The sequence below is a fragment of the Mesocricetus auratus genome, unplaced genomic scaffold (genome assembly GCF_017639785.1).
Source record: "Mesocricetus auratus isolate SY011 unplaced genomic scaffold, BCM_Maur_2.0 Super-Scaffold_100676, whole genome shotgun sequence".
Classification (NCBI taxonomy): Eukaryota; Metazoa; Chordata; class Mammalia; order Rodentia; family Cricetidae; genus Mesocricetus; species Mesocricetus auratus.
The window spans coordinates 172,341,268-172,413,356 of record NW_024429266.1 but is presented as its reverse complement, the minus strand read 5'-3'; positions in this window follow the sequence as shown (position 1 = coordinate 172,413,356).

The following is a 72,089-nucleotide window of genomic DNA, read 5'->3' as shown; positions in this document are numbered from 1 at the left end:
ATTAGCTTGCATAACTCTCCATTAAGTAAAAGGAATGTTAATTCCATATCTCAAAAAATAAATGCTTGATGTAAAGCCAGAATGTACATTTTGACAAGTATTAGAAAATACCAAATAACTCAATGCAAAGCTGAATCTGTCAAAGCAAGAATGGCAGTTTTAGAATGTACATTATAGAATTGGAAGGCAGACTGGGATTAGTTATGTGAGGCACATGAACTCTAAATGATCAAAGGTTTATTGACTTTCTCACAGATCAGGAAGAGCTGACTCTTTCACATGCTGTCTAAAGACTGCTTTTGCTCAAAAGCTTAGAGGGATCTCAGCTGAAGATGCAAACTTTAGATTTATCTTTATTCACTCCATGTAGACTAATGCTCAATGTTAAGAAATAACTAGACTAGATGTGAATCTTGTTTAGAGGAAATGGGTGTCAGAGTTAGGCTAATGATTGCTTGGCTACCTAGATTTATTGGAAATTTAGGCTGCAGTTTGTGGTTGATATTAATTCATAGTTTGAATACTAAGATATCATTGTTGTTCTTGAGACCTAACATTTGACACCTCCTTTGAAACACAAACAAAAGTTGAACAATACAAAGAAAGTCTTTTAAGGGTGTTCATTTGTCTTTGTGTATGTTCAGGTAGTTTGGCTTTACTTTCTTGGTTCTCTTTTCATCAGGAGGTGAGAATGTCCTGAAATATGAGTTTTCATCAACCTAGTGAAGGAAGCAGGCAAAGCACCTTGGCCTAGTGCTTTCGTTTTTTACTTCAGGCACCATTTTACCTTTAGAATGAAGTAAAGTTCAGATCCCAATCCCTAGGCGTGCTGACAACTTTCCAGTGGCTGACCAACCTCTTCCTTATACAATAGACACAGTCTGTTAGGTCCCTTAGTTCTCTAAATATTATGGCTATTCCTAATAACAGAAAAAAAAGCAAATGAATCTGAGTGGTTAGACTGAAAGGCTTGCATTCTATGTTGGGTGACAATGAATGAACACATGGAAAGACTCTAGTCTTTGATTCTTAAATGGTTAAAATTGTAAGTGTAACTTGGCAATAAATGTTTGTGATTTTTTGCTTATAGACCCACTTCTGACCCTGTTCTGGTCTTCCAGGAGAAACAAGGGTCCCGAGTCCTTGTCCTGCAGCTCTGATAGGTGAATGACTCCACTTATGTGGTGATTTACTAAAATCTTTAGAATCCATAAATGTTGTCTCTCTCCTTCCTCATGGTGCATAAAGGACTGGGTATAATACTAGTATGAGAAGATTTGAATTTTTGGTAATATGAAAGATTTTTCAATGTTTTTGCTTGGAAATCACTAACCTGCTAAGATGTTTGTTCCTCAGCAGAATCTAATACTAGGGATTGTTAACAAAGTAAAACATTTTCCCTTGTGGTTCCTACTCATCAGATAAAAAACAGGATATGAAATACAGACTTATCCAAGATTGTGACTTCTTAGACAATAAGGTTTGGAACTCTCTATCCCTTTTGGTATCACCCCCATTAAGCACAGAGTAAGGCACAATGGATACTTCATATGAGTGAAGGCACTGATGCAATTTTGGTTCCAGAGTTCATCAAAAGTACATTGTTAACCCTTACCTGGTTCTTTTCACCATCTCAGACTGAGGTCTTGACTAGTATTTTATAAAATCTTACACTTTGTTAAACAGATAGAGGGAAGGAAATGCTACAGAAATAATGATGTTATTCCAAATATTATTAGACTCAATCCTTGCTATCCCACAGGTCAAATGATTGAATCTTCTTCATTTTCTAAATTTATATCTCAAATAAACAAAGTCAAGTATTTTTCTTCTTTCTTCAACAGAAGATAACTTCTTGGGTGGCCATTATCATGTAGTTAAATTTAGAATTAGAGTACAGGCATTTTGATTAGAGAACAGGATTCTTAGCTCCACCGTGTCACCTTCACACATTTTATTTCAATGATAAATTGAATGGATTCTTAGCATGGTTTGATGTATTGCCCTCAGAATAATTTTCTGCTGACTGACTAGTGAACAAGGTTCTGTCATGTCAGACTCACATTGGCTGCCAGTATCTTGGGTCCTTAACAGATAACGTAAGAAAGCTTTTTGTTTGCTCCTTCTCTTGGCTTCACTCTGAATAGCAGATGATCTTTAGGGAAGGCTTTTATTTTCTCCATTTTTTCCACCTCAGGAAAAGTGCATAAGGATTAATAAGAAAATTGCCTATAGCCGTCCGGCAGCATCAGGTAAAAAGGCCGGCTTCCCGGCCTGTGCTCCAGTGCCTGCAGATCGCCTGGGAACTGCACAGAGCTCCCAATCCCGGTGGGAGCCAAGCAGCCCAGACTCCAGATCTTCTCTCCCACCATCGAGACCAGGAAACAAGAGGAGCCTGGGAGTCCAGGGAAGTAGCTATCCCTCCGGCAGCATCAGGTAAACAGGCCGGCTTCCCGGCCTGTGTTCCAGTGCCTGCAGATCGCCTGGGAACTGCACAGAGCTCCCAATCCCGGCGGGAGCCAAGCAGCCCAGACTCCAGATCTTCTCTCCCACCAACGAGACCAGGAAACGAGAGGAGCCAGGGAGACCAGGGGAGTAGCTGTTCCGGATCAGGTACAACAGGACCCAGCATAGGATCCAGGGGACCAGGTAGGAGGCTAAGCACCCCAGATTCCTGTTCTTCTCCACCCACGGACCAGCATTTGGACAAGGAATAGAAGAACCACCAGATTATTGGACTTGCTAGCACCCACCAAAAGGGAACTCTGGTCCCCAGACCAGTAAGGGGCTCTTTCTGCACCCACTAGAAGAAGAGATGGGAAAGAGACAATACAAAAACACAGTCAGCAACAGAAAAACAAATATGACACCGCCAGATTCTAGAAACTCCACACCAGCAAGACCCCAACAATCCAATGCGAAAGAAGCAGAAGAGAATGACCTTAAAAGCACTTTCATGAAAATTATAGAGGCCCTAAAAGAGGATATTGGAAAATCCCTCAAAGAAATGGAAGAAAAAACAAACCAAAAAATGCAAGAAATGGAAGAAAAAACAAACCAAAAAAATGCAAGAATTGGATGAAAAAACAAACCAAAAAAGGCAGGAAATGGAAGAAGAAACGAAGCAAAAAATGCAAGAAATGGTAGAAAAAACAAAGCAAAAAATGAAAAAAATGGAAGAAGAAACAAATCAAAAAAGGCAGGAAATGGAAGAAGAAACAAAGCTCAAAATTCGAGACATGGAACAAAAAGCAAACCAAAAAATGCAAGAAATGGAAGAAAGAACAAACCAAAAAATTCATAAAAGGCAACAAACGGACGAACAGATAAGCAGAAAATTGCAAGAAGCAATGCAAACACTGCAAGGGTTGAAAACTGAAATAAAGACATTAAAAAAAACACAATCTGAAGAAAGGCAGAAAATAGAAAAGCTGGACAAACAGTCAGGCACTACCAATACAAGCATTACCAACAGAATAGAAGAGATGGAAGAGAGAATCTCAAGTGTTGAAGATACACTAGGAGAAATGGATTTATCAACCAAAGAAAACCTTAAATCCAACAAATCCTTAACACAAAACATCCAGGAAATATGGGACACCATGAAAAGACCAAACCTAAGAATAATAGGTATAGAAGAAGGAGAAGAAATCCACCTCAAAGGGGCAGAAGGCATATTCAACAAAATCATAGAAGAAAACTTTCCCAACCTTAAGAAAGACATGCCAATGAAGGTACAAGAAGCCTACAGAACACCAAATAGAGTGGACCACAAAAAAAAATCCCCTCGCCACATAATAATCAAGACCCCAAACATACAGAATAAAGAAAGAATATTAAGAGCAGCTAAGGAAAAAGGTCAAGTAACATATAAAGGCAGACCTATCAGAATTACACCTGATTTCTCCATGGAAACTCTGAAAGCCAGAAGGTCCTGGATAGATATTCTACCTACACTAAGAGACCATGGATGCCAGCCCAGACTACTATACCCGGCAAAGCTCTCAATCACTATAGACGGAGAAAACAAGATATTCCATGACAAAACTAGATTCAAGCAATATGTGTCCACTAACCCAGCCCTACAGAAAATTTTGGAAGGAAAACTCCAACCCAAGGAAGCTAACTACAACCAGAAAAACATAAGCATTAGAGAATCCCTCTCTACCAACAGCCAAAAGAACAAAGGGGTGAAATTCCACACATAATTCCACCAACAACAACCATCGCAAATCGAAGAAGGATGAGCAATCAATGGTCATTAATATCCCTCAATATTAACGGCCTTAACTCACCCATAAAAAGACACAGACTAGCAGAATGGATTCGAAGACAGAACCCTTCCTTCTGCTGCATACAAGAAACATACCTCACCCTCAAAGACAGACATTACCTGAGAGTTAAAGGTTGGGAAAAAATTTTTCAATCAAATGGACCCAAGAAACAAGCAGGGGTAGCAATCCTAATATTTAACAAACTAGACTTTAAAATAAAATCAATCAAAAGAGATGAAGGAGGTCATTACATACTCATCACAGGTGAAACCCACCAAGATGAAGTGTCTATCCTGAACATCTATGCCCCCAATACAAAGGCATCCACATTCGTTAAAGAAACATTATTAGAACTTAAATCTCATCTAAAGCCCCACACAGTTATAGTGGGAGATTTCAACACACCACTCTCACCACTAGATAGGAATACCAGACAGAAACTCAAAAAAGAAGCAAAGGGTCTAATAGAAGTAATGACCCAACTGGGATTAACAGATATCTACAGAACATTTCATCTACATAAAAAAGAATATACCTTCTTCTCACCACCACATAGAACCTTCTCAAAAATCGACCACATACTTGGCAACATATCAAACCTCAGCAGCTACAAAAAAATTGGAATAACTCCATGCATCTTATCAGACCACCATGCCTTAAAAGTAGAATTCAACAACAACACAAATTGCAGAAAACCTACAAACTCATGGAAATTGAATAAAGCTCAACTGCACCATCCCTGGGTCAAAGAGGAAATAAAAAAAGAAATTAAAGACTTCCTCGAATTCAATGAAAATGAAGACACAACATACCCAAACCTATGGGACACTTTGAAAGCAGTGCTACGGGGGAAGTTCATAGCACTAAGTGCTCACATGAAGAAACAGGAGAACAGTTATACCAGAGAATTAACATCACAGCTAAAAGCTCTAGAACACAAAGAAGCAAACTCCCCCAGGAGGAGTAGACGCAAGGAAATAATCAAATTGAGGGCTGAAATCAATAAAGTAGAAACCAGGAAAACTACAAAGAATCAATGCAACAAAGAGTTGGTTCTTTGAGAAAATCAACAAGATAGACAAACCTTTGTCCAAACTTACCAAACAGCAGTAAGTGAACACGCAAATTAACAAAATCAGAAATGAAAAGGGGGATATAACAACAGACTCTGAGGAAATCCAGAGAATCATTAGGTCATACTTTGAAAACCTGTACTCCACAAAATTCGAAAATTTAAAGGAAATGAATGACTTCCTGGACAGCTATCATTTGCCAAAACTAAATCAAGAACAGATAAGCAATGTAAATAGACCTATAACCCTATGGAAATAGAAGCTGTCATTAAAAGTCTCCCAACCAAAAAAAGTCCAGGTCCAGATGGCCTCAGTGCAGAATTCTACCACAAATTCAAAGGACAGCTTATACCAATTCTTCTTAAAGTGTTCCACACAATAGAAGCAGAAGGGTCTTTGCCAAACTCTTTCTATGAGGCTTCAATAACCTTGATCCCCAAGCCACACAAAGATACAACTAAGAAAGAGAACTTCAGACCAGTATCCCTCATGAACATTGACGCAAAAATACTCAATAAAATACTGGCAAATCGGATCCAAGAACACATCAAAATAATCATTCACCACGATCAAGTAGGTTTCATCCCAGGGATGCAGGAATGGTTCAACATACGAAAATCCATCAACGTAATCCACCATATAAACAAGCTGAAAAACAAAAATCACATGATCATCTCACTAGATGCTGAAAAAGCCTTTGACAAAATCCAACACCCCTTCATGATAAAGGTCTTGGAAAGATCTGGGATAACAGGGACATACTTAAACATAATAAAAGCTATATACACTAAACCAGCAGTCAACATCAAACTAAATGGACAGAAACTCAACGCAATTCCTCTAAAATCAGGAACAAAACAAGGCTGTCCACTTTCGCCATACCTTTTCAACATGGTACTTGAAGTTCTAGCTATTGCCATATGACAACAAAGGGGGATCAAGGGGTTACAAATTGGGAAGGAAGACGTCAAACTTTCACTGTTTGCAGACGATATGATAGTTTACATCAATGACCCAAAGAACTCTACCAGGGAACTCTTACAGCTGATTAACACCTTCAGCAAAGTGGCAGGCTACAAGATCAACTCAAGAAAATCAGTAGCCCTACTATATACAGATGATAAAAGGGCTGAAATAGAAATCAGAGAAACATCACCCTTTACAATTGCCACAAACAACATAAAATACTTTGGGGTAACGCTAACCAAACTAGTGAAAGACCTGTATCGTAAGAACTTTGAATCTTTAAAGAAAGAAATTAAAGAAGCCCTCAGAAAATATTAAGATCTCCCATGCTCTTGGATAGGTAGGATCAATGTAGTAAAAAATGGCAATCCTGCCAAAAGCAATCTACAGATTCAATGCAATCCCCATTAAAATCCCAGCACAATTCTTCAGAGACCTCAAAAGAACAATAATCAATTTTGTATGGAAAAACAAAAGACCCAGGATAGCCAAAACAACCCTGTTCAACAAGGCAACGTCCGGAGGCATCACCATCCTTGACCTCAAGCTCTATTATAGAGCTATAGTCCTGAAAACAGCTTGGTATTGGCACAAAAATAGACAGGTAGACCAATGGAATCGAATTGAAAATCCGGGTATTAACCCACACACGTAGGAACATCTGATCTTTGACAAAGAAGCTAAAAATATACAATGGAATAAAGAAAGCATCTTCAACAAATGGTGCTGGCATAATTGGAGACTGGCATGTAGAAGAATGCGGATCGATCCATGTTTATCGCCATGCACAATGGATCAAAGACCTCAACATAAATCCAGCCACACTGAACCTCTTAGAAGAGAAAGTGGGTGGTACCCTTGAATGAATTGGTACAGGAGACAGCTTCCTGAACATAACACCAGTAGCACAGACAGTGAGATCAACAATTAATGGGACCTACTGAAACTGAGAAGCTTCTGTAAGGCAAAGGACACAGTCAGCAAGACAAAAAGGCAGCCCACAGAATGGGAAAAAATATTCACTAATCCCACATCTGACAGAGGGTTGATCTCCAAAATTTACAAAGAACTCAAGAAGCAAGTCTCCAAAACAGTAAAGGACCCAATTAAAAAGTGGGCTGCAGAACTAAATAGAGAGTTTTCAATAGAGGAGTCTAAAATGGCTGAGAGGCACTTGAGAAAGTGCTCAACATCCTTAGCCATCCGGGAAATGCAAATCAAAACAACTCTGAGATACCATCTCACTCCTGTCAGAATGGCTAAAATCAAAAACACCAAGGACAATTTATGCTGGAGAGGATGTGGTGAAAGGGGAACACTCCTCCATTGCTGGTGGGAGTGCCAACTGGTTCAGCCACTTTGGAAATCAGTATGGAGATTCCTCAGAAAAATGGGAATAAACCTACCACAAGACCCAGCAATTCCACTCTTAGGCATATATCCAAAAGATGCCCATTCATACAACAAAGATGTCTGTTCCACTATGTTCATAGCAGCTTTATTTGTAATAGCCAGAACTTGGAAGCAACCTAGATGTCCCTCACCCGAAGAGTGGATAGAGAAAATGTGGTACATCTACACAATGGAGTACTATTCAGCAGAAAAAAATAATGGAATCATGAGATTCGCAGGCAAATGGATGACACTAGAAGAAACCATCCTGAGTGAGGTAACCCAGTCACAAAAGAGAAACATGGCATGTACTCTCTCATATATGGATTTTAGACATAGATCTGGGGAGTGCCAGCCTACAATCCTATGGCCAGAGAGTCTGGGAAACAGAAACTTCATTTAGCGGCTGGTTAAGTACTGAGCTGAACTCAAGAAAGCCAGTAACAGAGAGGGAGGACTGATGATCAAAGGGATTAAGACTGGGCTGGTTTAACCCCCAGAAACAGCTGACCAGACAAAGGTTAACTCTTGAATCCCAGGCATCAGCCTGGGAATCCAGCATGGGACTGATCAATACCCCCTGAATTTGGGTGTCAGTGAGGAGGCCTAGGGAACCTATTGAGCCTTGGGCAGCAGATCAGTACCCATCCCAAGTATACACATGGACTTTGGACTCCCATAGAACAATGTGAGGTGCACTCTCACCCTGAACTCTTAGGGAAGGGTCTAGGCCCTGCCCTATATGAAATGACAGACTATGGATACCCCCATGGAGGGCCTCACCCTCCCTGGGGGAATGAGGGGATAACGGGGGGGGGGGTAGGGGTTGGGGGAGAGCACGGGAGGAGGTGAGGGAATGGGAGAGGGACCTGGAACTGACTTGTGAAGCAACTTCGTTTCTTATCTAAATTAAAACTGGAAAAAAAAAGAAAATTGCCTATAAAGTGATTTGAGGTTCAGAGAGCTGTTTGTATGGAGTTATTCTGTAAGTCAAACTACCACGATCTGCATGAGTTCATCTGGATTCACTTCGCAAAGCTCATTACAGCCAGTATTGTTGATCATTGGTGTTCTCCCACAGAAGGCGGGGCTGGGGAGGTCATGATTTATTTCATAAAACTGTTAGTTGATAAATGTGTCTTTGTTTCTTTGTGTAGGTATGTGAACATGAGGCCAGGAATTCATGGAGGTCAGAGGTGGGTCAGATCCTCTGGAGCTAGAGTTCACAAGCAGTTGTGCGCTGTCTGAAATGAGTGCTGGGAACCAAACTCAATTTCTTTTCAAGAGCAGCAAGTGCTTTTAACTGATAGGCAATCTTTGTATGCCTTTCTCTTCTTTTATATTAGTTGTCATAGCTAACCATCTATCATCTATCTATCTATCTATCTATCTATCTATCTATCTATCTATCTATCTGTAAAGTCACTGCCCATCAAAACATTTCTGAGAACAGAGTATGAGGGTTGCAGAAAGATCACCATGTTTGCTCAAAAAAGGTTGAGACTGATTTGAGAGACATCACCATGGCCACCACTTGCAATAAGGTGACAATTATGAGTCAGGTCAAGTTAAAGAGCTTTGTGGGATTTGCTAATTCAATCCTTGCCACTGCCCCACATGGTACTTTTTGTGTCAAGTCTCTCTCTCTCTCTCTCTCTCTCTCTCTGTCTGTCTGTCTGTCTGTCTGTCTTTCGCTCTCTCTCTCTCTTCATTCTGTTTCCCTGGTTTGGGTGAGTTGCTAGTGCCCTCTCTAGAATAGTGGAAGAGTTGCAATATCATATTGAGCTTATTGGAGCCTGTGGCAGGGGCAGGGTTAGGGATCAACACAATAGTGATCATTTGCGTCACTATTAAACAAACATTGGATTTTTTTGTTTCCTATCCACTTGGCTTTAGCTTTTATTTTTAAAGTTAATGGCTGAATGAATATCTTGGTTCCCGAGTTTTTTCATAAGCTTTAGGTTTCAGTCCTGAGCAGTTCTCTTCCCTCACTCTAGGATCAGACCTGGAGGACAACTTTTACCAGCTCCACAAGGGCCTCCTGCACCAGGTAAGACTGTGATTGGCATCATGCCCATCTCTGAACTATTCATCAGAGCTTCAAAGACATGAAAATGCTCCAGCAGGATCCCCAAAGCTGGGTAGGATCACCCCTTGATAACTTCTGAGAATAATGTGGGGGGTAGGATGGTGACTTCCTGGGCACAGGGTAAGAAATAGGGATTCTCTTTCACATGATTGGGTGCAGACAGAGGTTTATGCTGAGATGAAGGTGATGAAAAGATGGAGAAATTCTAAGCAAGAATGTGGCTTCATTTAAGACCAGTTTCAGTGTGGTTCAACTTCAGTGAGATAAGCGATCCAGTCTAGTTATGTGCCCCTTGTGCTGAATGTCAGTGGCTAAGCTCTGCTGGTAATACAGGGGAAGAGCTGCTTGGATGAGGACATTTTCAGAGAATGGGGCATCTACGAATTACTGTAAATGAATACAGCAGTCCTGGATGACTGTATGGGCCAGCAATGGCTATGGCTATCTTAATCTAATAGTTTGCTCTCCAAAGCACAGTTGTCAGAAACATTCTTCAGGCATTTAATAGGTCTTTTTTTGTACTTCTCAGTAGAGAAAAGAGAATTGTTTGCCCATTAATTAAATACACTTAAATAGAAAACCCAACAAACATACATACATATTCATATCTCCTTAAGTTGAATACTGACAAACAAGCAGAAGCAATATTGTAGTCTTCTTCCTGCTTTGCTTGTAGATGAAAGCTTTTAATACAATGGAAGGGCAGCACTGATAACCTGAGCTCACCCCTTTGCTTTCAGGCAACCCATTGGAGGCACAAAACATTGTCACATCATACTGTTGATGTATGCACAAACCCAGGGATAGAACAACCAGAGAAAAATAGGATCAAGGAATGGCCTCACTCTTTGAAAATTATTAGGGGAGGTGTGATGGTATTAGAGATTTTGTGTATTGAGAAACTTCTCAGGTGGGGTGAGCTGAAGCTGGGGTAACGAAAGAAATCAGACTTGCTGTGAGCTGTGCCAGGCCAGGGAGCCTGCATCCATGCTCTTTTGTCAGCCAGGATGGGAGGGGGCTGTCACCTTTTCATTAGCTGTAATTGAATGTATACAGCAGCAGTAATTACACACACCTGACAGACCTTACAGGCTTATCTGTCTTTGTTTATCACCAGATGAGGAGTATTGATCATGATGAGTATCTCCCTTTTCTTGGATATGGATGGGGAAATTGGATTAACAAGGTCTGTTGTGGGCAGTGTAACATATGCCTGTAGGGAAGGTGCATGAAAAGTGATTTTAATAAATGATGCACATTTGCTTTCCTGGGTTTTGCAGACTGTTGAATCTCTTGGGTATTTCCTTTTCTGGAGCAAATCTTGGCTCTTTTTTTTAACCAATAGAATCCCAGGGCTACAGGGCCCACCTAATATTTCTCTCTTACCCATGTTTCTGCAGATGCTCTCAAAATAATGGTCTACTTGGGACCTGACTCATGATTCTGGACAGTGCTAAATAAAAGAGAAGAGTCAAACATTGAACTAGGCCTTTGTTGTATAAGATAGTGCAGGGAAGAGTTACCATATAAAATCCTGCTAATTAGTGAGTCCAATTTGTGCTGGTCATCAACTCATAGGTGTGGGGCTATTCCATGGATCATAGTGGTCAACCTACCATGGCCTATACCCTTAAGGAAAATTGATTATGCCCCAGAAATCATCAAATTTTAATAAATCCTTAGCTAGGGGTGGGGACTTGTATCAATTAACAGGTATTCTATGTTGTCCTCAAACCCAGGATAGATGTTGACAATAGGAGAAGACTAACCAAGTTCATTTTTTACCATACTACCTTGTAGCTTCGTGAGCTTTAGGACACTAACAAATAATTGTTTTGTTTGTTCATTTTGTTTTATTTTTATTGTGGCTAGTTCACTCTTAGCTTGTGGCTTGCTTCAGGCCCTGGAGCTGCTCTTTTCGTTCATTTGCCATTAAACAATAGCAGTTTGACAACTGCTTGATGAAATGTTAGAATTTGAAATTTTTAATTAAGTTCTTCAGAATACCCTCCTTTCCCCATTCACTCGCACCCAACAGCTATAGGGAACAGCCAGAGAACATGCATTTTTAAGCAAGTCCTGAATGACACTGGGGTGGCTGTTTTGGGAACTGGAATACTTGAGGAACAATTGGCTAAGAGCTTCCCTGATTGGGAATTGTTAATAAACTGGATTTAAGTGACAGTCACTGGTGGTTGCTTATGTCTGAGAAAAGAGGTAGCTATATAGAACATGACACCTGATGGACACCAGGTCACCTGTGAGGGAATTTTGATGAAAAGACTGATAGGAATTCATTTAAACTAGACGGGGCTGTCAGTTTACAAAAGCACAGAGGGTAGAGAAGCCACTGAGACAGCATCCATGTGGGGACCACATCGCAGAAGTCCTATTGTGAGATAATCCTCAGAGCAGAGGCGTCCATTCTTAGGAAGAAGAAGGGAACACTCATTTTGTAAGCACTGTGTTTGTTTATAACGTGGAATTGGTCCATAGCTGTAGTTACTAATTTGTCTGACTTGTTTGTTTCTGTCCTATTAGACTGGTAACTCCATGGTGTTCTTGTCTTTCTTCAGGACTGTCATCCCTCCAGGGCCTAGAAAACTTCTATGGGCACAACAGAAAACTTGCACCATGGTTATTTCCAGAGTTAATGGTGAATAAATTTTAGAGCATCCTATTGTTTGCAAACATTTCTCTGTACTTCTATTTTATTAATTTTCATTTGGCCCTGGAATGTCAGTGATTTTCTTTTTACTTAAAAAATTTAAAACTATGCACATTATACCAGCTTTTCATCATGATGTTTTCAAATAAACATTATAAACCTGTATCTAAATATGAGAAAGAACATACTGTATGTGTCTTAATCTAGTTTACCTTGCTTAATAACTCTCCAAATCTGCAAGGAAAATCCAAATTTTCCTTTTCCTTTATTAATATAATTTTATTATGTGTGCATACACAAATCTAGATAGATGTAGACATAAATGGACAGATAGGTAAAGAGAGAGTTTCCTTATCCATTCATCTATTGATAGGTACCTAGTATGGTAGTTTCTTTAAGAATAGTCCCCATAGGCGCATATATATGTGTGTATGTGTGTGTATTTAATAACTAGGTTTCCAGGTTTAGCTCTTGGCCACCAGGGAGTGGAAGTACTTGAATGGATTATAAGATGTGACTTTGTTGAAGGAAGTGTGTCACTGGGGTGGATTTTGAGGTTTCAAAGGATACCAGACTCAGTCTATTTCTCTGCTTATGGATCAGGATGTAGCTCTCAGTTATTGCTCCAGCATCTACCTGCATGTTGTCATGCTCCTTGCCATGATAATGGATTAAACCTATGAAACTGAAAGCAAGCCCCAACTAATTTTTATTTTTTTATTTTTATTTATTTATTTATTTTTTGCTGCACGAAAGTTACCTTGGTCATGTTGTCTCTTCACAGTACTAGAACCGTAAAGAAGACACATAGGCTTACTGTTTGAGGTTTTTATTTGTAACAGTATTTGACCTTTACTGTGACATTGAAGCAGACTGAATGACTTGTAGGAGATCTGATGCTTAAGGTAAACTGGCATAGACAGAATCAAACTAACACTTTCTGATTCCAAGCCTAAAGATATTTTCTGTCTCAACTGTTTTACAGAGGTGTCTGAACCGCTAAAAATGATTGCTTAATCTGTTCAACATACAGTTATGATTCTGTGTTTTAGGTTTTTATTGCTGTGAAGAGATACTATGACCACAACAATTCTTATAAAAACACTTAATTGGGGGAATTGCTTACAGCTTACATCATTGTGGGGAGCATGGTGGCACACAGGCAGACATGGTGCTGGAGCTGAGAGTCCTACATCTTTTTTTTATCATTTTTTATTTTAATTTTAAATAGCTTGTTTTACATGTCAATCCCAGTTCTCTCTCCCTCCCCTCCTCCCGCACTCCCCTTCCCCCCTCCCTCCCACCCTATTGCCAAATCCTTCCACATAGGGGATATCTAGAGTCTGTCATTTTACTCTTGGTAGGGTCAAGGCACTCCCCTAAGAGTCCAGGCTGAGAGAGCATCTCTCTTTGTGCTATAGGCACATGAAGACAGTTTGTATACCAGGGATAGACACTGATCCACAGCTCAGGGCCCCATAGGTTGCCCAGGCCTTCTCACTGACACTCACATTTGGGGGGTCCAGATCAGTCCCATGCTGGCCTCCCCACTGTCGGTCTGGGGTCCAAGAGCACATCTTGACTCAGAGGCAACAAGAAAATGACTCAGACACTGGGCAGCATCCTGAGCATAGGGAACTTCAAAACCCACCCTCTCTTGGTATTCTTATGACTGCATCATTATATCTCACTCATAAGAATTATGTTAGAATTACCAGGACAGAGCTGTTGTGGTTGCATGGGCCTAAATAATAGAAAAGTGGATATAGTAGTGCTACACAAAGTAGCATAGTGGATTGCTACCTACCTTTCAGGACATAAAGACTTAACTCCTAGCTATCGTGAGCCCTGCTGACAACAATGTTTAATTTTTAGTCCTCTCCAGGATCTGAGTCCTAGAGCTGACACACTCACCATCACATCTGTGTCCCATAGCACACCTTTTCTACTTGTTGGTCTGAAGCTTCAACCCTTTAGAACCACTCCAGTGCATAGTCCTGGTAGTACTGTCTGAGACCTTTGCTGACACTGCAGCAGCATGGCTGTTCCCCATACCCAGTTCTGTTTTCCCCAGTTTCATTTCTTAGGCATTGTTTGCAAAGAACTTTATATTCTTCTGATAGGTCACACTTCATCTTGGTTTCTGCTTCTGGGAGAGCCTAAACTGGCATCATTGGCTATGGAGAGACCCTCTAATGAAAGAACTCATGGTCTAGTTACAGAAAGGGATGCATGGGTAGCTAAGTGTGTTATGGACACGAGTGCCACATTGCTGTGGGAATGGTAATTCCAGTTAGGAAATAAGCAAAGCAGAAACCACAAACAGCAGCTTTTCTGCTCTTGATGTTTCTTCCCTACATGAAGAAACCTGGGTCATGTCCAAAACTGGAGTAGAGATAAGAAATAAGGGACAATTTATCTCAGTTGGATTGGAAAGATGATCAAAGGTCCTCTTATTTGCTTCTCATTTCTTTATTCATCGACCTCTCTCTCTCTCTCTCTCTCTCTCTCTCTCTCTCTCTCTCTCTCTCTCTCTCTCTCTCTCTGTCCTTTACACTTGAGTAATGACTGGATTCTCATATTAAATGATGGATAGGCTCACAACAACTCCTGGGGAGACATTACCTATTCTACCATAGAGTTAAAGGGCAAATCTCAAGTCTTGGGTTTTAGGAGATCAATAACCAAGTTGCTTCCAGACTTGCTGGAGCAGGTTTTACATTTATAATGTGAAAAACAGCAGGTTCAAAGAAAGAAGAGAGTTCATCTAAGTGTAGCCAGATTCCGCTGTTAAACCTTTAATTAACCTGATGGCTTTGAGCAAAGAAAATCAATGGAGGCTTCTTACTGGTAGGAGAGAATAAATTAATATTTTATACATAAATGTTTGTCCTTTAGAAAATAGTGAGCAATTTCTTTGGTAAAGTCTCCTGGCTAGTTTTCTTCCAAGAGTATATAATTGCATATTTTTGTGGCAAAAATGATAATGTTCTAACTGTATGTGGAAGATATTAAAAGAAATCAGAACAAACATATGAGTGTGTATTTCTGCCCATACATATATACATACATAGGTAAATACAAACATATATCTGGCCATACATACATAATGAATCTATCTGTTCGTATCTATCTGTCTGTCTGTCTGTCTGTCTGTCTATCTATCTACCTACCTACCTACCTATGATCTATCTAATTATTTCACAAGGTTTTTTTGCATGTGGAATGAGGAATGTAACAGCCTTTTTACCTGGACAAAATAAGATTCAAATTTTGGAGGTGATGATTTTTTATGAGTAGTTTATCTCATTGAGTGTTGAGTATACAGTAAAATATTACATGAGGTATTCTGAAAGAACAGAAAGGAAATGTTTCCTGTTTCTCACTTAACTCACATGTATCTTATGCTCAGTTAGTTGTCAATGCATAGCATAGTCAGCATCCATTGGGAAGGGATGACAAGAGTCTTTCCCAGCTATACTGTCATAACCAAATCACTTTCCAAAGGCTTTATATACCAATACCATGTCTTGGGATGAAGTGAAGTTTTGGCATATAAATTTTGGGGTGATACCAGCATTCATATTACAACACTCTTAATATTTAAAGTAAAGGACAAAGTAAGTGATGACATTTCAGTGTTAATGATTTTTGCTCCAAAAGACAATGAAGCAGAAAAGTAAGTGGTCCAGTTGACTATAATTCTACCATTGTCTTCTTGAGACAGGGTCTCATATAGTTCAGGTTTGCCTCCAGATAGATATATAGCCTAAGCTGACCTTGAACATCTGGTTCTTGTGATTTTTACCTCCCACACCTGGGGTAACAGGTGTGCTACCATGCCCAGTTGATATGGTGTTGGGGATGAAATTCAGGGCTTCATGAATACTACACATACACTCTACCTATTGAACTACATTCTAGGTCTTGACTTCCAAATATTATGTGATCAAAGAGCAACAGTGGGAAAATGCTGCCCTTTTGGAGTAGGAACATGAAAATTCTATTCTGTCACTGTCATGACCAAAAAGGAGAAAAATAAATGTTAGTCTTTCCAACTGGAAACAAGGATTTTTGAGGTACTTGAAGAGCTCAGGACTAGGGTGGCCAGTAAGAGATAGAAGCAGTCCTAAAAAGTGTCTCATTGAGAACCTGGTGTTTTGGGTATTCCGTATTTTCTTAACTTCATGACACTCTGAGTTGACTCTTCTTGCAGAATATTATTTTAGCTTGACAAAGATGTGTTGCATTTGTTTATTCTGGGGAGTATTTAACTATGTAAAGCTGGGTTACATTTTGTTTATGCTGGGGAATACTACTTTTACTGTGTAAAGGGATGTTACATTTGTTTGCACTGGATTTGTTTAATGATGTAAGGCTGTGCTACATTTGTTTATACTGCATTTGATTAATTATGGAAAGATGTGTTGCTGTTTCACCTTGTGTGCCTAAGGCACATGATTGTTCTAATAGACGTCTGAATGGCCCATAGCAAGGCAGAACTGGGGCTGGCAGGAAGAGGAGAAATCTAGACTTGAGAAATTAAAGAAGGAGGAGGAGAATGAGGGAGAAAGGGAGGAACATACCGGGAGCCAAAAGCCAAGCAGCTGCCAGACAGACAGACATGAGAAGCAGTGAAAATAAGATATACAGAAAGGGAAAAATGTAGAATGCCCTAGGGAAAACATAGACGAAGAGAAACACAAGAAGTTATAAGAGCTAGAAAGAAATGAGTCTAACCTAAGCCCAAACATTCATAACTAATAAGTCTTTGTGTCATGATTTGGGAGCTAATTGGTGGCCCAAAAGTTTAAGTCTGGTACAGACTCTCACAGGCTATGTCTCTAGAAGGGTTGTAGAAACAAAAAATATCCACTTTGAGGGATTTTATCAACTTCTCCTTAAAATCTCATTGGTTTTCCAAAATGTTTGACTGCTAATCTGTGTTCTTATAAGTTTATACATCACAAAGGGTAACCAGATGGTATGGCTACTAAGCAAAGAGAATTATCAGAGATTGTCCCTTAAAAATCATCTATTTGGGTAACTGTATTTTCTTGATTCTCTTTGGTGTGTCATTGATTTGAATGCCCACTGATTTTTTTTGCCTAGACATATATAGATTTTGGGATAAAGTAATAAAACAACAGTAAGTACACATAATGGTTAATAGTTCAGTAGGGAGGCTACTTTCTTGTTTATATATTTATTTGAGTAGCATTTACTTGGTACTAATATACCATGCTTCATGGCTATAATGACAAATTAGTTAGGCATGGCTCCTGTCTCTATGGAGTACAATTCAATGGGGGAGGTTGACAACTACTTGGTTGATTGCCACTGATAGGTTATATGTTATCTATGCTGTTCTATCATGAGAGCATAAAGTAGATGCCTCTGACCTACTCTAAATGCTATGAAACATTTTAGTATATATTATCAACCTTCAAATTAATATATGGTGACACCGAACCTCATTATGAGGCTGGTCTTTGGGAGAGAAGTGTAGATTAAGTCCTCAGGAATTGGACCACTGCCTTTCTGAAAAGGATTCTATGGATCTCTTTAATCTCTCCATCCACAAAATTGTAAGAAATCAAATAGTGGTGTTTATAATACACTCAGTATATGGCATTGCTGTTATACAAGCATATTAGGATCAAGACAGCATCTAAGAGGGATCAATTTGGGTGTGGTGTTGCACACCTGGAATCCTATCTCTCAATGACCTGGCGCATGAGAGTTTGGAATGCAAGGCAAGCCAAGGATATATAATGAGGCATTGTGTCTAGAATATATATAATAGAATTCACATATATGTAGAAGTAAAAAAATGAATAGAATTAATTCAAGGAAAGGTGAATGGAGAGGGGGAAATATATCAGGTATATGGAATGGAGGGAACAATATTTAGCCTATTCAGTTTAGGTTAGTGTTTTATGAAAGCAATAGAAAGGCAACATAGGACAGAAAGGGAAAGTTACATTGCAGGGGCTGGAGAGATGGCTCAGTGGTCAAGAGAATTTTTTGCTATTGTAGTGGACCTGAATTTGATTCTTTGCACCCATGCTGGGTTGATCATAACCACCTTTAGTTTCAGCTCCAGGAGGATTAGACATCCTCTTTCTGGACTCTGACTATCTACAAATACATGCTGCCCCTTCTCTCTAAGAAACTTTACATTGGAAACAAGTAGCAACATCTATTTCAGAAGAGTTCCAAAGGGTCTGCAAAGACACCCAGTTCTGTCAGGAGACACTTTCATAAAACACTAACCTAAACTGACTGGGGAAGGAAAGGATTTCTTTGACATTCAGGTGAAAGTTCAGTAACTAAGAAAACCCTGGAAAAAGTTCAAGGCAGGAACACAGAGGAAGAAACTGAATCAGTGGCCATGGTAGAATGCTCCCTATGACTTGCTCATCCTGTTTTCTTAGAGAACCCAGGTCATCTACCCAGGGGTGGTGGCACCATCTACAGTGGACTGGGGCCCTCCTACATCAATCATTAATCTAGAGGATACTCAACAGATATCCAGCCTAATAAAGGCTATTTCTCAGTTGAGGTTCCCTCTTCCACAGTGACTTTGGCTTGTTTCAAGAGGACAAAAATTAGCCTTCATAGCTACTTTAATAATAGAACACTGAATTAAATACTTTTTCATTAAAATTTTTTCTCAACCTTGTAGTTTTAGCTGGACACATGGTTATCTGTAATAAAACTCTGTTTTTTACTCTTAGTTACCATCTTACACCTCCCATAATGGCTAAAGTTTAAAACACCAATGACAGTCTATGCTAGAGAGGATGTGGAGAAAGGAGAACTCTCCTCCATTGCTGGTGGGAGTCCAAACTTGTGCAGCCACTTTGGAAATTAGTAAGGTGGTTTCTCAGGAAAATGGTAATCAGTCTACCTCAAGATTGAGCAATTCCACTCTTGGGCATATACTCAAATGATGCACATTCATACGACAAGAACATCTGTTCTCCTATGTTCATAGCAGTGCTGTTTGTAATAGCCAGAACCTGGAAGCAACCTAGATGCCCCTCAACCGAAGAATGGATGGAGAAAATGTGGTACATTTACACAATGGAGTATTACTCGGTGGGGAAAAATGAAATCTTGAAATTCTCAGGCAAATGGATGGAACTAGAAGAAACCATCCTGAGCAAGGTAAACCAGTCACAGAAAGACAAACATGGTATATACTCACTCATATGAATATTAGACATAGAGCAAAGGACTGCCAGCATAAAATCCACACCTACAGAGAAGCTAGGAAACAAGGAGGACCCCAAGAGAGACATATATGGCCTCCCCAGAGAAGGGGAAAGGGAAAAGATCACCTGAGCAAATTGGGAGCACAGGGGAGGGGGAAGGAGGTAGGAAACAGAGAAGATAAGAGGAACGAGGAGGACAACATGAGGGATCAGGAAGACTTAGTCAGTGGAAGAATAGAGGAGAGCAAGAAACGAGATACCTTAATTCAGGGAGCCATTATAGGTTTAAAGAGAAATCTGGCACTAGGGCAATGTCAAGAAATCCACAAGGATGACCCCAACTAAGAATCTAAGCAACAGTGGAGAGGCTACCTTAAATTCCCTCTCCTATAATGAAATTAATGACTACCTTAAATGCCATCCTAGAGCCTTCATTCAGTACCTGATGGAAGCAGAAGCAGAGATGCACAGTTAAGCACTGAGCTGAACTCCTAGAGTCTAGTTGTAGAGAGGCAGAAGGGATGAGCAAAGCAATCAAGACCAGGCTGGAGAAACTCACAGAATCAGCTAAATTGACCATGTAAGAGCACAGGGACCTCAGTTGTAAAGCTAGGGAACCTGCATTGTGGTTCCCTGAATGCGGGTGCCAGTCAGGAGGCCTGGGCAGTCTATGGGAACTCTGAGAGTGGAACCAGTATTTATCCCTAGTGCACAAATGGGCTTTGGGAGCTCAGATACATGGAGACTGGTCTAGGCCCTGCCCCAAATGATGTGACACACTTTGATGATCCTCCATGGAAGGCCTCACCATCTCTGGGGAGTGGATACAGGATGGGATGGGGAGTCTGTGAGGGGCATGGGAGGATGAGAGGGAAAGAGAACTGGGATTGATATGTAAAATGAGATTGTTTGTAAATTAAATAAATTAATTTAAAAAACTCTGTTTCTTCCATTCTCAGCCAGAAGTTACTATGTAACTGGGTTATAGCCAATGAATGTAGCAGATATATTATTGAGTTCTAGAACAATCAATATAGAGAGTGTTTTTCATACTTTTCTTCTGCGTTGAATGGAGCTGGAGAAACTGTCTGTGGCTGTGAAGCAGGTGTCATTTATCAAAGGTTACCTAGCTGTGAAATAAAGGGAATTTATATTCAAGATTGTAAAAGCAGAACAGCTAGACTAGTCTTTGACCTCTGTCCTATTCAGGTAAGATCAAGACAGCTATACCTTTCTAAATATTGAGTAGAAAGGACTATATTTGGTAAGCTCTTGTCCCTGTAACTCTTAGAATATGTTGCCCCTGTTGCTTATTTTCTTCTTTGTTTTTGTAATCTACTATGACTTTATTTTGTTCCTCTTTCTGGAGTCTTTCATGGCTTCTGTTTATTCCTGTGTCCCTTTGATTTTTCTGCCATCAGTGCAAGTTTAAAATATGTTTGCACTACAAGACATTGCCCCAGGCTCGATTTATTTTATGCCTCTTTTCTGAAAGTATTGAGTTCTCTAGTGAGTCATGTTTTGCTTTTATTGGACAATGCATGAAAAAGCAAGGGACTGGGTGAAGAATGTAGCCCCTTAATGTTAGGTGTCGCTGTATCCGTCCCTGAAAGGCAACAGTTAAGAAAAAAATGTACATTCTAATGTATATATGCACATGAATCTAGAAATATTTTGTATGTAAACATACATATGCATATCTAAAATTGAAGATTAAATTAATACTGATCAAACTATGATCCATTTTCACATGGATCATTTTAGCTTCTCTCATTCATCTGGAACTTTCTACTCTATTGATGAATAATCCAACCCTTGTATTCCTTTTCTTCATTGTTTAATTTTAGCATAGGTATATTTAACTAAATGTATCATGTTTCTAACCTGTACTCTTGGGAAATTATTTTATCAACTGAAAAACACAGGGCTTTGGGACAGTTACTTTGTCTAAAGTCTACTTACTCCATCCATTTTCAATGCTCCTCTGTCTCTCTCACTGCCTGCTTTCTGTGAATTTGTTTCATTTGTATGTAATAAAATGAGGCTGTCAGCTTCTACATTCTTCTTTATTTCATCTTGGAATCTCCAACCTCATAATTTTGCACATGCAGCACGAGAACTACAGTGAGTAAAATTGTATTAGAGACTTTTAAAATTAATTTTATTTTAGTTTCCCTTGTCAAAAAATAAGTAGAAGAGATGAGACAGATGTTAATGTTCTTTACTCTAATAACCATTTTACAGTCTATATGTATTTCATATTACTATGTTGAAAAGTTCAAATATGAACAATGATATTTTAAATGTGCATATGTTAAGAGTGACTGATTTTGACCCCAAGGACACATATTGAAAAATGATAGAGCTAACTCCTACAACTTGTCCTCTGACTTCCATATGTGTGTGCATGCCTGCATATACACGGATTAAATTTAAATTGGCAATTAAAACAGGTATGCATTGGTATATCATCTTTTTCCAGTTCATTGTACCCTAAAACAAATGTTATTCAGCACATTTTAATAGATCCACTTGTCACCTATATGCCATCTTTGGAGAGATGCATATTAATACCTTTCATACTCACCAGCATTTTGACCTCCAACACTTTGCATGTTGTTGTGATCCTTGTGTGTGATTTTACTGTTGCTGAATTCACAGTTCTCTTAGACTCCTTCAAGAGGGCTGAGCTTATTTGGAATGTGTGCTAGGAAGTGACTTTTTGGAGCTTGCTGGTATGAAAAAGCATGTTATCAAGTTAGTTTTGGGGGATCCATAGATAAAGCAGACATGGAGAGAATTTAGAGGGCACTTAGAAGGGTTTCTTCTTGGTCCTAACACCTTCTTTTAGTCTTCCCCATAGTAGCATTCCACAGCATTTACATTCTCATTTGAGAAAGTACCATCCATAGATTCTAATGGTCATTAGAACCATTCTGGAAGCGTATTGTCTCAAGTGAGAGCCTAGGCATTCCTGAGATTTGAGAGCCCTCCGTCAGGAGCTCTCTGGAATTCATAGTTGGAATATCCCAAGGACTGAGTGTCCTTTCACATTTGTATACTTGACTGTTTTTTCCTACTCAGTTAGTTCTCACATGATGGATTGACTTGCTTAAACTCTGGCAGGACTACCCAGACTCCTTGGCAACAATGAGACTGTGGCTCTGTCTAGTGTGTAGCTTGGGTACCAAAGCAGACTTGGCATGCTGTTCTGTCGAGACTTGTAAACAATAATTAAATGGACTGATGCCTCCTAATTCTGCTGTTTCAATTCCTTCTTTGAAAAATACATGAAAGAGTTTTATCTCTGGATAATGAATGACAAGAATCACAGCTCTCTGCATTTAAACTAAATGAGCTCAATGCGGGTGTATGGTTCTTGCAATTATCATTTTACTGTTTTGTACATATTCACAATAGAAGACAAAAACAAGGAGGTCCCGGCTTCTCATGTGTGCCGAAAGCAGAGAGCTCAGAAAGAGATGTTTGTGAACCTCTGGTTGTCAGTCTCTTTGAAGGCCAGCCCAAGTTTACAAGGCCTTCCACTGATTCTAACACTGCCCCCCCCACTTATCCCTGCAGTGAAGTGATCATGTTTCTAGGCATTAGTTTCTGTGTCCTAAGAAGCGATGGCACCTGCTTTACTTGTAGATGCAAGGTGAGATGATAAGAGATGATTGCTAACACAGCCAGTGATTTGTTCAGAGTGTGAGATGTGGGGAGCTGGTAGGGGGCAGCTAGAGAGCTGGCTGGGGGGCACTTCTGAGACTGGTACCCACTCCTTTGTGCCTCTAGGGGACACCTGTGTGCAAACTGAGCACAGCCTGGCAGCTCAGCTTGAAAATCTGATTTCTCTATATGAAACTTCCTTTCAAATTGGAATTATTTCAGGGATATGTTCTCTCAAGAAAACAATGACTCCTAGAGCAAAAGAAAAAAAAGAAGATGTGCAAGGTTATAGTTTTAGCAGTAGTATTTAAGGGCCTCCCACTGAATATATATATCTGTTATCACCCCTTATATTCAACTGGAGTTGTGGAAGTCAGCAGTGTTTTAAGTCTGTGAAGAGATTTCAGTTTTTGTTATGTTATGGCTGTTTTTATATTTGCCTTGATTGTCATGTAAATATGGGAGTCACATCTTTTAGTTATTCATGGCCAACATATCACATGGATCTGTCCCATGCACTGCTGTGTTTTGCCTAAGGTGGGGGAAGCAGAAATGATACATAATCACATAATGACTGGGCTGGAAAAGCCCTTGAAGAACAATGATTTCTCTTGTTCTCACGAGGAAACAAAAGGGAGGCAGACAGAGTGATTTGTACTGTCATTCAATATTTATGGTGAGTTGTGTTTGCCAGATGTGGCCATTCCTGAGGCCAGGACTGAGAAACTGAGGTCTGCCCATTATCAGGTTAATAAGCTGTACACATGCTGGGTGGAATTATCCATCAGGGAGGCTGGCTCAGGCATGGTTTATAGGAGACCAGGAAGGCTAAAAGCTCACTGTGATGACCTGTATTTCTCAGGACATAAATAGAGCAACTGGGTAGTGTTTAATTTTTGGTCAGCCTGACACAAGCTAGGGTCATCTAGGAAGCAGGAACCTCAGTTGAGGAAATGCCTCTGTCAGGTTGACTTGTAGGCAAGTTAGTGGGACATTTTCTTAGCTAATGGTTTGTGTATGAGTGCAAGACTATGTAGATTGTCCTACCTCTGGGTAGGTGGGTCTGGGTTATATGAAAAAGCAGGATGAGCAAGTCATGGAAAGAAATCCAGTAAACAGTGTTCCTCCATGGCTTCTGCTTCAGTTCCTGGCCCCAGGTTTCTACCTTGAATTCCTGCCCTGATTTGCCTCAGTGATGGAGCGTGGCCTGAGAGTTATCAGGTGGAATAAGCCCTTACCTCATCAAACTGGGTTTGGTTAATTTTTTATAACAATAGCAAAACTAACTAAAACAAATTGTATAAAATAAGATGAATAATAATCAACTATGTATCACTTTTAAAAGATGGAAGGACCAGCCTGGTCTACAAGAGCTATTTCCAGGACAGCCTCCAAAGCTACAGAGAAATCCTGCCTTGAACTCCCCACCCCCCCAAAAAAAAGATGGAAGGAGGGAAGGAATGATTATGCTAAAAGTGGGATGTAAGACCAAGTGATATATGTGGAATGTGTAGATAACACTTTTAAAGTAGTCTATGAGTTTTGATATTGAATTTAATGAAAATCTTCACACAGATTCCTTACTCATTGCTCTGATGCAAACCACCCCAGTATTTCCATCTATACCTTTACTGCAGAGGGATCTGGGCCAGTGACCTCTTTTCTAGAGTATATGCAGTCTCTTTTCTACTTATGCCATTGTCAACAAAGGCATCTAAAAAAGGTTTGTTATTGATATTAAGGGTCCTTATTTAACTACAAATCAGCAGGAATAGAGCCCTTCTGTCTGTGGCTTCACAGGTGAGAGACTAGCCTAATGCTGATTTTGTTTGAGGGTCTGTAAGTATCTGTCAGCTCATTCCTTGTAAAGTCTTCAGAAAGAAGTTGGGGCTAAAGTTCCTAATTCTCAGAGGAGAAGGTTACATAAGATTTGTCAATCTGGCTCTGGTGAGGTCAGCTGATTCTCTGGTCCAGAGTTATTGTTGCTAAAAGTGATGTTCCCAGTAACCATTAGGTGCTTACATATTCAGAAGCCCATTCACTTCCTTGCCAATTTCATGAGCAGAAGTGAATGATAATTAAAACCAGATGCTAAGGAGTTTAGAGCAGCAGAAACATCCAAATCTTTTGAGAACTTGTTTCCCTAATGATTTAGGATGGATTAAAGAAAAGAAAATCTCTGTGTTAAGGAGAAACATTTATGATTTCTTGTTTTTATTGAGCCATCTCTCCAGCATTCCCTTGCACTACTACCAGGATGATTTTCATGATTCCTCGGCCACTGAGATCCCATACCTGGCATGTAATATTGCCACCACTTAGTTAAACAGGCTCTCTGCTTTGAGATGTAGCTTTCAGACTGAAGCATGGTAACTCTTTGGTATCTAGACTTATTCACTGAGATTCAAGGGGTCCTAGATGGTGACTAGCCATTGTAGTGATAGAACATGAGGACTAGTCAACTGGTTGGAGATCATGGACATGAGTTTCTTGTGTTGGGTTGTCATGAGTCATCTCTCTAATGTCTAACAGCTTGTAGGATTTGGTCAAGCTGAGGTCCAGACCACCAATTGTGTTGTGTCTACTCAAAAAACTCTCCTAAGGTATTTTTAGAAATCTACTTTTGCCTCTTCCAGAGTTACCATCTGCCTGGCTCCATGACTTCTTCCTATCTCCCTGTTTACCCATATTGTGAACCCACTTCCACAGGAATGCATTTCTTGGTCTGATTTTTGGTGGTGCTCATTGTAGTTATGTTTCTGAGATCTCCCTGTGTACCTATTGGCTCCCATGTGTGTTGTGATACTTTGTGTCTTCCTCATCTTCAGTAATAATTGAACAAAATCAGTGTGAATCAGGAAAACAGCAAAATCAGACAGACAAAGACTAGAATAAATGGCTGGTGACTGGGCAGCAAGTGCATGAACTATAGATTTGACTTCTGGAGCTATTTCAAAGGGAGATGAAGAGGAAATTTTGATGTAATACAAGAGTTTCTATTGATTAATTTAGTCTTGGAGAAAGTTTTCTTGTGTTTATGTTACTAAATCTTCCTTGATCTTGTTTCTCTGGTCAGTTGCTGTCTTGGGGTAATTCCTGACCATGCCTAACTCGGGAATTTATTCTTTGTCTTTATAATTATAGTTCTATGACACTGTTCAAAATGCTTCCAGTGTTCCCAGATATTTGTTCATGTTTTCTTTTTAATGTCTACTGACTAGTTGAAAATTGTGGGTCCTTTCCTGAGGCTTGTCTAGTATGTGGAAGAACACACTAAAGGCATGGTGACTCTCTCTCTCTCTCTCTCTCTCTCTGTCTCTCTCTCTCTCTCTCTCTCTCTATCTCTCTCTCTCCTTATTAGATGTTTCTTTGACCCTTGAAGTTTACATCTGTGTGCTTGTATTGCCTTCCTCTCATTTCTCATAGATCTTTGAAGTATTCTCAGCTCCCAGCTCTGAATTAATGCTTAGACATAAAAAGGTATGATGGAAGGTGCATGTGATTTACATTTAGCGTTTAAATCTGAGTCCCTGTTCTATGCCTGAAGATCGTGATTTGGGACACATTCCTTAACTTTCCCATTACCATAATTTTAACCCTTCTCCCAATAAAGATGAACACATGCACATCCCAGCCCTAGCAAATTTAATCCAACTATAGATACAAAGACAGTTGTGGAAAATTTACATTCTTAGAATAACACCATGTTCTTCTCCTGTGTGGGAGGTGACCAGAGATACAGACTCATAAATTTAAAAAATTGCCTTTCTCTTTGTGTTCTAGTATGTTTTTTCCTGTAGTGGGCTCATAGACTTGATCATTATCTGAATGTATTAAAAGACAACCATAATATCTGTCTAATAAATTTGTTTTTCTTCAAGCTGAAAAATCAAAAGTAACTTTTAGAAAGCCAGAGGACTTGAAGTTTAGTGCAGTAGAATCAATAATCATTATGGATACCACAGATAATTCATTGTGTGTGAGTTTTTTTCTTGGATTGCCAGCCTGCCAATAATGGCATGGAGATTTATGAAATTATGAAAGCTTGACCTTTAGCTTAGGCCTTTTCCCAAGTAGCTCTTATACCTCAAATTAACTTTCTTCTTCTATTAATCTATGTTCTGCCATATGGCCTTTACCTGTCTTCCATTCTGCATGTACTGCTTCCTCTGCATCTCGCTGGCATCTCCTGTATGCCTAGATTCATCCCAAGTTCCTCTCTTTGCCTGAAGTCTTGCCTATTCCCTCTTTCCTAGCCACTGGCCATTCAGCTCTTTATTAAACCCATCACAGTAACCCATCTTCATACAGTGTAAACAAACAGTCTGCAACACCATTGGGAGAAAAAAAATAGAGTCTGAAAGGGAAACATAATTGGATGTTTCCAGAGCACTTCCTAGTCTCTAATTTACCTGCTGGCTGAATAGGTTTGGGGGGGTGTGAAGATGCATTTTTTTTTCTCTGTCACTTTTGACTAGCCTTTTGATTGCAATCTTCAGTCCAGTAATACTCTTGCTGGCCTTTCTAGCTTGTGACCAATATATCTGAGCTATGGCCATAAATCTAAACTATTCTCGAAATTCCATGGATGTTACAAAAAATCCTCTCATAGTTTAAGTTGGATGGCTCATTCGATCATAATGTTTATGGCAATATTGTTACATTTCTGCTTTGGTTTTTCTCTTGAATAAGATGGTATTACAATCTTGGTGTGTGTGCATGCACACATGCAGGTGTGTGTATGTGTGCATGTCGACACATATATATGCTGAACAACATAAATGATATTATTTATCCAATGAATCCATCCCCCTTTTAACCTTCAATTTCCCCCCAAAGAACTTTGTTTATGTCTCAAGATATTGTACCTTAAGTCTGACAACACCCTAGCACCCCAGAAACATGCACAAAACATTAGTGATGGTCTCACCTTTCCTGAATACCACCAATAATGAGAATGTCTTTAACAAATGATAATTAAATTACAGAGTCATGTAATCCATCATTTAAATGGGGATACTTTGCATAGTAATCATCTAAAGAAGAAAGGGTTAAAGAAATGGTTTTCTGTAACAATTACCCTTCAGGACTTAATGAAACACTCAACCTGTCCCTTCAGCTGTACTTGATTAGAACAGGGATGTGTATCCATTTTTCCCGAGACATTTCTGTGTCATAATATTCTCATTTAATCCTTGCCCATATCCATTTTTATAGCTGAGGAAACAAGGCTAGAGAAGTTTAGTAACTTTTCCAAAATCATGTACCTAGATCAAGAGTTCTAGATTTGCAGTACCTGGGTTTGAATCTCAATTATAGAGTAAGTATTAAAACAATTTGAAAAATATCAGAAGCATAAATAAGACAGTATATTTATATGATTTGGCAAATGATAAGTGACTTGAATAAGAGATGTGTACCAATATATGGTCCTTTTCAGGAAATAATGATAGAGTGTAGGTACCAGATTGGGAAACTGACTTTGTCCTCTGAAAATTTAGCAAAGTCTAAACACATTTTCAATGGACACAAGTGAGCAGGAGGATTGCTACTGGCATGATGAGTAGAGGTCACCATGGTGCTGTAACCAGAACAATGTATATATAGTGAAAAATGATTCAGCCAGCAGGATTGAGGATAGGAAACAGTGAACTACCTAATTCAGGATAATGACATAGGGATGTGAACCTCGGCTTTGAAAATCTCACAGCCCAGTTGAAATAGGTAACTGTAAGGGTCCATATAAATATAATAATAATATAATGTATTTCAATCTAGTTTATCTAAACATATATAGTTTAGTTGAGCTAGGATCCAGACCACAGAGCCAGGGATGGTTACCATCTTGATTATTTATGGGTTGTAATGTGAGGGGAGGACTCTCCTTGGCAGACAGATTTCAGCTGTAGATTAGTTATATGTTTGTTTTACATAGACATTATGCATACCATTTAAAGAGAGCTGATCAGAAAGTTGTTGGTGCACATGCATTTTCATAGCAGCCACCACTCAAGGTCAGGTGTGGGGCTTTCCATTTATGATGCCAACATGATTTTCACAATGCTCCAGAATTAGTAACACTTTGCAGTTCTGAATTATGGGTTGGAGGTGTTCTTCCTGTTTCACATATGACCATACAAGTGTGGTCATATGTGTGATGAAGAAGCTGAAAAGAGACTGAGGGGAGAATGGTACATGGAGGCCTGCTTACATGCCAGTGCTCTGTGAAGAATGCTGGGTCTTTATCTTACAGAAAATAAAAGGCCATTGTAGGTCATGAATCAAGGCCAGGAGTGGGATGAACTATTAATTATTTACTCACTCATTTACTCATTTATTCATTCATTCAAAGAGGAGAATATGAAAGGGCCTGTGCATGTACATACCATGGTGTACATATGGAAGTCAGAGAACCACTTGCAAATTTGGTTCTTTCACTATACAGGTTCTGAACATTAAACTCGGGTCATCTGGCTCATACACAACTCTTTATTCACAGAGCCATCTTGGGACCATCTTGCCTGAACATAGGGTGGCTTTTTTCATAGCTATTTTTATTAGTTACTTTTGCTCTTGCTGTGACTAAATCAATGATCAAAGAAACTTAAGAAAGGGGGGTTTATTTTGCCTCATAGTTTGAGGTGCATGCTATTATGTCAGGGAAGGGGCTGTTGCTGAAGCATGAGGCAGATGTTGTCACTATGCCCACAGCCAGGAGGCAGAAAGAGATGCCTTCTGGTGTTTGACTCACTTTCTTCATTTTGTTCATCCCAGTACCTGGCCCATGGGATGCTTTTGCCTCCATTTGAGGTATGTCTTTTCAGCTCAGTTACATATCTCTGAACTCTCCCTTACAGACAAGCCCTGATATTCTAAATCCTATCAGGTTGACAACGATGATTAACTGCCTCAGAAGTTATCTTGATGTATTAGAAATAACCTTGGGCATGGATTTATAATAAAAGACAATGTGATCAGCTGGATGGCTTGGGGCAAACCATTTACTCTATTTGTGCTCTTTTGTTTCTCAGCTGTCCATTGCATAAGTCAGTACTATAGAGATTCTGTGAGGGTGGCAGCCATGGTGAGTACAGAATGCCCTTGTTAACCTTAGTGTGTTTTCCTCAACAGATAAATGTCCTCCCATGGGTATACATTCCCATGCCTCAGTGGAGACTATACACACACACACACACACACACACACACACACACACACACACACACACACACATATATATATATATATATATATATCAGGCCAGAAATCATACACATATATAATAGTCATAAATAAATGATTAGATTACTTATCTGGCACAATAAGTGGCTTCATTTAGGTTTTTCAAAAGAGCATGAGGCCAATACCCATCCACTTTTGTTTCCCTCTTGTGACACTGGCATATGCGAGGGAACATTTGAGCTTCAAGAAAATTAAAAGAATCCATCACGTTTCTCCCTTTTGGCTGGGAAAGTTTCTCTGCTCCAATTTTTCATCGTACTGCAATGAAGCTTCCTAAGAGTCCTCCCATCATGGCAAACGTATGGTGCTCATTTCCACACATAACAGATTATTCTTCCACACACATCCCAGCTGCTGTACTTCTCTCAGAGTTCTTAAACATCCAACCATTCATATTGGTACATGTTACTGCTCTGCAGAATAACTTCTACAAGCAATAGAAACACCATAATTTTTTAAGATCTAAAGTCATTTTGATGTAGATGAAGCCATATCAAAGATAATCATTTGGAGAAGATGTTTTCCCCTGCTTTTTCTATAGAGTTTTTCTCTCCATGTGGTAGCATTTGTATTCTGTTCTCACTTTTTTTCTCTCACACCTACCTGTATCCACCTTCTGTGGAAAGTGTCTTTGCTCTCTGTGCTTCCGTCTTTAGGAATCTCACCTACTCCTTCTTGAGAATGACCCTGACTTTACATGTTAAGAGTTCCTCTTTCCTTTAAGTGTTCATCAGGCTTTCCTGATTCCTGTACATATTGCTTTTTACTTATCCCATCCTAACACTAAATACGAAACCACATGATGTGGGATGTCCTTCTGTTTGCTGTCAATATGTATTGCTTTTATTGGTTGATGAATAAAGCTGTTTTGACCAGTCACCAGGCAGAATAAAGCCAGGTGTCAAATCCAAACAGAGATGCAGAGAGAAAGATGGCAGAGTCAGGGAGACAACATGTAGCCACATAGAAGTAAGATGTGAGAACATTACCAGTAAGCCACAGCCATGTGGTGATACACAGATTCGTAAATATGGGTTAATGTGAGAGCTAGTCAATAATATACCTGAACCATTGGCAAAACAATTACAATTAATATTAAGTCTTAGACTGGTTGCTTGGGAACTGCCGGGTGGGATGAGAAATCTCCAACTACAACCATGGATCCTGTGTTATATACAAAATGGTTCTTCTCCATCTTCCAAATTAGCTCTTGTCTTAAGATTTATGTTCATTTATTTGTGTATGTGTGTGTGTGTGTGTTCACAAGTGTCCACATGTGCATGTGCATACATACATGCACTACATATGTTAAGGTGCCCACAGAGTCCAGAAGAAGGTGTCAGATGCTCTGGAACCAGAGTTATATATGGTTGTGATTCATAAAATGTGGGTGCTGGGAACTAAGCTCATGCCTTCTGTTAGAGCAGATAGCACTCTTAAACCATGGAGCCATCTCTCTTATCTTAAACAAGAATTGGGTCTCAGAGCTTTTGCTGTCTTTCAGTTAATACAGGCTTGCAACAAGCATCAATAAGAATACAGTCTCAGTGATTTATCAACCAAGGTACATGGGATTGCATGAGCAAGTCAATTGTAGGGAGGAGGGGACAGGCTATGTCATTTACATGATTATCTCCCTGGATGGAGGCACTATGACATTTGCCATTGTGGAGTTGTATCCTCACTCCATCCCCTTCCTCTTGACTACACTCAGGACTCCATCGTGGGGATGCTGAAGCTCAGTATAAAACAGAAGGAGTATCCAGGTACCATTAGCCATCTCTGCTACATGGAATTGACTGCCCATAGACATCTATGCAGATATCTTGCTCATCTATCACAGGTGGTCTCATGCTATTTTGTTTTATCTATCTATCTATCTATCTATCTATCTATCACCCATCTATCTTTCTACCATCTATCTGTCTATCTATGTGCATGAGTTTCTGCTTGCAGGTATGTATTTGTACCATGTTGGTGTCTAGTTCCTACAGAGGTTAGAAGTGGGCATCATATTCCCTAGCACTGGTGTTACAGATAGTTTTTAGCCACTAAGTGGGTTCTAAGAACTAAACTTGAGTCCTCTGTAAGAGCATCAAGTATTCTTAGTTACTAGAAAATATCTCTACCCCAACATCTTATCATTTTGGTCTGTATTTGATTTGATTTCATTGTGCATTTGGAAGACCTTTATCCCCATTAACAAGTAATAACTGCACCATAAAAATGCTTTTCTTGAATGACCTTTACCCTTGTCCTGGTGAGGCTCTAAGATTGTTCTTTTCCATCTACATCAGTTCTGGAGACAGTATTATAAGAATCAGCAGTGTCTCTAGAAGCATACCAGTTCTCTTTTCTCCCCAAAGCTGCCCTTTTCTCATATCTGAACATGAAGGTATCTTATGTCATATTCAAATCTATCCCTTTAGGTAAACAGGCATTGCCAATCTTGAGTGATGCTGGAGTTGTGGTGCTTGAAGAAGTTGCTTCAGCAGATCCTGCTCATGATCCTGTGAGACCACAGTTAAGAGTAGAGCCTGTCTCGGGAGGGCAGACCCCCATCCTGTCTTGTTTGCAGTGTATATGTCATCAGGAACTCTTGGTTTACTGCTACATGGAATTTTATAGCATGTCTGGCACTACACAGAGCAGCTAAAGAGTGAGAGACATGGAACAGAAAGCATGGAGCTTCTGAGGACTTGGTTTCTGAAGTCACACAGTGACCTGAGATATTTTCTGTGTTAAAAGTGAGTCCCTAGGGCTTGGGAGAATCTTAAATCAATAAAGTGCTTTTTACACGAGCATGAAGAACTGAGTTCAGATCCCCAAACCCATATCAAAAGCTGGGTGGGGCAGAGACTCTGGTAACTCCATCCAGTACTGTGAATCAGAGGCAGATGCCTGTCTGGGTTCACAGGACAGCCAGCCTTGCTGAACCAGTGACCTCCAGATTATGTGAGTCAAAAAGTCAGAAAGACATCCATAAAGTATCCTGTAAGTTATTATATGACTCTTGCACAAACAGGTGAGGTGAATGTCATCTTTGTGACCAGGCTACCTAACCTCATCTTACTGAGAGAACAGGTCCTTGTGCCTCCCTGTGACTTTCGGGTCCTTCTTTCCTGTCATTAAGATATTGAGATGAAACAAACAGCATAAGTTTGACATAAACAAGGTGCAAAGAAGGGAAAAATTTGCACAAGGCCAACTCTGCCAATGTTTCTGAACAAAGACGAGTCATTTAATCTCTTGAGTCCCAGTTCACTGACACTCAACTAGAAAAAAAGCAGAGATTGAAGAAAACAGTATTTGGATACTGGAAGACAGTGAGTGTCTGATAAGCAGCAGGCACCAATGAACCGTTAGGCAAGTGAATGGCTTTGGTTGGGCATTCCCTGTGATTACTATGGAAGAAGCAGGTGTAAGACTGAGGGGGTGGTCTCTGGTGGTTTGAAAGAAAATATACCCCAAAAGGAGTGGCACTGTTAGGAGTTATGGCTTTGTTGGAGGAAATGTGTCTCCTTGGAGGCAGGCTTTGAGGTCTCATATATGCTCAAACCATGTCCAGTGAGTCAGTCTACTTCCTGTTGCCTGCATATCAACATGCAGCAACACCTTCTCCAGCACCATGTCTGTCTGCATGCTGCCATGCTCCCCTGCATGGTGATAATGAACTAAACCTCTGAAACCGTAAGCCACCACCTCAATTAAATGGTTTCCTTTATAAGAGTTGCTATTGTCATGGTGTCTCTTCACAGCAATAGAAACCTAAATAAGACAGGGTCACAAGTAGCACCTTCTTGCTTACAGAAACTAGCAAATACCTAAGTTAGAGACTGCATGGGCAGCATCTGTTTTCCATCTATATTTTATGGTTTGCTTAATTCTCTTGCAAGAATTTTTCTGGTAATTAAGAAACTGAAATCCATTTTGCATTTGATCACAGAACCAGTATAACTAAGGGTGTCTTTGCTGTTGGGGATTTTGTTTGTTTTGCTTGATTTTATTTCAAATCACATTTTACATTCCCTTTTAGACAGGGTTGTATTAAACCTAGGCTTTCCTAGACCTCTGGGGCTCTATGTAGCCAAGGCTGTCCTTGAATTCCTCCCCCTCATGCCTTCATATCTAGAGTGCAAGTATTACAGATATATCCTACCGTGTCTGGCTTTGGTTGGTCTTTGTTTTGATTTAGATTTCTGTTAACATTTTCATATTTTAAAGAAGCTTCCAATAAATCAGACCCAGGCTTCTGTGAAGGTATGGAAGTTTCTACCAATGTACCCCCTCTTAGTTATTTTGTGAAGAGATTTTCTTCCTTTGGTATGACTTTTTTGATCTGGATGAACTTGCATTCCAAGATCTTTTTTTTCCTTTAGCTGTTCTTGTTTGCTTTGCTTCAATGTTGTGTATCGAACTCAACATCTTGTAACAATGGATGCAAAAAACACATCTCTCATGTCAAAGGGGATAAGCGAATTCGTTCTGGAGCCAAATGTAAGTGATTATGGCTGGAGAACACAGATTTAGGTCACCTTAAATTCCTTGTTCCAGTGTGGAGGCAGTCTCATGAGGTTTTTGTAGTAATAGAATAATAAAAGCATAAATCAAGGCACTTTTAAAATACATTGGTAGAAGCATTAGTAGAGGTAAAGCAAAGGTGTGAAACTTGTTAGAGGCCTCCAATGCTAGCTGGCAACATTCTTAGCTCTTTAGTGGTAAACTAGTGTTCTGCTTATACATCCCAGGTGATTTACCCAGCAGTCACAAAGTTGTCAGGTCAGATACCAATGAGACAATAAAAGACTATTACAGGGGATAAACACACCACAACAAAATTAAGTTCTGGACTTCTAACATTTCAACCTTTCTATGGTCATCAGAGTTATAATCCATTAATTAGCCTTGCAAAAGGGTCACTGGAAGGTAGACGTCCCTTTAGGACCTTTTATTTATAGAATGTTCTAGGTAAGTGCCTCACTCCTCTACTTCCCAAGGTTCCATTTCATGATATAATTTCTGTCTTACTGAATATTTAATTGGAGTTTTGGAACTTTTTTGATATGTTTTTCCTCTTTTAATGTATGTGTGTGCATGTGCATATAAGAACTCGTGTATTTATAGTATTCATTCTTAATTGTGTGTGTGTGTGTGTGTGTGTGTGTGTGTGTGTGTGTGTGTGTGTGTGCAGACCAGAGGTCAACTTCAAGTGTCTTTATCAATTACTCCCCACCTTACTTTTTGAGATGGGATCTCTCAGTGCACCTGGATAGCATCAATACATCCAAGTTTGCTAACTAAGTAACTTCAGATTCCTATCTTTCCACCTGCTTTGCAGTAAGGGCTAGTGATTACAGACACACCCTGATGTTCCTGGCTTTTATCTAAGAACTAGGATTTGAACTCAGTGTCCCATTCTTGCACAACAGCTATTTTATCCACTGAACATCCTCCTCTTGTCATTGATCACTAAAGATTGTGTGTGTGTGTGTGTGTGTACATTTTCAGAGTGGAAATACTCTTCTCTAAGCCTCAAGAACAAAGGGCAATTTGCTCATAATAGTGACTACCATGTTCTTTCTTTATCTTCCAATTTCTATAACCAAGTTGCTCTGCCAAATTTAATAATCAGCTTTGGGACACTGTTATAAATCTCCTTTAGTGTTCTTCTTTATTGTAATAAATTTTAATCTCCTAGCTTCAGGTTTCTTTCCCTCGTGGACTAATGAGGCTTCCTAGGCATTTAAAGTGATTCATCTGCTTGATTAGTTTGTTATCTACCACTCTTGTTTTCTGACCCTCCCCACCATTGATGTAGCTCTTTGTAAAATTTAAGTCCTTTGTATGAAGTCCATGTAGTATTGTGGCATTGGAATGTAAATATTTGAGTGATTCAAGGCCATATGAACTTTTATTTAACAAGCTTTCCCACCCTGAATATGTTCTAATCATCATCATCATTTATATCATCACCATGATCACCACTACCATAATTCCCATCTTCATACCCATCACCATTATCATCACTATCATCCCTACACCATCAATCATCATTACTGTCACTCCCATCATCATGCTATCATTATAACCATCACCATATTAGTTCCATAATTTCTATCATCACCCTCCTTATTATCACCATCATCACTATTATTCTCATTATTCTCCATCACTGTCATCACTGGTATTATCATTACTTAGCATTACTGTCATCCCTGTCATTCCTATCACCATAACTACCACATCTTCAACATTATCATTATCCCATTTTACAGTTGAACTCAGAATCCTGTCTTCTCATAACTTATACGTGTCATCTGTGAATGGGCTAGACTATCTAGATGTGCAAAGACAATAAAGGACCATCCAGATGGTTCAGAATGTAAAGGGCATTGCTACCAATCTGACAGCTTGTTTAATCCTTGGGAGCCACATGGTGGAAGAAAAGAACAAATGCCTGTATGTTTTCTTTGTCCTGTATATACTTGCCATGGGCACACAATAAAAGTAAGTAAATTGAGGCCATTCTTCTCTTCTTTGAAGAGTGTCCAGAAAAGCAAATTTGTTACTCTCCCCTCTCCATCCCATACCAAACTCACCTCCCACTTGATGAAGGGTGGAATTTTGGACTTAAAGAGAAACCCAGTGTCAGGCAAAATCCCAGGAATCCACAAGGATAATTCCAGCTAAGACTCCTAGCAATAGTGAAGAGGGTGCCTGAACTGGCCTTCCCCTGTAATCAGATTGGTGACTACTCTGATCATCAACAGAGAGCCCTTACCCAGTAACTGATGGAAGCAGATGCAGAGATTCACAGGCATGCACTGTGCCAAGTTCCAAAAGTACTCCTGAAGAAAGGGAGGAGGGCTTATGAGCCAGGTGGGTCAAGATCATGATGGAGGAACCCACAGAGACAGCTGACCTGAGCTCATGGGAGCACCTGGACTTTGGATCAAAGTTAGAGAGTCTGCATGGAGCTGATCTTGGCCCTCTGCATGTGTGTGACAGTTGTGCAGCTTTGTCTGTTTGTAAGGTTCCTAACAGTGGGCTTTTGGGAGCCTTTCCCAATGCTGGATTACCTTGACCAACTTTATTTAGTGGGAGGAGCTCAGTCCTACCTCAACTTGATGTGTCATGCTTTGTTCAAGCCCATGGGAATACTGCCCCTTTTTGAATGAAGACAGAAGAGTGGATGGGGAGGGGAGTAGGTGGAAGGCAGGGGGTGGGGTGGAGGAACAGGTGACACAGGTCATGGGAGGGGAAACTGTGGTTCTGGTCGCTATGTAAAATAAATGTAAAACTGTTAATTAAATAAAATAAAATTTGAAAAGTATATAGTTTCTCAAAAAGTCCTCCCTACTGCTAGCAAGTTGAAGCCAATTCACTTCTTGTCCTGATGACAGTATCTTGTTTGACTTTTTAAGGCTTATGTGTATGATTTCTGCTGTTATTGCCTATCTAGTTATACATGTGTCTGAACCTTCCACAAAGAGTATTGGACTGTGCCTTGTCTTTGCACTTGCCACATACTGCTGTGACAAAGGAGGGAATGATTGGATGGGGCTGTGTGGATGCAGGAGGCGTCCATCACTTGTCTGTATTTCCCTGACTGCCCATAGTGTAAAGCAAGACATTCCTGAGACTGTAGCATATTTCATTTTAGGGTTATTGACTATTGCAGTTCTTTCAACAGGTCTGACAGATCACCTTCCAAGAGGCAGGTTAGAAACTCATCTGCAGTGCCTGCTCACTGGAAGTTGATATGACAAGTTCACTGAGTTTAGGCAAACACCCCTGATCTTTTAACTTAGTGATTCTGACAACACATCTTCTACCTTATGGTACATATGTCACTGGAGAAGATCAGTCCCACAGCTTCTGCCAGTGTGGAAGCATACATTCCCATGGCACACATGAAACATGAATTATGTGGCTAGATTCTCTTCACAGATCTTTGTTTGCTCCTAGAAGCCACTTTTACAGAGTTTTTTATTTATTGATTTATTTTTAAATTTGAATTAAAAACAAGGTTGCTTCACATGTCAATCCCAGCTCCCTTTCCCTCCCCTCTTCCCATGCCCTCCCACCAAACCCTCCAACCCCCTTCCCCCAACCCCCATTCTGTTTCCCAGGGAGGGTGAGGCCCTCCATGGGGGATATCCAGAGTCTGTCATTTCATTCAGGGCAGGTCCTAGGCCCTTTCCCAAGAGTCCAGGCTAGGAGAGCATCTCTCATTATGGTATGGGCACCCAAAGTCCATTTGTATGCCAGGGATAAATACTGATGTACTACCTACCCAAGGCCCCATAGATTGCCTAGGCCTCCTCACTGACACCCACATTCAGGGGGTCTGGATCAGTCCCATGCTGGACTCACATCCAATTTACAGAGTTTTGAGGGGGAAAAGGGAGAAGGAAAAGGAGGAAAGAGGGAAGGAAGAAAGAAAGGAACTGGAAACAGGGTATAGTGAGGGAGGGAACATGAGTTTTGCTTCCTGTCTTGCCTGGTACATGGAATAGAGCCCAGGGTAAACTTTCTGGAAACTTGTAAAATATAATACAATTTTATTTTATTTTAATTTATTTCTATACACCTGTGTGAATGGGTTATGTATGTGCATGTTTTTGCATGTGTGTGTGTATGATGTATGTGTATATGTGATATGTGTGTGCACATGGGTGTGTGCCTGTGTGTGTATATGTGTCTGCGTGTGCATATATGTTTGTGTTTGCTTGTCTGTATGAATGTTGAGATCTGAGCTTGTCATCAGGTGATGTTAGGTGTCTGCTCTGATCACTCTCCACCTAATGCTATAGAATCAAGGTCTCCTTGAAATCTGAGCTCACCATTTGAATTTCTCTGGCTAACCAGATTCCTGTGAGGATTCCCTGTTTCTGCTTTGAACATGCTAGGATTCTTAGTGGATTCACCTGGTTTTAACTTGGGTTCTGGGATCTGAACTCTAACCTTCACCTCTTGCACAGCAAGTGCTTCAGCTTATGATTCATCTCTAGCCCCATATTTCATGATTTTAAGAAAAGAAAGTATAAATGTTTAGCTTGAAAAGGAAGTAGATAGAAGATGGTCTCTTACATTCAGGACTAGCTCCAGCAATTGTTCTGACATTCATTAGAGTGAGAATTGCCAAACACATTAGTATTGCCTTCTGGGTTAGAAGATTATTTCTTGGAGGGGGCTGTCTTATGCACTTTAAACATTTAACAGCATTTTTATGTTATATGTGGTACATGTTTATACTATCACCCCAAGTTGAAACAACAGATAATATACCCAAACTTTGTCAACCATTCTTCACCAACTCCATTCTATGATCTAGAGAAGTGGTTCTCAACCGGTGGGTTGCAACCCCTTGGGTATAAAGACCCTCTCAGAGACGTTGAAATCAGATATTCTGCATATCAGATATTTACATTACAATTCATAATGGTAGAACAAATTTAAGTTCTGAAGTAGCAATTAAAATTGTATTATACTTGAACTTTATTTAAAGGGTCACAGCATTAGGACAGTTGAGAGCCACTGCTCTAGAGATTCTGGCTCCTTAGAGTTTACATGCTGGTTTCTAACTTCCAAGGTGATGTTGTGAGGAGATGGGGCTTCGGTGGAGTTAATTGTTCATGAGGATGACTGGGTTGATTTGTTCATTGATGGCTGTATAGAACCACTTTATCCTTTGAGCCATATGGGGACAGCGGCATACACTAACAAAGAAGATATTCTGACATTAAGTCTGCCAGTACATTGATCTTAGATTTCATCGCAGAAACATCTGCAAATGAACATTCTGTTTATTAATTAGAATATATCAGAGTAGAGCTAGAATTCAGAGGGTAGAGTGCTTACTTAGCATACAGGAAGTGCTAGGTTTGAACTCAGGCCTGCCTAAGTGGTTATGGTGGCCTATGCCTCTAATCCCAAGACTTAGGAAGTGAAGGCAGGAGTCTCAAGTGTTCAAGGCTATTTTCTACTACATAGTAAGTTTGAGACCAATGAGGTAAACGAGGCACTGTCTCAAAACAATAACAGCAGCAGAAACAAAAATATTTATCTAATCTAACTTAGTATTCCAGTAGTTTCATCAAGCTTTGGCAAGGGAGCAGTAAAGTGCATGAGTGGAAGACGCTATAGAATGAATGTGTTCCCCTCCAAATTCAGGCACTGAAATCTTAAAGCCCGTGATGATGATGTTAGGACCAGGGTCTTCCAGGAGACAATAGGGTGATGGAATTGGTGGCATCCCAAATGACTCCTCAGAATTTCCCTTTATCCCTTCTGCCTTTGTGTGAGGACAGGACACAAGAAGGATGTTTACGAACTACCAAATTTGCCCTTACTAGTTATGCAATCTTTTAGAACCCAGATATCTTCCAGTTCCAAAACCCACAAGAAATAGATTCCTTTCTTTTATTTTGTCTTATTTCAAAAATAAATTTCTGTTACTTATAAACTATATAGCCTGTGTTATTCTGTTAGAGAAGCTCTGTAGATTGACAGGAAACCAATTCAAAGAGATAGGAAATGATTACAAAGGGGATCTTCAGACTAAATGAGGTATCAGAGCAGACACAGAAAGTACATGGCACTTGTATAATCATGCCCTCTTCCTTTTGAATAGCAAGCATGAGCTATTAATCACTGAAGTCTATCGTGTAGAGCCAAATCAACTCCCAGGAGGCCACAGCTAATACGTTTATATTGGAAGTAATTTTTAAGTGTAATCCCTAAGCTGATTCAGGGATCTATTTTCATGTGTCTACATACTTTCTACTTTTTTAAAGATTTATTTTTATTTTAGGTGAGTGGGTGCTTATCTGTACACAATGTATATAAGTAATATATTGTTACGCACAAAGTATGTTTTTGTGATAAAAAATATAATATGGTCTTAGTTCATGAGAAGACAGAGTTTGTGATGTGTGTACCAAGAGTGAGGATGCTTTGCTGGCAACCTGCCTTCCTGCTTCTTGTGTGCCAAGTGTCATTGGGTTACAGTTGGGCCTGTACACTGACTGGTTACCCTAACACTGAAGGGCAGAGCAGAGAAATTGTACTAGAGATTGCACAGCATGCAAAGTCAGAAATGTTTACTCTCTGGGTTTTTGCACAAACGTTTTCTGATACTTAATCTATTCCCTGACATACTTCCTGAGCATAAGGATCTAGCACTTCCTCCAACAGCATGGAAAAAGCGTGAAGATATTTCATTTCAGAAAGATCACTCTGGTTGCAGAGAGATAAAAGGCAAACAGACTGTACATGCCCCGGAGGAGTGCAGGGCTTGGGGGAACTGACTTTTATCTCCCAAATTGGCTGTTTTCTCCTCTCAGAAGCTAGATGACTGTTACATTCTTTCTTTACTTATTTTATTTTATTTTTTGGTGAGTATTGTTAACTCTCTCGGTGGTAGCAGAGCACCGTGCTGATGCTAAGCCCTACTTACTGATGCAGTGCATAGCTCTAACTGACAACAACTAATGTGTACCACTCTTAGGAACTTGATTTGCCTGCATATCAAAAGTCACAATTCTTGTGCTGGGTAGATGGCTTAGTCAGTGAAATGCTTGTCATGCCAACATGAGTGCATGATTTCAATCCTTAGTGTTCTAGGAAAAGCTGGGCATGAGAGTACATGCCTGATCCCAGCACTGAGTTGAGATAGAACAGAGGATCCCAAGGTGTCATTGTCCAGCAAGCCTAGCTGAATGTGCAAGCTTTAGATTCAGCGAGGAACTTGTCTCATAAAATACAATGACAAGCCATTGAGGAAGACACCTGTCATCAGCCTTTGTTTTCTAAAATCCTACACACACACACACACACACACACACACACACACACACACACACACACACACACATGCACCCATGAAGAATGCATGCACACAGACACACATAAGGATATGTTTACCTATGAACTCAAAAACAAACATCCGTGAACATATACACATAGGAGCAAAAGTCATGAAATAGATGCTATACTTTCAACAATTCTCTTAAAATTTCAGCTGTGCTTCTAATACAGAATCCAGACCTGCAAAGGGAAGGCTGTCCCTCAGCCACCTGAGTCTCAGGAATGAATCTCTTGTTCCCATCCCCTGTCTGAACAGGACTGTAGGAGGCAGCAGCTATGAACTTTGTACCTCCCTCACCTTTACTTTGTAGCAGGGTGAAGACAGAACTGTTGTCTACAAGCTCTGTACATGTGGACATGCTCTTGTTGAGGGAGGGCACACTAGACAGTGTCTAGTTCTTCTGGCATATTTCTCTGAATCTGTATCTTCTGCAGAGGGTCTTGTCACATCATACACATACCATGGTTGCTATAAACGTTATATGAACAAAGAAAATTCCATGATCACCAATGTGGTTTGTAAATTATACATTGTTTTCAACTTCATATACTTTGTCTTTCATTTGTACAGATAATTGAATGTCACTGGCTGGGCTATAATGAGACCAATGTTTCCTACCAATTGGACATGATTGTATAGACAGTGGCCTTAGCAGCTGGTGAAATTACTTGTGGTGACATGAGTTGGCAGCACTTGAATGAACTGTATGTTCATTGATGAGAAATGGGACCTCAGTGTTGTGTGAGAGTTGTTCATATGGCCACTCCACTGTGCCAATATAGCCATTTTGCATCAAAGGACAGAGTCAGAAATTGACTGATAAGGATAAGCTATAGAGTTTCTGGAGGACTGAGGAGGTCTGCTAGAGAAGGAGAGGAAGAGATAAAAGGGATTCTGGGGAAGATTTCCAGTGTTGGTGGATCAGGAAAAATATGGTGAGATGGTCAGCCAACCAATTCTCTGCTATTCCTTGGATTTATCAGGTCTTTTTCTCAGTTTCTGACTCCTGAGTTTTTACTATATTGGAACAATTTAGGTAATTGATTCACCCCATAGTGACAAATAAGCATACTATCCAGTCCCTAAGAAATAAAACATAAGGTGTATAGATAAAGAGGTGAACACTGAGATTAATATATGACATTGAGCACAATAAGCTATTCACAGTGCTATATTGAGCTAGCAATATATTCACTATGGAAATGTACATTCAACCCATCATAAAACAATTTGAAGCTGGGGATATTACTCAGTGGATAGAATTCTTGCTCTACTAACATGAGGGTCTAAATTTGGTTCACTACTTTACACCTAAAACCTGAAAATGTTATTGTGTGTCCATAATACTGTTATGGATATTATGTTATGAGAGAGAGAGAGAGAGAGAGAGAGAGAGAGAGAGAGAGAGAGAGAGAGAGAGAGAGAGAGAGAGACCCTTGTGTCTTGCTGGCTTGCTGGCTAGCTAGTCTAGTCTAGACAAATTGCCAGGTTCAAGGAAAGACATGGCAAGGGAGAGCAACCAAGGAAGACACTTGATATTTAGGGTTTGTATGTACAAACATGTGCACACATACTTGTGTTTGTATCTGCTCATACACAAACATTTGCAACACACACATATAAAATTTGTAAATTGTATCTTACAAATGTAAGGGGACTATCATGAAGCGGACTCAGTGATATTTTGGGAATATAGTTGCTTGAAGTAACTTTCTGTGTATTATCACTGGAGACCATCAACTAAAATAGTACTTTCTCAGTTTGCACTGAGAGACAATGACAGCTTGAAGGTATTCTGGAATGGTGAGGTTGTGCAGAAATCTGCACTTTGGTGAATATTCTGTTTTTTACCATCCTGAAATTCTTCAGTCTTTGCTAACAACTGCCTCTGAATTTTAAGTTTTGTATGGAAAACAATGAGGATTATTCTTAATAGAATATTGCAGGTTCTGTTTCCTGTCCCAAGGCCTCTTATGAATCCTTGCAATATTAGCATCCTTGAATCATGTGGGACTGCAAGTAGGATCTTGCATATCTTTTCTGAAATATCACTTTTTTCTCTGAACAGGGAGACAACATTGCATGCTGAAAAAGGAAGGGAAACAACGATTTACATTTTTTATAATGGTTTCCCCAAATAAGCATCAGAGACAGGGTGTAAAACTTCCTTGCTTCACTCTCAATTCACCAAGAAGGGACTCTGTGAGTATGGCCTTTTGCTGTCTTTAAGATGCAGCTTATTGGGTAGTAGATCAGTATTTATCCCGGGTATACAAATGGACTTTGGGCACCCATCCAACAATGAGAGATGCACTCTCACCCTGGACTCTTGGGGGAGGGTCTAGGCCCTGCCGTGGATGAAATGACAGACTATGGACACCCCCATGGAGGGCCTCACCCACCCTGGGGAAATGAGGGGATATTGGAGGGGTTGGTGGGAGGGCGTGGGAGGAGGGGAGGGAAAGGGAGAGGGACCTGGAATTGACATGTGAAGCAACTTTGTTTCTAATTTAAATTTAAAAATAAAATATAAAAAATGATGCTCATTCCTCTTAGTAGGAAACTCAAGGGTATCTGGGACCATTGAAAGAGGAAGGGGTAGAGGACAGGATGAAGAGGAGAAAGACGAGGAAGAATAACGGGGGGAGATGAGAAAAGCATGAGTAAGTAAGCCAGTTGTCAAATCCACTGCGCCTCATTGTACTCCCGAGCCAGATGTGTTTCAGACTTTCAGAGTTGAAAGATCAAATGATGAACACACTACTCCTAATATAAAACCTCTGCAGCCTGTCTTGGCAGTGTCCTGTAATCAAATATGTTGGTTTTTCTATAGCAAAATATACAACTTTAAACACTAAAATATAAGAATGTAAAAACAGCATTGTCATCTTTGGTCAAGGGGCACTGTCAAATGTATTCAGATCAAGTTAAATTTAAGTACCAGTAAGTTCCAGCAGTTTGGTGTCGAGAGGGGTTGGATTTGGAGACTGAAAAAGGGGAATGTAGATTCATGCCAAACAAGAAACCGACACTGGTCATGAGTACTTATAAGCGTAGTTGGGTTAGGTCTTTCTGAGCTTTATTAGGCTTGGGCTAGTGACGTCTTCCAAATCTCCAACCTCTTTACCAAGCCACTCTGGGAACACACACATTTTCTTCCTAAAACAAGGGAGGGATTGAAGGTTCACAGCCATGGTAAGCTATCAGCAGCATGCCATCTTGTCTCTCTATTCCTTACTTGGCAGCTGTTTGACCACATGGTCTCCTGGGACATATTTCTCATTGAGGGAAATAACATCCATAGTACTGTTTGTCCCTATATTCATGTGTCATTTCTCCTCTGTCTTCTTTGTATTTCGAGTGGCATATGGACTTACCGATGACTTCTGAGATGAGTTTCCAATACCCTGACCAACCACTCAGCACCTTTGTTAGCATCCTTCTGATCTTTAGACCAAGGGAAGCCCTTGAAGTGAACTGGTATATACATATTAGTATGACTTTTATTTTATTATATTTGGCATATTTCTGTGTGTGTGGTGATCATGCATGTATGTATGCATATTTACACACATGTAGGCATTATGTGTGTGTATGTGCCTGAATCTTTGCATATGGTAACTTGAGGTTGACATTGAGGATATTTTTTTTTATTTTCCTCCCTCTTACTTTTTGTAACAGGGTTTTTTTGAAACTGAAGCTTATCTGGGTAACTTGCTTGTTAAGGGACAGCCTGCCTGTATCATCAGAATCCTGGAATGACAGGTAGGATGCCAACTCATCCAGCATTTAAGTGGGAATGAGGATGCAAGTCTGGTCCTCATGCTTGCACAGTAAACTGTCTTACACACTATCTCCAAAACCCTTGGACTGATTTTATATGTTTGTAAATTATGAATAACTCACATCTTCTCTCTGTGACCTGCAGACTGTTAAGAAAGTCCCTCTTGGATTCAGTTTCGTCATCTACATAAATAAGAGACTGAATTGCTGTTAATGACACCTAATACTAAACAGTGTGCATATCTGTGTCTGTATATCTTCATGAGAATGTAGGTTGTGTCTGGTTTGTTTAGATGCATTTACCTGTCTCTAGCAGCTACCCAGTGAATACTTGCTGAGTGAATGAGTGTTTGCAAATATTTGGCTTTAAATAATTAGATTCTGAGCTCATCCTTGCAAATAAGCTATCCACCTGAAGTTTTAAGCAGATATCACTCAGGAGAATCCAGTCAGGGAAAAAGAACACCAAAGTTCTTCTGTGAATGACACTGGAAGAGATTTGGGGGATGGTATTTACCTGTGAACATTTTCACCAGTAAAGATAATTTCAGTTCTATTAATTCCAGAAGACACTAAAATCTGGCATACTGAATATTCTTGAGGGGGAAATGTTAACAGATTGTACGCTTTCTTACTCACTTTGCATTTGAGACCACAGAGCCTCATGACATTGTGACATTGTCAAACTCTTTTCCATAAACCCAAGATCAACATTATCTCCAATTCTCACTTCAGTTTAAGCTTATTCTTTTTTCTTATTATTATAGTACTAGGGATGGAACCAATGGCTTTGTGCATGCTAGGAAGAGCCCCGTTAGCAAGCTCTCTGTACTCGGCCCCACTTGAAATGGTTCTGTGTGGGTTAACTCCCCTTAACATCTCTCACCAATCTGCTGAGGACCAACCCTGCTGATCAGCTGACCGATCAGACAAACTCTTCTTCTTTCTGTTATGGTGATCACCTTGCAGGTGGCACAGACAGAAATAGTAAAACTGCCTGAACAACCTTGAAGTTGGTCCATAAGACTTGCCATTTCTGGAATGTTTCTTCCATCCAGTCTGTTTACAAATCAGTTATACACAGAAGGCCAAGGCAAATTTGTAGCATGTCCCCATTTGACATCCACGGTCAGAAGGTTCTATTGACTCTTAAAGAGTTGAAATTGCTGGTTGTATAATGTGTGGGAAGGGCTTTTTATCTCTGAGAAGCAGATCACCGAAACTCATCAATAAAACTCCAGGGTTAATTTTCTTTCCCCAGTGGAGAAAATACTGACATCATCATCTTAGGCCCCAGGGAAGCTTGATTGTACCAAGAATAAAAAGAGCAGATACTGTGAAACAGGCCACAAAAGTAGTGATATCCACCCACAGAGATCAGGCAGGATGCAGATGGCCCTGTTTGGTCTCCAGACAGGAGACTGTGAAGGTAATGATCTGGAAAGAGACCTGTCTGAGAGTCTGACATCTTCTCTGCCCTCCGCCCCCACTTGTCCATGTCTGAGCCTCCAAAAGGAACAGATTCTCACTTGACTCCCCAACTACTTAATTAGCATTTTAAAATAGGAGTCTGATCATGCTTCAGCTTCAAACCCTCCCCCGTTCCTCACCCCCTTCCCTATAAGTCTAAGCTCCTTCCTACAGTCTTCAAGGCCCAATTACCCTAATGTCCACCTACCTTGTGGACAGCAATTTAGACATTCTTTCTGAACATCCCAGTCTGTCTTTCCCAGTATTAGACAGTCTTTCCCTCTCTCTCCATGTTCTAGTCCCTTTACCTCTTCTTTACACACTGTCCTATTCTGCCTTTGTGTTTCTCATTCATTTTTTTTTTATCTAGAATTTTCCTTCCCAGGTCTGCCCATGATGTATTCCTTCTCACCACCACCATGTCCCTTTTCCATAGAACCCATCCATGAACCCAACTACAAGGAAGATCTCACATTGACTGCAACCTATGTGTCCTTCCACAAATACTGTCATTGAATTGTAACTTAGTTTTTTGTGTTTGTTGTAACATATACGTCCATCACTGGACTGCAACCTATAGGAGGTCAGGGCTCATCAGTATAAAAATACTTGGCATGTTTCACTTACTTGATTAAAATATCTATCAAAGGAATTTCCATATTCTTGTACATGGTATATTTCATCTCATCTCAATAGAAACCAAACCCTTTAGCTGAATAATTATGAAGATAAATAAAAATTAAATTTGAAGGAGGAAGTAAGTATGAGAATTTAGATGTCCTTAAACATCTGGAGTAGATTTTATTTAATATTAAGAGGTGGCATGTTGAGTTCTGGCTGTGCCATAATCTGGGCACAGGGCCAGCCTCTTAATGATCAAAGTTAAATGAATGCAAATTAAATGCTTCATTCTGGAGTTTATGTATAAGGATAGAGAAGGGTAAGTGAGTTTGCTGGGGTTAAATGGAGAAGTTAGCTGTTCATTAGATAAACTATTTTTGAAACTACAGGTTCTGTTGTCTCTTTTTGTAACTGCTAGTGTCTGGGTTCAAGTCAGCTGCTTTTCTTTTGTCATCCCCAAATAGCTAGATTCCTGGAACTTTGAGACCAGCTTATTTGACTTGGGGTGGGGTCCTTTATTAATAGTAGTTGGTTCTCATCTAGGGTCTATGACATAAATATGTTACAGTTTTTGGCTCCAATAGTGCTACCAGCTATGTTGTTTAACTTTTAGAGTGGGCCTTAATTTCAATTAGAAAATGATTTCTTACTTCCATAACATTTGTGCCAATATTGCATAAATGTTTGTTGCCAAGCCCATAATTTCTGTAGCTTGCAGGGTTTGCAACTTACAAAACTGGAGTTTTTTTCTCCGCTGGTAGTGTGCATAGCACCTTCCAGCACCACTGATGACATGTCCTATGGTGCCCAGCAATAAGGTCCTACTACTAAGTTCTAGAGGATATAGTGGATAGCAAATAGCAATGGTAGTGACATTGCTGTAATATTTTGAGGTCTATAGGGCCTTACTGTCAAACAACTACAATGACATGGTACATTACTAGCTTTGAATTTTTTATTTGTTAGTCTGTATTGTCTAATAAGAACACTGTTGTCCCATTATAGGGTAATCCCATCTTGGAGGAGCTGGGGAATGCAGTTAATGTAATTAAAATGCATTGTAAAAATTTATCAAAGAGCTAATGAAATTGAGGAAAATCCTTGACTCTTATGAAATAGCTTTGGCAAGTATAATTCCTCCTATCCTCAGTCATCAGTTACAAACTGGAGTGATCAGAGATGAGATATTGGCCTACTCTGATTTAAAACCAGTGACTTTCACAGCATCCTACAGTGTCTTAAATATTCAGGCACTAAGACATTTTATGGCTAAAGCACTTTGTAGATATAAATGACCATGCTCACCCTCCGAGATTCTTAAAGGCTAGAAACACATTTTTTGTTGCCTTAACTTAGTTGAGATTTTCTTAGGAGGTTTTAGTAGGCTTCAGCTACTTACTCATCTTGACCAAAGCATGGTTCCCTTCTGCCTGGGAAAGTTGTCCTCTCTGACCCAGCATGAATCCTTAGGAGGGATATCTATGAGGCAGTGAGGAAGGAAGAAAACATCAGCCTAGCCAGTCAGGTCAGCTGAATCAGTCCTGGCAATCCATAGGTTGGGATGGCAGACATCACACCTAGATAGCCCTCATGTCTACCTCAAATAATTTGATATTACTGAGCAGTTACAGGAATCTTATCAAACCTGTAGCGAGTTTTCCACATTGTGCCATCTTTCCAGTCTGGTATTTATTCATTTAAAAAAGTCTACTGCAAACAGAAATTTTACATGGCTTTCTTCTAATACACATTTTCAGAACATATTGCTGAATATTTATTTGAAAGAGAATGAATATATGAATATAAATTAAATAATCAATGATAGTTCTTTAACTGATATGATATGGTGCTTCCTTCCAGCAATAGAAAACAATGCTTTGGCTATTTTTAGGTAGAGACAAATGCAACTGATGATATTTAGTCATTTTTGTTTTATTATTAGTGGTATTATTATCACTGTGATTCGATATGTGGCATTCTTGCATGTGTACGTGTGTGTGCATGCTCATGTGTGCACATGTTCTACATGCATTTGTGCCCCTGTGTGTGCAAGTAACTTACCTCTGTAGACCCATGTGGAAACCAGATATTGATACCAGGTTGTATTCCCCAATTGCTTCTCCACCTTAGTATTTTAATATGAGTCCCATTGTGCCTAGATGTTACCATTTGACACCCAGGATTCAGCTGCCCATGCTCCCATCTCTGAGGTGACAGACTCATGCCACCATGGCTAACTCTTACATGGGTGCTGATGATCTAAAGTCAGGTTATCATGTTGGTGCCGCAAGCCCTTTACCCATTGATCAACCTTTCCAAGTGAATATTTAATAATTTATTATTTACACCAAGCAACAATTTCATATGGTCCTATCCCAATGTTTTCAGAATATATTGCAGGATATTCATAAGAAAATAAGAAAGAGAAAGAATAAGTATCTGAATATCAATTAAATAATCAATGATGGTCTGTTATAGATTTAGATGATAGATGAAGTAAAGAGTGGAAAATCTATAGTGTTAAACTATATAACCCAAACAGTGTGACTGTTAGAACTCTGGTTGCCAGAGACAGAGTGAGTGCATATAGCAGGAGGGGGAAGAAAGAGGGTCATGTCTATAGGGATGATTAACTAGGAGCGACAGTTTCTTATCTACCCATGTCCATTAATGTGTGACTTCAAACTTATCCTTACCTTGTTCAAGGTAAATGGAAATAAGAGGATTTAAAAGAAAAGAATTTATGACAGGTATTATTGAAATCTGATCAACAGTTCCTTATTAATTTTGATACAGAATCTCACTAAGTTACCCAAGGCTAGCTTTGAGCTCATACTATAGCCCAGATAGTCTTTGAATTCTTTCTGCTTCATCCTCTGGCGTCAATAGGATTACAGGCTGGGGCCACAAGTCCTGACATGCTTAATTTTATTGATATTTTTAAAATGATACAAAATTAATGGCATAAAGTTGTTATTGTTGTTGTTGTACCTGTTCATGTAAAGGCACAAAATTCATAAGAGAAAAGTCATTTTCTCTTAGGAATGTCTTGATGAAGTAGTAGATTAATCTCATTAAGTTCTCATACTACATATTATACTAACAAATTGTATACTCTATAATTACAAGATTAATCATTATATAATATTATACCTCATGTTGTACATATAATATTATACCTCATGTTGTACCTTATATGGTACAGACAAAAGGAGACACAGCAAATGCAGGGCTTAAAGGGCATCATGTTGACACTTGTTAGAGCTGCCAACAGTGTGCTCTTTTGTTCACTGAACACAGTTTTTAACTGGAAGAACAATAGGCAAACACAGTACAGCTGCTCAGACTGTGGAATTTGACAGATGTTTTCTTTAAAATGAATGAGGCAAGTTTGTCACTCCAAGAGAAACAATAGGCAGCATTTGTGGCAGATGACAAATGGGTGCATCCATTCAGACAGACTCAGAAATTTGGAAGAACCTGAATCTTCTAACCCCAGTGTGGCTGCTTCATAATGTTTAAGGACAACTCTGACTTTTTTCCGATTTTCATATAAATTTATTACATATATTGACATGTGATGGACTGTTACTTTAAATAATTAATATATTCTTTATACTTTTCAATTTTAATTTTAAGTATGGAAAATAGGAGAGCTCTAGGTCTGTGTGCTAAGTGATCCTCAGAGTCTTTGGTAGCGTTTTGCAGAAAGATATATTGAGACCTAAAGAGGTGAAAAATAGTGTGTGTAGAAAACATTGTAAAAAGCAAATTTATTAATTTCATCACTTCCAGACTTCTCTTAATTTAAAATAGCACTTTAAAGCTGTATAAATGTCTAGGGCGTTGTGTCATGTTGTGATAATGTACAAGGTGGGGAAGTTAGAGACAGCTCCATAATGTGGTTAGCACCTCTTCCTCCCCACCCCAAACACCCATCACTGTTTGTGAAAGTAGCACTTTTCACATTTCTGGGTATCCCTCCCTGATGGGGAAACCGAAACAGCTGTTCACCCTAAATTATAGGCACTGTGATAGTTAATATTGTCAACATGACAGGCCCTAGGGTCACTAGCTAGACAAGCCTCTGAGTATGTTTGTAAGGGAGTGTCTAGATTGAAGTAGAAAGACCTGCCTTGATGCTGGCTGCCCTATTCCCCAAGTGGTCACCCTTGAATAGTCAAAAGGAGAGCACAGGTTGGTACCAGCATTCATTTTCTCTGCTTCTTGACTGTAGATATGATGTCAACAGCAGGTCACACTCTTGCCCTGCTTCTTTCCCTGCCATGAGGGACAGGACCCTTAAACCATCAGCCTAAATTAACTCTTCTTCCATAAAGTTGCTTTTATAAGGAATTGTGTCCCAACACCAAGACAAGTAAATAATCCAGCCAATTATCAGTCCTTTGAGAGTGCATGTGTGGACTTCAAGTGACTTGCTAATCCCATGGAAGGTAAGCAAAAAGCCAATTTCTGATGTGAAAGTCAAAACAACTAGCTCCCACGTGCACTACTCTTGGGTAATGTTTTAAATAACCTCAGTAGTATCTGCAGAAGAATAAACAGTTGAAGTGTGTAGGGGTGCCAATGTCTCCCACACTCACATTTCTCCCCTTGTGGTGTGTCATAGAACAAGCTCAGGTTGTCCTTTGCTGCTTTGCTAAGGACAATTGTTTCAGTCCCATCATTGGTAATTATGTTAGTAGGAGTCTATTTAAAATATTTATAGCTGAAAATTACTAAAAATTCCCTCAAATAATGAATACAAGACATATTAGCATTATACAATGTTCATTTATTTAAGAATAAAATATTTAGCTTTACTATTTAAAAATTTATTTAAATCATATTTTTATTTATTCAGTGTGTGTGTGTGTGTGTGTGTGTGTGTGTGTGTGTGTGTGTGTGTGTGTAGGTCAGAGGATAACTTGTGGGAGCCAGTTTTCTCCTCCCATGAAAGTCCTTGGGGTTAAACTCTGGTTTTGGGACTTAGTGACAGGATGACTTTACTCTCTGAGTCATCTCACTGTCCCTCTCATGTCTTCTTATTCAGAAACGTTGGTTGTATTTTATTAAAATTGCATTTGACATTAAAGATACTTGGAAAGCTACTTCTCTGTTGCTTTGTTAAGACACTATAACCAAAGGTGACTCAAGTCCCCCTAGTACACTTCATTCAACAAGGCTGTACCATTTCCACAAACAATTCCATCAATGGCGAGCAAGCATTCAAATATTTGAGCTACTGGGGGATATTCTGCATTTAGAGCACAAAACCACTCATACTAGGATTTTAAAAGTGCAATAATTAGAAAAGAAGCCATGTTTATCCATAAAACCTGTTCATGTGGAAGACTAAACTATCCCATCCAAAGTTTATTTCTTGGGCACATTTTAGTTGGTTATTTAGAAAATTTGTAGGATTCTACAGGCACAAGTTATATTCAGAAAGCTAATATTTGGTTTTAAAATGGCATTACTGATTCTGTAGCAGTACACAAGAGATGTAGGCAGAAGCTTTTCAGGTAAATTCATCCATCTGCCCAAGAAAAACATTCATATAACAGGAAGGGGTTAGGGACTCAACATCTGGGTGAAATGGAAAGGATTATGATGGTCTCCTGGTAACTTTAACCTGGGAAATATAATCTGTGAGATAAGACAACTCTATTTCCTGCTCTTTCCTCCCCTCCCCTTGTCTCAACTTTATTGCCACCTCCCTGCTTTAAGTCCACACTGCTTCTTTCTGTATTTCAGAATTCTTTTTAATTGTCAACCACTAGGTCTTTTTTTGTGTCTAACTTCCTATTTTCTATACATTTGTATTTTTTTATTGTCCATTTCTAGATTTTCCCATACATTAAAATTATTTGAAAGTTTTTATAGAGAAAATAGGAAATTAAGGCATTCCTCCACCCAGAATATTAAGGTCCAACTTACATTCTTTATTTGAATATTAATAGATTATACATCGAATTACTTGTAAAACTCTGTTGTAAAAGCATTGACACAAATGAGACAAACTCCAGGTTGGTGAGACCACTTATTCAAGAGTTAAGAGATGTAGTTCTAGTCTCTAGCTTGACTTTAGTACTTCTAGCCACATAACCTTAGGGAAGTCATTTGGTGCCACAAGATGTCCCTTATCTTCCTGACTCGGAAAATGTGGAAAGAGTAAATAAGCTACTCAGTGTGTCAGTAATCAGGGTGAGTGTAGTTATTCATGGTCAGCAGGTACAGACCTGAAGAGCAAGGATAATGAAAGCAGGTACAGGGACTGCCTATTGGAAGCAGCGGACTGGTTGCTCCACAGAGATTAGCAGTTGTGGCCCTCACTACTTTGGGAGCAGGGGGGTAGCCTTTCTCCTCTCCTCTCCCCTCTTAGACACTGATTCTCCTCAGTCAAATCAGGTCAGTATCCCCAGGACAGGGAGCCTGTTGATATGGCCCTAAGATTCAGTCTTCCAAAACCTAAGGGCTGAATCCGAAAGAAGAAGTAGAAAACAGGAGCTCAGAAAATAAACTAGCTGTTTTTCTGGGGAAAATGGTTTGACATTTTCTTTTGGAATTAAATGTTTACTCCCCATATGTCCTACTAAAACCTTTCTGGATACTCACTGGGAGGGAAGTAAAAGATTATGGTTATATGCACATCTGTGGGAATACCTCCAGTTGCTCTATTCATCATCACTACATATGGAAACTACTAAAATGTCTTTCAGCAGATGGGTGGATAAACAAACTCTAGAGCACTGGTACAATTGGATATACTCAGCAGTGTAAAGAATGACCAAGGCCAATAGATGCATCTTGAGAGAACTGGCTTGAGAACAGATGCCAGAGATAGAGATTGAATGTGATGACTCCATCAATAGGACCTTGTAGAAGACATGAAACTGTAGTGGTGGGGACAGATCCCTGGATCTCAGGTGTTAAAGGTGGGGAAGATATGACTGTACATAGATAGGATTAAAATGGTTATCAATTAGCCTATATTTGCACAATTTTATACATCCATCAAAACTCATATAGCCAGACACCCAAGTGGATGTCACTTTACTATATGTTAATTTAGAATTATACATGTGGGAAAAATTATAGTTCTAAACTTACGGAGATATTGAAAACCTATCTTAAAAATTGAGTTTGAAAAAGAAAGAGTCAATCTAGGTTTAAGTATGATCCTTGCTTTCATAAATGCCCTCCATGGGACACTATAGAAAACTACTGATAGAGGGAGGCATATGAAAGGAATAGGGTAAAACACAGAGACCATGGAGCCTGAGAATGTGTAAAAGACTGTCCCCAGAAGGGTGTGAACATCAGAACAGAAGAAGCAGGTCTGAAATCTTCCAGGAATAGTAAGTAATACAGGCAATGATATGAGCACAGAATCTACAGATGACAAGCCAGACTATAGTTTGGCTGCATCATTCATTAAGACAAGAGACTCTCTGCTACTTGGACTCTAATTATTTTTACTTAATTATTTTATTTATTTTACATATTTATTTTTTACACAGTATCCCCTCCTTCCACTCCTCCAGTTCCCTCCCCCACCTTCTTTCTATCACCCTCATCCCTTGCCCCAGTCTGCTCCTCAGAAAGAGTAAAACCTCCCATGAGAGTCAACAAAGCATGACATATCAAGGTAGGACCAAACTCCTCCCCCCTGCATCTAGGATGAGCAAGTCACCCTGCTGTAGGGAATATGTTCCAAAAAGCCAGATTATGCACCAGGGACAGATTCTGGTCCCACTGCTAGGAGCCCCACAAAATATAACTGTCACCCACATGCAGAGGGCCTAAGTCAGTTCCAGGCAAGATCCCTAGCTGTCGGTCTAGAGTGGGCTCTAGTTATTAAGGAGCACGGGGAAAACAAGATGAAACAGGCATGGAAAATGGAAGGAGGCAGAGGTAAGCTGTACTCCAGTCGCTGCTTACCTCCTTGCCTATATCCGTTCTAGATGCAAAGGGACCAGATTATCCCCCTCCTTCCTGAAGGAGTCCAGTGAATCAACCTTTGTCCATAAACAGTGCCTTCCATATGCAGTGCCAGTCAAAAGTTACTCAGTTACATAGCATATGGTTTCCTATAGGGACCACTGACTCTTGAGGTGTATATTTACATCAACTTGTAAATCTGCATCAAGGCTGTGATCATTTGTATGCAGTGGTGTTTTGGGTAGAAGTTTTCATGGAGATAAGAACTGAAACCATGTTATAAACTACAATTACAACTTTCGGGCAGAGCAGGGCCAAGAAGAAATGTTTTTTCCTCCTCATTTATCTGCTGCCCTGGATGTTCAGAAAACATTGTATCTAGATCTAGGTTGGTGTCTGAGCTTTGTGGGACCAAATACATGGAAAAGATGATCAAGATTGTCTAGATAGCTGGTTATGGTGGCCTACACCTATAATCCCAGCATCTATAAAGCTGAGACAGGAAAGCTGTAAGTTCAAGACTAACCTGGGTGTCTCACTGAACATGGAAATTGTCTCTTTGGTTAGACTGCCAAGATAGCAAGCCCACACAGCCTCCTATCTCTGCCTCACCTTTACTAGGGTTATGGGTGTGCCAACATGCCTGGATCATTTTGGGGAAGTATGAATTATGGGCATCTGGTCTCAGGCCTTCATGTTTGTGTGTTAAGAACTTTCCCAGCTAAGCATTCTCTTCTGCCCCTGAATGCTCTTAAAATTCATCCCTGTCCCAAGACATGCCACTTAATGTACTTCTCTTTATCATGATGGCTCTTTGCTGGCTCACTCTCAAACACCTGACAACACAGTTCGAATACATTGTGATTTGATTGCAAGAGAAAACTGTTCACATCTTGCAAAGATGCAGAGTTTCTCCAAGATGAAAGAGGTGATGGAGAACCTTTCTAATCACATGCAAAGTAATTGACAAATGAGGCTCTGACAGTGTTAGACTGATGAATAATTGAAGAAGAGAAAAATCAGCGAGGATGATGACACCATAAGCTTCAAAAGAGAATAATTTGATGATATGAATATCAAAGGGTGCAGGGAGGCCTATGGGAAAATTGAAATCTCAAGGATTTTCACAGAAATAATAATCTTTATAGCTGAGCGTTAAAGGGTATCGCATCACACTATTATTTAATTCTTTGGAAAATTTTCTCAAAAAGTTTAATTCTTTGTTACTTGTTAATGATTTCCAAATAATGACACAATTACCTATGTTCTAATTGGCAAAACATATACAATTTTTGTAAATGTAATTTTTTTCAAGGAAAAGTTTCTACTTTTTTTTCTAGGGCATTTTTGTTTTTATTTTTAGTTCTTGTCTTTTGATAATAAAATATCCTCCCCAAAGATTCATGTGTTTCCAGCATAGTAGTGGTCAAAGATGAGACTTGTGGGAGCGGGTTTGTTGCAATGTCTCTAATCTCATGGGGAAGGGGTTAATCCTTTAAAGGGTTAAGATTTGACAGGCTGTTAGGAAGTGACAGAAACTTAGAAGAAGAAGGTATCTACTTGAAGGTTTTAGGTTCTTGGTGGTTATATCTGTTCTCTGTCTCCTCCCTGTGTCCTTCCTTCCCTTCCTCCCTCTCCTTTCCCCCTCTTTGTCTCTCATACACCTTCCTAACTGCCATGAAGTGACCAGCTCCATCCATCATGTATAAATTTAGCCTGGGGTTACAATTTAGAGACTGTTCATCCTCAGAAAAATAGAACAATTATATTACAGAAGCTTTCTGAGGACTTAATGAGATTGTGTACATTAATATATATCAAATAATGTTTACAGAGTAGATGCTCAAAAATCACAGGATTACTTCTAGTACAGTCCTGGTGACCCAGAAAATATTGCACTCAGTATTTTTCCCCTCTGCTTCCAATTTCCCTCCAGATTTCTTCATTTCCTCAATTTGTCCCCTTATATGCACAATATAGAAAGCAATTTCTGCTCTAAATTCCATTATGATAACTGATAATATGGAGAGAGAGTTTATGGAGAAGGGAGAGAGGAGGAGAGGGGGAAAAAGTAGGTTTAGAGGTGAAGGCAGGTACCAGGTAAAGAAAAGGACTCTGACCCTCCATGATTTGTAGAGTGATCAGATTGAACAAGTTGACTTTTCTGATCTACCAGGATTAAATTTTGTTGTCTATAGAACAAACCTGACCACAAACACATCATGAGCATTTCTGTAGATGAGGAAAAAAGGACTTACAGATAAGTTTGCGTCTCTTGCCTGAGAGTGGGTACATAGCCAGACTCTAAGAGAGGTGGCTTTATGCTTTGATAATCCCCTCTATCCCCTTCATTGTATGTAATCCCTAAACTGTGGTGCTGTAGGACAAAAAAAAAAAAAAAAAGAAAATCACAGGAGGCACCTTTTGTTTTAAATCTTTGAGAGCTTATTTGGAGGCTTTAGCAGGGCGATTCAGTTCCTTACATACCTTTGGCTGAAGATGGGTCCTCCTCTATTTGGGAAGGGCATCCTTTTGTACCTATTGTGAAGCTTCATGGGGAATCAACAAGGATCAGTGAAGGAGGAAGAGATGTCTGCTTGGCCAGACACATAAGTTCAATAAAGTCTGGCAACTTTATCTTTGATAGATTATATGTAACATAATTTATCAAACCATGTTTTAATTTCTATGTTTATTTCCACTACTTATTTTCTTTTGCCAAACTAGTTTTAAATGATGCACAGTAATTTGTATGTTTTAGAGTACCATGAAATATTTGGCTGTATGTATGTATTTTACAATATTTAAATTCATCTCCTGGAACATTTATCTATTTTCACATTTTAGCTGGCTACTGAGATAGGTTAAGCAGAAAATGCTACAGTTCCAGTGAGATGAAGAGACTTATCCAATATTACTCATTATAGCCGCTGACCTGGGGCTCTAATGGAGCCCTCTGAGTCCTGTCCTTGTGCTTTGGTATTTCCATTCACTGATTCTCTTTCTCTCAGTACTTTTGTGTTTTGGTGTCTCTGGGCTGTGTTCCTGTAGCTGCCAGCTGCTCAATGACACACCTTCATAGAGGGCGATAGAAAGACCAAGCTATGCCTCATGGAGATGCATCACTTCTCTATCCCCAGAGTGACCTATCCATTACTCTGTCTTTGCTGAGGCCCTGCTGATGCATGTCCATCCAGGGTGAGAATGTATAAATATAATGAAATCAGTCAGGGGCCAATTTCCCCTAAGAGAAAGTGAATTGCATTTCTCAGGCATGTGGGCAAAAGGTTGATTAAATATAAAATATTTCTGCAATGGGACAGTATAGGGCGATACCACTCACACATGTGTGGGAAGGGAATTCTGAATGACACAGCTGAGAGTATCTGTGTTTCTGTTCACTTTATCCAAATGTCTAGTTACGGAACTGAAGATGTGAACAGATTGAAGACACTAGTTAGACCTACGCCCCATTATTTAGCATGTGTTGAGATTCTTTTGAAGTTACTAGAAAGGGACATGGAAAGTGAAATCAGATCAAACAGTAACATGGTGGCTTACTCTGCATTTCAACATATTGTTGGGTGTTGACAGAGATCAATTTTTTTTAAAAAAGATCATGTGTTTGAGTAGTAAGTGCTGCCATGTCTAAAGGATGATGTGATTTGATAACTAGAATGCTTATTTTTAATTTTGTGTCTCTGTGTGTCTGTGTGTGGGAATGTGCACATGGTTGCAATGCCCAGGGAAGACAGAAGAAGACAACAGATCTACTAAAGATATACTTACCTGTGAGTATGAGCTGCTTGATTTAGGTTCTGTGAACCAAACTCCCATTCTTTGTAAGAGAATCAAATGTTTCTTAACTTCCACTTATTTTCATAGAATTAACAATATTTATACTAATCATTTATTTCCATTATCTCAGTATTTTGGAGCTGACTTTTTTGTCTTAATTTTAAAGGCCATCTTGGACACTGTATTTCTACTTCTCAGTAAATTCCTATTCCCTACAACTTTTCCTCACAAGGAAAACTATATGACTATGTCCCCCAAATATATTTCTATTGGTAGATTTGTTGGCTGATACATGATAGATAGATGATAGATAGATCATTGATTGAACAACCAATTTAAGTGAATCTTAAATTTACTAAGATTTGTTTTTAGGAGTTGGCTTATAAGACTGGAAGTATGGCATATCTACAGCCTGTATGGCAGTCTGACAACCTAGAGACCAAAGGAAAAAGTTGCAAACTGGGTTCTAAGTCAATCTGTAGGCAGCATTACTTCTTGCTAAGGGAGGGTCAATCTTGATCTCACCTTTATACAAGATCTGCCCACATAATGACGTATGGCCAGCTTGACTCGAAATTTCCCTCTTAGCATATTAGTATGTTTTAAGAGACACCTTCAAATTTTTCTAGAGTAGCATTTGATGATCTATATGACCACTGTATCCAGCCAAGCTGGACTGTGGTGGATTTGTTTTAAGCATGTGATTTGTCTTTGAAAGTATGCATTCAAATCACTAGGAAGGAAGGCATATGTCTTATTCACTGTTCTAGTGCTGTGAAGAAACACTATGACCAAGGCAACCCTTGTGAAAGAAAGCATTTAATTAAGAATTTTCTTATAGTTTCAAAGGTTAGTTCATTGTCATCAAGGCAGGGAGCATGGCAGTACACATGACACTAGAGCAATAGTTGAGAGCTACATCCTGATCCACAGGGCAAGAAACAAAGTTACTCTGGGCCTGGCGTGAACTTTCTAAAACCTCCAAGTCTGCCCCCAGTGACATACTTCCTCCAACAAGGCCACACCTCTTTATCCTTCTCAAACAGAGCCACTTCCTGGCCACTAAACACTCAAATACATGAACCTATGTGAGTCAGTCTTATTCAACCTACCACATCATGATTTTATCTTCCTCTCACTCCCTGCATGAGCTCTGCCCCAGCAGGAAAAAGGAAACCATGTAATAAATAGCCAGTGCTTTCTAGTTAGCTTTTCTTAGGCTGTGATAAAATACTCTGACCAAAACTAAGTTGGGGAGGGAAGGATTTATTTGGCTTAAATTTGTGGGTGATAATCTATCATTGAGGGAAGTCAGGACAGGAACTCAAGGTAGCAGTAGAATCAACAGAGGATTGTTGCTTGCTGGCTCATTCTCTCGCTTGCCTTTTGGCTCATACTTAGTTAAGCCCATATTCTTAGGAATACAACCACCCATGGTGGAGCAAACCTGTCCACATCAATCATTAATTTAAGCAATCCCTCACAAACATGTCCATAGTCCAGTCTAATCTGGTAATGCCCTCAGTTGATACTCTGTCAGACACCATAGGCTGTGACAAGTGGATAACTCTATGACTGCCATGAGTGCGAGGGTATAAACTATGAATTGGCAAATGCTTGATGTGATTCAGTAGTTTAAACTGAATGAATAGAAAGCCTTCCTTTTATTTTGACTTAACATTTCAAAGCTAAAATTGTCAGCTGAAGAGTCAGTGGGCATACAGCTGTTAGAGATAGTCCTGTAACATTCATGCACTTCTTTTTTTTTAAGTTTAAATTTAGATTAGAAACAAGGTTGCTTCACACGTCAGTTCCAGATCCCTCTCTGTTTCCCTCCCCTCTTCCCATGCCCTTCCCCCAAACCCCCCCTCAATATCCCCTCATTTCCCCAGGGAGGGTGAGGCCTTCCATGGGGGTGTCCACAGTCTGTCATTTCATCCAGGGCAGGGCCCAGACCCTCCCCCCAAGAGTTCAGGATGAGAGTTCATCTCACATTGTTGGATGGGAGTCCAAAGTCCATGTGTATACTCGGGATGAATACTGATCTACTGCCCAAGGCTCAATAGATTATCTAGGCCTCCTCACTAACACCCCATCAGTCCCATGCTGGATTCCCAGGCATCAGCCTGAGATTCAAGAGTTAACCCTTGTCAGGTCAGCTGTTTCTGGGGATTAAACCAACCCAGTCTTAATCCCTTTGGTCATCAGTCCTCCTTCTCTGTTACTGGCTTTCTTGAGTTCAGCTCAGTGCTTAGCCTTGGGAGTCTGCCTCTTCTTCCATCAGCCACTGAATGAAGGTTCTGTTTCCCAGACTCTCTGGCCATGGGATTGTAAGCTGGCACTCCCCAGATCTATGTCTAAAATCCATATATGAGAGAGTACATGCCCTGTTTCTCTTTTTGTGACTGGGTTACCTCACTCAGGATGGTTTCTTCTAGTGTCATCCATTTGCCTGCGAATCTCAGGATTCCATTGTTTTTTTCTGCTGAATAGTACTCCATTGTGTAAATGTACCACATTTTCTCTATCCACTCTTCGGTTGACGGGCATCTAGGTTGCTTTCAAGTTCTGGCTATTACAAATAATGGTGCTATGAACATAGTGGAACAGACATCCTTGTTGTATGAATGGGAATCTTTTCAAAAACACCAACGACAATTTATGCTGGAGAGGATGTGGTGAAAGGAGAACACTCCTCTGTTGCTGGTGGGAGTGCCAACTTGTTCAGCCACTTTGGAAATCAGTATGGAGATTCCTCAGAAAAATAGGAATAAGCCTACCACAAGACCCAGCAACTCCATTCTTAGGCATATATCCAAAACATGCACTTCTTCTTAATCTTTACTGGTATACTGGAGCTCAAACCCGAAGTCTAGAGCATGCTAGGCAAATTCTCTAGCATGGAGCTCCATCTTTAGTACTCACTTTCTTTTTGAATTTGAAACAGAGGCTCACTGAATTGTTCAGGCTGATGTTGAACTCAGCTAGCTGTTGAATTTAACATTCACCTCACTCAGCTTCCTAGGTATCTGTGAGAGCAGCTCTGTGGCACAAGGCTCAGTTTCATACACACATTTTAAGCTTACAAATGTTGATGTTTATGGCTGTAGTATGTATGTGAAAGATGACTCACATGGAGAGCAGATGCCTCTGGGAAAGAGGAGCGGGTGAGTGAACAGTATAGAAGGGGTGTCAGAAGTCCAAATTGCACCCTTCTTCATGTTTTCAAAGGAACTGATATAGCCAAGGCAAATACTAGAGTTTAACAAAGTTAAATTGAACACATTGCTATGAATACTTAATAGCTATTTTATTAGGTGGTGTGTGCAAGGATGCTCATTTTATTATTTTATATACTTTTTATATGTTTGAAATGCTTGAAATAGTTGGTAAGAAAATCACTAGAGCATCAATTTCCTTTTTTTCTCAAGTCCTGATGAACACACATGCTCTTCCCTTCCTCTCTCATGCAGCTGCCCTAGATGTCAAGGCTCCAGATACACAAGAATTATTACATTGTCTATTGAGAAGCAGGGTGGGAAGGAGAAGTGGAGCTGTGCATCAGAAAGATCCCACCAGGGCTCTGTGTATTCATCTATTACTGAGACTGAACCCAGACTATTTAGTGCTCAGCAGTCGACTTGAGCATCCCACCAGACATACACTATGTAAATGTTTGCACAAAAGATCAAGGAATGTATAAGCAGTTAGCTAGAGACTCTTCTTTCTCAACTTCCTAAAGATCAAATAAAAATGGCCGCCGAATAAAGAAGTGTGTAGATAGCATTTGGGTTTAATTACTGATATAACCAACTGTGTCAGAACACACATAGTATTATTCTAATTCTGTTATCACAGAAGGGAGACACACAACTTTGCATTGGTATGGGGTATTTCATGTTCTCTCTCTGTCTCTGTCTGTCTCTGTCTGTCTGTCTCTGTCTCTGTCTGTCTGTCTCTGTCTCTGTCTGTCTCTCTGTCTCTGTCTCTCTTTCCCCTCTCAGGTGAATCATGGGGGGGCATTGAGATAGTGTTTCTGAAGTGCTGAGTGCTGCGATTAAAGGCATATGCCACCACCACCCAGATTTATATTACTCTTTTTAATAATGTTGATTATTATCTTGAATTAATTTCTTATGAAATAGATTTGAGGAGAAAACCCTTAAAACGCATTTTATTTGGGTCTTGAGTATACAAATTTTCATCGTCATATGAAGTAAATATGTTTGCATGTCTCCTTGATGGTAACAAAAGGGCTTGCTTCAGATGAAAATGAATCACACTAAAGTGGAATTCTAGTGAGATGTGAGATTTCTACTGGGTTTGTACCCCTTTAGCCACAACAGCAGTGTGAATGAGAACTGTCCCTTGTAGGCACAGGGATTTGAATATTTGATCTCAATGTTCTCACTCTTCAAGAAGGTATAGCAGGTGCAAACTTGATGGAGGAAATATGTCCCTAGGGACAGATTTTGAGAAATCAAAGCCTCATGAAACTTCTAGTTCACTCTCTACTTTGACCTTGCAGTGAAAGATGTGATCTCTCAGCTATCTGCTCTGTGTGCCACGCTGCCTCCTGCCATGCCTCCTGCTTGCGCTATAATCCTTACTTCTATACATAGTGACAGAAAACTGACAGCTAACCATCTTTCCAAGGATGTGGTAGCAGGTTTGATTTGGTGGATTGGATGATGGCTCACAACCAGTCACATGTTGCCCAAAGTCCCAGCCTCAGTGAACAAAAATTTGAGGTTAGCATGAAATGATGGCAGGAGATATCCAGGGGGCCGTAAGCAAGGAAAAGACACCCATCAAGGACTCATTTCTGAAGATAGATGTTTGGAGTTGCCAAGCAAGCAGTTGGGAGGAGAGCCGCTGATGACAGAGCACATGGGCAAAACTTCTAGGGAGTTTCACCGCCAAGGGGAGTAGAGAAATGAAGCTGAGGCTCACAGGGAAAATTGCTTTTGTTTTGTTTTGCTTCAATTGAGATCAACATTTGCAGGGCTGTGTGCAAGCCAAGAATGAGCATGTTGACTAATGAGAATGGCAGCCAGGGTGATGCGAGGCAGGGAGGCCTCAGTAAGACATTCAAGGCAATTGAGTTTTGATTAGAGCAGCAGGGGACTGTGAAGAGTTTAAGCAGAGCAGTTTGTCAAGAGAAAAAAAGTCATATTTTGAAGAGAACCTCCTGCCTGCATAAAAACACAGTGAATTGAAAAAGACCCCAAATAGATCCAGGTAAAATAGTTAACATGTGCCTAGGAACGTGATAGGCATTTATTTCTGAGTTAGTTAACTCCATATTCTCTATGAGCCTTCAAGGTGGGTGACCAGCTGAGACCTTGTATACAAGTCAGGGCTTGGATGCTCCAGCTACATCAGTAAGTTGCCAAAAGTCATCACAATGATGGGACCTAGAGACAGAATCAGGACCAAGACCCAGGCTGGTAGAACAAGATCCAGGCTTCAGACCCCATGTGTTCCTGGTTATATATTCGTATGCTTGTTAGACTCTTAGACATTGCCTACTTCAGGCTCAGAGGGAAACAGAATTTGAGGAGTTAAGGAGCAATAGCTTCCAAATGGAGTCATTGTTGAGTGCACTGTGGGCAAGTTGCCATGTAAAGTCCAGTTCTGGAAATCCTTTGCCAAGTCAAAAATCCTTTTGTAAAGCAAACAATTCAGTGTTCCATTTAACTGGGGAGAATGCTATTCTTCACACATTGGGTAAATCTGTAAAACTTAAAGATGCCCAGCAATGTTCTTATTTATTATTTAGTGAGAGACGATGTGGTGAAGTGGTCTGGAAAGAAATGGGAGCAAAAGGCATGACTGAGGGTGTGCCAGCCTTGAGATGGACTAGATGCTGTAGCATAAAAATTTCCAGTCTGTTAGTTAAAAAGGAGTGTTAGCCTTCATTTTGTGAATCTGTGGCAAACAGAATATTAGTTTTCTCATTATCTACTTTTCTATCTAAAAATACTCTACCTTTATCCCATCCCTACCATGGGTTCTAAGGAGACTGTAAATTATAAGGTTTCACCGATACAAGCTTCTCTATATCGGGTACATTGTTATGTCTAGTCAATTAGAATCTATCTAGCGTTTTAGTTCAGTGCTTACCTCTCTGAACTGTGAAATTCTCTGGGTTTGGTTATGCAAATAACTAGTCATATCACAACCATAGTCCAGGGCAAAATGAAATGATGTGCACATGCTTGCTTGTTTGAGCTAAGCTTGATTTTATCAGTCATATGTAGTTCTGAACCTACTGCCTCAGAACTGGTGCTGTCCACAGTCGACTATGTCTTTCCAACTAATTTATTTAAGACATTCTCCCACAGACATACCTGCAGGCCAACCCCTTGTAGACAGTCCCTCATTGAGATACTTCCTGGCTGATTCTGGGTTATGTCAAGTTGACAATTAAAGCTAAACAGAACAGCTAACCATATCTGAATCCCACAAGATCATTCCCTTTATATTACCTATATTAATTAAACCACTCACTTTTGCCACACATTTAAAAAATTTTTCTCTATACCTCAGGTCCCACCTCTAAAAGGTAAAAAATAACACATAACACTCCCAATGTACCAAGAACTACTGTGAATATTGAGTCAGTTAGATATTATGGTATAACAAATGACACAAAACCACCATTTATTGAAATTGTGATTCTGTGGAAAGACAGCTTGGACTGAGTTCTGATAGGAGAAGGGAGCTCTTATAGTACCAGCTCTATGCCTACCTTGCATCTGCCAGCAGTTTCTGAGATAGCCATTCTCATCTGCATGTGTATCATATACCTGAAAACCATTCACATCATTTTCCTCAACTACTCACTACATATATTGCTTGTGTGCTCTTAGACTTTTAGAGTAGATTATCTAAAGGTCCCATTGATTTCATTTTGGACTTATTATTGAAGCCCAGGTATATTTTATTTCTGTAGAACTATAGTTTGCATTCAAAATATTCCACAATATACCATGTATGTTATTAGCAAAGCATTGCAAAAGCAAATGCCTATAATCTCTCCTGTTGGAAGCACTATTTCATATCCTCAGCAAGCTCCTGAGAATTTCAGTCTTTAATAATCTAGCTTTAACAACCCTGCATTTGTCAATGAGTTCTTCTTCACTGGCTCCCTTCTTGTAACTATTTGTATTTCTTCTTGGTTGGTTCACCCTTTAATTACTTTAGATTTAAGGAGGGAAACATTGAGATCATTCAGTTCTTCTTATGAGACCACAATATTTATCCTTTTCGAGAATAAATACATTGTAGATTTCCATGCTTATTAATTTTTGATTGTAGACAACATCAAGTTTTGCAAGGTGTGCAGTGAATACATTTAAATTCATTACTTAAACAAATTCTATCAAGACTATTAATGCCAATTTGATTATTTCCATTATTATATCAGTAAAGATCTTACCGGTAATGGGTTTGTTCTGTTTCTAAATCCATCTGTGGAATTAGCATAAGTTTTTCCTTCTGTTACTGTGAAGACAGAGTATGAAAATGGATGAGCATTTTATTTTTTGTAGGGAGGCAGTAAAGGGAATTATGGAACACTTGTGATAGCCACACATTGAGGGCAGATATCAGCAATGCCATTTCCAATAATAAATAGACAGCAACAGTGCCTGTACTTTCAGTCCACAATGATAGGTTACCCACTGTCTCAAATAGAACTTATCCTTAGCTTGTGGTGAAAACATACTTTTTGATGTGTGTTTAGAAGCCTTAGTATAACACCATCCATCAGGAGCAGGAACACATTTGATTTGGCCCCTTTTGGTATTGACTATCAATTTAGAGTTTGAATACCAATTCTTAACATTGGTATATGAAATTACTCCTCAAATGCTGGGTAACAAAAGACTCCAAAATTTAGTTCCTAAATAATAATAATACCAAAACAGTGATTTATCATTTGCTATCATATGTCTGGGTCACATATTCATGAAAACGTTGGCTGTGTCACTTTTGCTCAGGATATCTTCTTACAAGAATGTTGTTTGACAGTGGGGTTACATTCATGCAAAAGTTGATTACTAGGAGATTCAGATCCAATTTGAGGCATTCATGTCACTGTTGCTGTTGACCTCAAAAGACACTTAAGCTCCTTTCTATATAAGTGTTTTCATGGGGCTCCTCAAGTGTCCCCTTGATGTAGTAACAGAGTGACAATATAAGGACCAAAGGCAGAGGCCACAGTAACGTGAATTCTAATAGGTCTGGTGTAGTGAGAGACCTAGGATTTTTGGTATGTTCATGTGTGTTGTTCTTCTCTCTTCATTTTTCAGCAACTGATTTGTAACAAAAATCTTCAAACCATTTTTCTGTTCAGAATTCTTACCCTAGGAATCCTCCAAGGAATAGATGAGCCCCCACTACCAAGCATAGTCTTGTTATATACATACATTATCATCTCACAAACTCTCTGCAATAGTCATTCATTCATTTTGTATAGTCATAATGTGATAATAGAAAACAATAGTACATGAGAACTTACATATTGGTTCCCACTGTGTATTAAAATGTTCACACATTAGGAACCTCCAGGAGGGGAAAACAGAAGACCACATTGCTCAACTTAGAATGTATGTGGAGGTCTGAGTGATAAGATTTTTCATACCCCAATCCTTCCAGATTAAGTGATCACATTGGTAGCACTTTGCAAAAGTAGACTAAATACTGGGGTAGGAGGAATTCTAAGAGGCTTCCAAGAGTTCACTTCTTCCATGCCTGCAACTGACTTTCATGAATGTATGACACAGCCCATATCATTCATGCAATACAATTAACATTTTTGAGGAACATCCTGGACCAGGTGAACTTGAAGACAATGATAGAAGAGGTCTTCTATCTCATAGGTATGTCTGTAGGAAGGGCATTGGAGTGTGGAGTTACAGAGGATTTACAGAGCTGTGCTTCAGGTAAAGGCCCTCTGCTTGTATTGCTTTCAGAAGCACCTAAATGGCCAAGGTGGGGAAAACCTGAAGAAACTCAGGCATTAAAATCTGTGGGAAGTAGGATATTGGGGGATCCCCTGAAGAGGACCCCAACCTCCAGATTTCATCCCACAAAAATTCAGAGATGGTGGAAAACAACTTCTGGCTTATAAAGTGTGAGACAGCAGAAAGCATCATCTTATGCCATTGACTTCTTGACAACTTGTTGCTTAGAAGTAAAAAATGAATTGAGGTCATAGCATATGCATTTTTGGCCCTTGTGAGTGAGAAGATGAGAGAGGAGAGGCCATATGTGTTGACATCTCTGAAATCCTAGAGCCTTGTCTATGGATCAGTTCTAGTCCTGTACGAACCAATAATTCTAGTAACATGCTTCATCCCTATGTCCCTGTGTTCTCACTTGTAGAAGAGAAATCACTGTTAAGTTTGTTACATAATTGTTGAATGGCTCATGAAAGAGTAGCACTTCTATTTTATCTGTTTCTGTGGTACTAGAAATTGAATCAGGGTCTTGTGAAACCTAGGCAAGCTTTCTACCATTCATACACATCCTCAGCCCTCACTAAATAGTAATAAAGGGACAATGGCTGGTGTGTATATGCTTATTAGTATATGAAATATTATACAGGAAATAAATATTAGAACACTGATACTGAGTGCTTAAACACAGGGCTGATCATGAAACAAGCAATTTTGGAGATTCCTAATTCATATTTTCTTCAGTTTTATTCCCTTTGTGGATGATACCATTTTTTGCCATATGGGTACTGAGAACTGAACCTGGGTCCTCTGAAAGACCAGTAAGTTCTCTTAACCAGTGTATCATCATATTTCCAGACCCAACATTACTTCTCTTAAATTTTTACTTTTGTAATAATGGGACTCACAAGAAGTTGTAGAAATAGGCCAAGGTTCCTATAGACACATCTCCACCAGGCTGACAGAAACAAGTTATGTGAAGGGAGTTTCATTTGGGCTTGTACTTTAGAGGAAGAGGATATAGTCTACCATGGTAGAGGAGGCATAGTGACTGGAATGGCTCAGGCACTGCAGTGAAAGCTTGCAACTACAGCATCTCATGTGGAGCTCCCAGGAAGCAGAGAGCTCCAGCTGGTACCAGAGGTGGATTTTACCCTCAAAGTTAGCCCTTGGTGACATACTTCTCTTAGGTCTGCTACAGTCCCAGAGGTTCCACAGCTTCACAGTGCCACCTGCTAGGGAGTACATATTTTAGCACATGTACCTATCTATGGGTGATACTTTACTTTCTAATCATCATTTTATGTAATTGGAAAAATCAAGCAGACTGGAACTGGTACAAAACTATTCACCAGACTACAGATCTTATGTATGATACCAGAGTCTTTTGTAAGTAACTAAAATGCATTTCTAATGTTTACTTCAAGCTCTTCTTGGAAGTTGAGGGTGAATATATGTGTTAATATTGTAAAACCTCTGTCTTTATTTCATAGCCTACTTAGATTGGAACCCCCAAAAGTAGCATTTACTTGAACATTGTGACTAAGATCCAAGTATATTTTCTCTTGAAAATTCTGTGTTTGGCTAGACATACTTTTGCAAAGAAAAAAGAATGACGTTGTGGAATTGAACTGTTTTGAACAAGTTAGCATTTGTGTCAACAAGTTCACAACCAAATATCCTGAAAATTTTGAAAACTAGTCTCAAGTTTTCTTTCAGTTACCATCTATTTAAAAAATCAACATAAAATAGAGCCAAAGGATACACTGGTTTTAGCTGAATGTCTGGGACACCAACTGCTAAAGAGTCTCTGTGTATTTGCAAGATATAAGAAGAATCTTCAAAGGGATTTTATGTTCTTGCCTCTGGAGGATTCTACTCACACACACCCTCCCTTTATTTCTGTGTAATTGGATGTAAAATTTCCTCTAGCACCCTGCAAACTGTGTGGCCTAAAGTGTTTTGAGAACTCTAGACCTAGAAAGATTTTGACTATGGAGAAAGGCTCAGTCTACACACACACACAAAAGGATTTATCTCTGGCCAGGCATGGTGCTGAAACTGTGATCTCAGTTATTGGGAGACTGAGACCAGAGAATCATGGATTTGAGACCAGTTTGGGTTATATATCCTGCCTTAGAACAGCAAACAATTTAGTTTTAGATACTGAGGTTTCTCTTTGCTGTTGTACATAGCCAAACTTCTGTCAGGCGTCTTTCCTGAGGTATCAGGGATACACCTACTTGCCTCATGTTCACTCATTAGCTTTCTTGCCTTGAGGAGAAAAACATACTCATTTTCTTTTTTATCTACTATTTTTTATTTAAATTAGAGACATGCATGTTTCAAATGTCAGTCCCTCCACCAGCCCCTTCCCCTCCCCCCCACCCCCAGACCAATCCCCAGGGAGGGTGAGGCCCTACTTGGGGGAATCTCCAGAGTCTGTCATTTCATCCAGGGCAGGTCCTAGGCCCTTCCCCATGTCTCCAGGACTTATTATTCCCAAGGGATAGAGTCCATAATGGTAAAATCAAGGCATGACAACTAGTGGCAGGAATAGGAAGCCGAGGGCTCACATCTTCAACCAATATGAAGTAGAGAATGAAAACTGCAAAGTATTTAACTCTCAAAGCCCACATCTAGTGATACACTTCCTCCAACAAGACCAAACCTCCTAAACTGCCTTAAACAGTGCAACCTACTGTAGACAAAGTATTCAGATATATGAGACCTTGGGGGACATTCTTATTCAAAACACCACACTACTAAATCTAACACAAATGCATATAATTGTTATACCAACATTTACAATAGTTATATGATAATAATACAACACAATGTTATTTTGGAAATAATGGCAAGGAAAAACATCTGTGCATGTTAATACAGATACACATTTTTCCTAAGTTATTATAATTTTTCATCTGGTTGCACTCACAATGTAGAACTAAAGGATATGGCAGGCTGAATGTATATGTTACATTAAGTAGTATGAACTGGAGAACTTTGACAAACCATAAGGTGGAATTGGACCCTGTTTGC